At 40.6% G+C, this 72,089-nt stretch overlaps 2 protein-coding genes and 1 pseudogene across 3 annotated transcripts in view; 1 reads left to right on the top strand and 2 right to left on the bottom strand.

Moving 5' to 3' along the window:
- The window catches only part of ARHGEF26 (Rho guanine nucleotide exchange factor 26), a 108,652-nt gene extending 99,580 nt beyond the window's left edge, over positions 1-9,072 (top strand). For both annotated transcript variants that reach the window (XM_032787399.1, XM_032787398.1), the window contains exons 13-15: positions 3,912-3,979; positions 4,490-4,594; positions 5,651-9,072. In XM_032787399.1, coding sequence (XP_032643290.1) covers positions 3,912-3,979; positions 4,490-4,594; positions 5,651-5,793 — 316 coding nt within the window. In that variant the 3' untranslated portion in view covers positions 5,794-9,072. The remainder of the gene's footprint in view (positions 1-3,911; positions 3,980-4,489; positions 4,595-5,650) is intronic.
- An 8,178-nt stretch (positions 9,073-17,250) lies between these two features.
- Positions 17,251-18,114, bottom strand: LOC116828870 (disintegrin and metalloproteinase domain-containing protein 21-like; annotated as a pseudogene).
- Positions 18,115-26,513: 8,399 nt separating this feature from the next.
- DHX36 (DEAH-box helicase 36) lies at positions 26,514-65,668 on the bottom strand. Its single transcript, XM_032787400.2, has 25 exons — positions 65,385-65,668; positions 63,834-63,955; positions 60,749-60,941; positions 57,923-57,961; positions 56,394-56,564; positions 55,138-55,217; positions 53,818-53,892; positions 53,466-53,632; positions 52,691-52,772; positions 51,891-52,031; positions 49,811-49,913; positions 47,332-47,419; positions 44,104-44,159; positions 43,604-43,668; positions 42,201-42,344; positions 41,295-41,412; positions 40,323-40,421; positions 38,661-38,834; positions 38,252-38,338; positions 37,295-37,378; positions 37,079-37,178; positions 36,907-36,997; positions 35,263-35,383; positions 33,687-33,839; positions 26,514-30,215 (listed from the first exon to the last, which is right to left on the bottom strand). Exons 1-25 carry the CDS (start codon positions 65,574-65,576, stop codon positions 30,030-30,032), a joined length of 2,931 nt encoding a protein of 976 aa, XP_032643291.1. The 5' UTR covers positions 65,577-65,668; the 3' UTR covers positions 26,514-30,029.
- Between the last annotated feature and the right edge of the window lie 6,421 nt (positions 65,669-72,089).

Here is a 72,089-nt window from a genome sequence, read left to right as displayed (position 1 = left end):
TTGGTTGGAAAACCGGGATGGCAGGGTTCAGGTGGCCATGGAAAAATTCTACTTTTTGAGGTGGAGGTGGGGGGAAATCAAGCCCCCAAACTTTCATCTGAAACTTGGATCTGAAATGCTGCCACCATGCCACATGGGAGTTGTAGTTCAGGTGCCTCAAACTCCTATTCTGTATGGAATAGTCTCCATCTCCCTTGAGGTACCACCTCCCGCTGAGCCATTGTTGTGCCTCATGGGAGTTCTGTTTCCCCGGTGCATCATGAGAGGTGGAGTTAAGCCACGGAACCTAGCTCATAGAGGAAAATGAGAACATGAGCTACAGAAACTATAATTCCTACAAGGCACCATGGAAGCATTTCCTAACTGAAATTGTTTGGTTTTCAGCTGACATTTTTCACTAAATATTTAGGCAAAAATCCAATATTTCATCAGAAAATTTTCAACCAGCCCTACTAATATCCCATTAACTTGCAGAATTTAATGTACAGTATTAAAATATTCATATAATATCTAATTTTTGATCATGTATATTAAGTTGGAAGTCCATTCCAACTATTCATCACTCTGTAAATTAATACCTCAGATTCTTTCAACATACGTTCTCTCTCTCTCAACTTAAATCTTTATCTCCTCATTCTGGTGTGCCCAGCAACCACCAATAATCAGGAGGTAATAACCCTCAGCTAAATCATGTCACCCTTGAAGCATCCTCTCTCAAAATTGAATAATCCTAATTTTTGTCAATCTAAGTACAACTCTTTATTCCATTTATCCTCTTTGTTGCCTTACACTATTGTGTCCTTAATTCAATCATAGTTTTCTTCAAATAAGGTAACTTAAACAACACTATGCCCAAAAGGCAGTATAACCAATGCTTTATAAGAGAGAGAACACAATATCATTAGACTTTTATTGTATAACCTCCACTCAAGTCAAGCCAGCATCCTGTAGGAGGGTATAATGGAGAGGACTTGTGGGACAAGTGTATTCCAAGGAGGAATTTGCACATGTGGAGGGAAGAGACAAGCCCAGAATATGGCATGATAGATTAGGCAGCTCAAATAAGAAGTTTGGGAGGAGTACAGGCAGCAAGATGGAGCTCTTGAGCACGATAGCCAAAATGGAGGCAGTGACAGAGTTGTACAGAGCTTTGAAGGAGATGGGAGCCCAAATCAGAATTGAGTCTTGGGGCTCTGGTTCATATTTGGGATTTTTAAACCCCACAGTTTGGTTTGCCTAAAGGATTTTTACTCACAATAAAAAGGGGAACCAATTGTAAGGTTTAGGTTCCAAACACCTCAAAGTTCACATCCAGGATTATGTTTCATCGCCATCTCTACTCTGAATTTGACATGGGAGGTTGAGGGGATGCCCGGGAAAGAGTTTCAAAGAGGGAGGGAACATGATCAAAATGGCAGATGATGTTTTTAGCAGCAGCATTTCAAAAAACTGGAGGGGAGTAAGGGGAGATTTCAAGATGACATTCTCTTTTCTGGTGACCTTTTCAAACTGCCCTAATGCTTCTGTTTTTCAGTTCTCTTGATTTCTTATTCCAGTGAAAACAGTTTTTGATATACTGAAATATTGCATTAGTTGATAAACCTCTGAGCATGTTGCCAGTTTCATGCACATATATTGTTCATCTGAAACATGGGATATAAAGGCTTTTAATCTTTTACATGTACAGTAACTGTTTTTTTAAAAGTAATTTTGATTTCAGATTTTAAAAGCACTTTAATCTTTTACTGAAATTTATTGATGCAGACACAGTGGCAAAATGAGGACAGACACAAACATGGAATGAAGTAACTGGCTGCAACTTTTATTTAACTTTAGCACAGGAGAGGAGTGCTACTTGCCATTACCCATACTCTCCTATACCAGACATTTAATTGGTTCCAGTGTGGAAGTTACATGGCTCCTTACCATATAACCCATAACTTGAGATAGGCTCTCCTCAGAATACACCCCGGACTCGGCTCTCTCTGAGTCCTAGCGTCTCCTCCTCCCCAACCCACATGAGGAGAACAGAGAGTGCTGTAGGGTGAGGACCATGGCCTTCAAGGGCCACAAGGTCTCACCCTATCCTGTGAGCCCAAGGCCCATCACCAAAATCACATGTCTTTTACCTCTGGGAACCATTCATTTTATTCTCTTAACCACACTGGTACCTGGCCGCAAGTTGCAACACATTAACAACTCAGCCCTCAAGTACTTCAGTTAAGTCCCATGCATGTTCCTGGCTAGGAGGTGCTGCGAATAAGGCTAAAAAACCTTCCTGGTCCTCTGCCAATTGGCCTGTGGGAGAAAAAATTCCTTACTGACCCCCAAACAGGTGATCAGCTAGACCTGCAGCTTCTGTCAGGCTGGATTCTGACAGGTGGGTAGGGTGGCCTGCTGAAACAGAGCCAAAAGAGGCTCCACACGGCCCCCATGATGGGTTAAATCCTGGGAGCTAGGGAATGCTGGCCCAATGACTGCCAGAGACTCCTTCTGCCCCAGCAGGCCAATGACTGCCAGAGACTCCTGGTGGGAGGAGCTATCTGGTGTTCCTCAGCAAGGGTCTCCCTTGCTAGCTGCTGGGACTCCCCTTTCACTATCGGCCCTATGAAGTTTCCCCCACCCATTGAGGCAGGTGGTGGCATTTCTCCTGCTGCCTAAACCATCTGAGTGTGTGAGAATCCCTTTAACAAGACCAAAGAATTAGTTTAACTGAACCCTCACACTTTGTATTGTACCAAGGCATGATGCATCACCTTCAGATCTTAATTTGTCAAAACTCAAATCCATTTGGATTTAATTATTATGGCTCATCTGTTGACTTGGATATCATTTACATAATCTCTAACCATTTTCCTTCATCTCCTGTCCATTATCTCTCTCTTACCCCCATCCCACCCCCCGTCAATCCCCTCAAAAATTGTACTGCCAACAATTTGTTCCTTTGAGAGAACTTGGTGATACTTAGAATCTAATTATTCCTCTGCCCGTCTCTTCAGAAATATTGAGATATTCTAGCTGAAATCAGTTATTTACCTTATTATCTAGTTATCCAAGGTTAAGTTCAAATGATTCTTGTACCGCACAATTCTGCTTTTGGATGTTTGTAACGCATCCCTGACTTCCCAAGTGAGCACATCAGTGACAGAACTTGGCCCTTTCAGAGCCCAGTTTGATTTTTGTAAGATCTGAATTTGATGCATCATGCCTTAGTACAATACAAAGTGTGAGCATTTCAGTTAAACTAATTCTTTTGTCTTGTTAAAGGGATTCTCTCACACACTCGGTGGCTTTCCTCTTCAAATATACATTCAGCCAATTGTTAGTTACAGAAGATTTTTGTCTGCTTACATTACGTATGAATGGAGTGCCGTGCCCATTAAATCTGCCAGATAATCTGTATATTTTTTGTAGAGAAGGTTGCTAATAAATACACATTTAAAATGTTATTTTTATTTAAGTTTCTGTGGTCTGTGTTAGACTAGTAATTAATATTAAGGGCATTCGTTGCAGATACTAGGACAAAGCTTATTTTAATTATACTTAATTAAAACAATGAAAATGTGCACACGAGACCACACTTTTTAGGCAACCTTCTTAAGACAATTCCCAAACGTATAGAATACTATTCTGTTCCTCCTTCATTGGAATACTGCCTCTGCTAAGCAATCCATTATTGTTGGTCACTTAATATGTTTCACTTTACTTGAATCATGAAGTTTTTACAAGAAAATATATCTTGCTGTGTTTAAGAAAGCTCTTGACTAAAAAAAAAATAAAAATAAACCTAATATGGTTTCTTCCCAGGAGAAAGAGGAAAGATTTAAATCTACGGTCCTGAAAAAGGTGTGATCTCTAGCACTCTAAGGGTCAGGTGTCTTGGAAACTGAATTTGTCTCTGTTGTTTGCAGGAGTGAAAGAGCTCGCTGGATTACTGCACTTGGACAGAACAGTGACAGACAGAATGCAGACAGGACAAGTAAGTGAGAGACAAGAAGACTTTTCAGAGACTTAATGTGAAAACAGAAATATACTGCCTCTCAGTGGATAGCTTGAATAAGTGTAGACTGTAAGAATAAATGTGTTTCCTTCTAAAAAAACAAATTATCCAGATTTCCTTTGTGACATTCTGTGGATGCTGTTTCTCAAGAGCATTTCTGAGGAAGTTTTTTCAGGGTTTTTGTGGTACTAGGAGTTATTTTACTTGCATTGATTAAAACTGGTTTGGCCAGTTGTATCAGCCTATTAGTGACTAAGTTGAGAGTGCAAGCTGATTTTGTGTCTGACCCGAATTCATGTTTGTGTGTAGCTCCCCGTGCGGAAGCCAGCATGTTTAAAGTGGTCCGTTACTGAGATTACTTGGGTGGTTTTGTTTTGGCACATTCTAAAATGGGATGTTAAAATGACTTTTGTGTATGTTGCTAAAGTATAAAGAGATTCAGTTGCTTATACACATCATGTGGTTCAATATATCCTATTTCTTCCTTAGCATTGACACAGGTAGAGATTGTCAGAACTTACACTGCAAAGCAGTCAGATGAACTGTCCCTTCAGGTTGCTGATGTAGTTCTGGTTTATCAAAAAGTGAATGATGGTGAGTAAACAGTTTTGTGGTTAGCTACCACCAAGATAGATTAGTCAAACTGGGAAAGAGAGTCCTAGAGAATGCAAGTTTCCATCTAGTATTGGCTCCACAGTGAAATGAGGTGTCAGCCTAGAAGAAATGCTACAGAAAGCCATAGGATTAGGCCCAGGTTCTTGAAGGACAGCCACTCTTTATGCAGGCATTGTGGCCACATTCAAGTAAATTTCCATCCAACTCAGAGGATTTGCATAGATAATTAATTGCAGGTGCAGCAATGTGGGTATGATTTTTTTTTTTCCAGGAGCCATGTGCCCATAAAGAAGAAACTTAGGTTAAGGCCTCTTTAAAAATCTAGCTCTCAAGAGTCGTCATTGCTTTGTGAGCAATGTACTTGTTGATTTGTCTGAATACTCCACACATTCAAGGTATTTACATCTTGTGCTGTGCTTCAGAACATTGTTACTCTCTAAGGGGTAGTCTTGCAGCATATGATGCAGGGCTTGTCATTTGTTATGTAAATGCCAGTCACATTGGGGCCCAACCTGGGTATTGCTACCACAATACAAATGTTAATTACGGTGCTGAGCATGTTCTGCAAAGATGCTGAGTACGGTCAACTCACAGTAGTTTCATGCTCCAAAACATCTGTTAGTCTATAAGGTGCCACAGGATTCTCTGCTGCTTTTAGGAGTTTCAGTGGGACTTGAGAGTGCTCAGCACCTTGCAGAGGCAACCCTTAGCTCTACCCCAGTTGTTTACTGTCACTTATAAAGGGTAAAAAACAAAGGAAAAACCTCAGGCTGATTTGTTTGTTTATATTCCTGAGATCCAAAGAAGGGCTGTGGTTTTTAAATATACTGTATCTTTACTGCTTTATTTTTATTATTCCTAATCTGCATGCACATTTCCAAATAACATAGTCTGTCCGTACCTTAGATTTTACTCATTGTAAACATAGCCATATTACAGACGCAGTAACTGTGTATGCAGGAGTGTCTCTATAAATACGCCACACACAGTATCTTACACATGTATTTATTGTTGACTCCCCATTCTCCCTTGCAGGTTGGTATGAAGGTGAACGATTGCGGGATGGTGAGAGAGGTTGGTTTCCAATGGAGTGTGCCAAGGAAATCACATGTCAAGCTACAATTGACAAGAACATGGAACGGATGGGACGTTTGCTTGGACTTGAAACAAATGTATAGAGTCTCTGAAATCTGTTTTTTCTTTGCTTCAGGATTTGCACTAAGGGCCATCAGTGGTGGCTTGATTTTGTGCTTGTTATCCCACTATAGCTGTAGCGTGGGAGCTGTGAATCACAGATTTGTAAAATCAGTGATAGGAGGAAGGGCGGGGGGAAGAAAAGTCAGCAGCTCACTCTGTATCCAGACTACTTTAAGTTAAAAGCCCCTAAAAAGTAAATTAACTTCTAAAGTTCCCATGACAAAATGCAGGTGACATCTTTAGATAGTCCCCTCTTCCTTGTTTTACAGTGTAAGAGAGCTAACTGAGTCAAGGTCTGATCTGCACTGAATCCTAACTGGGACTGAGTGGTAGGCTCTGGAGAGCAGCTCCACATATCTTTGACTTCACCTCCCTTTGTCTTTAGCTGCTCCATTCCCTTTACCTTTTTGTGCTGGTTCCTAACCCACACCCGTCCAACACAACACACACACTCTTTCTTGTTTGTTTTTTTCAGTCGTTTAAAAACACCTTAGCTTCCTCTGGCGAGGCCAACCACCAGCCACCCAGAAACATGTTGCCCTGCAAGCAAGCAGCAAGAACAAACTAATATTTGGGGATTTCCCACTCCTCAAGGGAAAGTTTCAGTGCTGTACTGCTACCACAAGATGGTGCAATGTGTGGGGATAAATAGCAGCGCTCTAACCCCTCACGTGGCCTAAAATGGAACCTGTGAGCACGCACTGTATAAGGTGCTCCCTAGGCTCCAGAGAAGACCATATATCAAGTAAAGAGAGATTCCACTAAGTTAAGAGTGCACAGCTCTCTACTTTTGTAATATAAAAGCATCCTTCTGTTGGGTCTTCTCATCTTTCTCCTTGTGCCTCTCTGTCTACATCTGTCTATATGTCTGTTTTAGTGAAGAGTTTTCATAACATTAGATTACCTTTTGTGTTCATCCTTTAAAACCTTAGCTCCCGGGGCTTCCTCCTCCCCAATGATGGCTTCTTATTTTACACATGATTCTTTTTTAAATGCTGTCATTTGAAAAGCAGTGATTAAAGTACCTCTGTCCCAGCTAGCAAAGCTAATGTGTTCTCCAGGGACTGAGAGGGGAAATCCAGAATGATTTTCTGGTGGTCTTATTTGCTGATGATGTTTCATCTATTCAAGCAGCTCAGATTTTGTTTCCTTCCAGTGTTGGTTCAGTGTTCAGAGTGCCGGGAAGGGTTTTCAAATCAAGAAGTATGCAGTGAACTTTTGTAGTGTAGGAAAGTAAGCTTGGTCTCCAAGGCTCCAGCCTCCATCCCCAGAACAGACCAGCCTTACGGTATGTCTACCCTTTTAGCTGGGGATGTAATTCCTAGCTCAGGGAGACTTACTTAGTCTATTCCAATTGAGTTAGAACAGTAAAATCAGAACATAGCCCCGGTAGCATGAGCAACAGGACGGGCTAGCCACCCTGAGTATGTGCTCGTCAGATACCTTAGCTTGTTTCAGCTTGTTCTTTGTAAAAATATTCTCTAAGTATAAGCACCTCTGTGCTCTGCTCTGCTCCTCTGCATCCCTGATAGAAAATCAGATTGCCTGACAGTGTTATAATTCTCTCCAAGCTTATCCAATTCCACATAGTATTTCCCACGCCAGCTGATTCCGACACCTTCTCTTGTGTTGTTTCTCTGGCCTTCCCTGAGCCCTGCTATGCACAAAATAAACTTATCTTCTGTGCTCTGGAGCACACACGTGCACATGCTCATTTGGTGTCTGTGGAGGCTAAACACAAGCTGAGATGTAGAGTTTGGCTCCCACTGTTGTCCATTATGGTAGCATTACAGTATCCTTTTGAGCAGTTGACACTTTTATACATTTACAGACACATTTTTAAAACTCATGCTATAAGTTGTAGCTACAAAAAATACTCAGTTACACAGTTGCATTTGAACACTTGCAGGGGTATCTTAAGATCTGAATTTTACCAGTTTGTGCCTTAACTTCCACTCCCACAGGGTAAGGATTATAATGCTGAATTCTTGGTTTATTTTGAAAATACATGAGGTTGTTGATCTCTGGGAAATATTCTATTAATCATTTCATTTCAATTCCAGTTTTGCCCGTTTCTTTTAACTAGGATCTCAAGATGTGTTGTTGCTTCAGTTCAAGGTTTTGCAGGGAGAGTGGAGTGCTTTTTTAACTTTTTTCCACTTCATTAGCAGAGGTGGTCAAATTAATTTCCTGTTTTTTGTTGAGGAAGGAGCGGGAAAGAGGTATATGAACCAGAACTCCAGGCTACCTTCACCTTCAGTCCTTGTTACATGTTAATTACTACAGATACAGGAAGTGAAAAATTCATAGGAGAGCAGCACTAGTATTGACTTAAACTCTTGGTCATAGAGTTCATACTGGAGAAGATGAGAAGGCCTCGCAATGAGGGAGGATTTGCAGGGAGTATAGAGTAATATGATGTTTTGTCAACTTTGCCTTCCCAGTCCCAATTGTGACCTGACCTATTGTGCGCATGACAACTCCATTGTGCACATGATGGTGGGAGAGGGAATAGTAGAAGCTCACATTTCACAGGAGAAACAACCATTTAATGTTGTCTGACCAAGATGCACTTGGTCACAAAATATTTTTCAAAACATCTTCTCTGTAACTAGGTGTTATGGTTTGCACACTGTATGTATTATAAATATGTTAATCCTTTTAAGACACAGCTGATCACTCAGCAGGGCTGAATAAATGTTAGCACACAAATGAGGTAAAAACTTATAGTAGAAAGGCTTCCTGCTTATAATATTTTCACTCCACTTTTTGGAGGGGCTGCATGTTGTAATATATACTGTAATATGTTGAAGATTTGTAAATGAGTGTAATGTTCTTAAGGTATCCTGTAACAACTACACTTCAAAATCTATTAGAAAAGCAATAGTTTTGTATAAAGTAATTTGAAGATCCCCAACCTTGGAAGTTTGAAATGTGGTTATATACCCTTGTGAATTAATTTATAAGTGGACCAATGAAACAGTAATGAGCATATTGTAATCTTTGTAAATTGAACACAGTGTTATTTAACATAGGTAAAAATACTGCTAATTTTTTAACAAATAATTAAAAAAACCCTATTGTATACAGCCAGATGTGTAACACAGTAACTGAGTGTATAAATCCAGATATTAATTTTATTCAGGTTTTTAAATACATTGTATATATTTTTCATATCTAGTTTTTCCAGATGTTTTTATAAATGTTTCCATTTCTCCTTTTATCAGATACAATTCTGCAGGAATTAGACATCAGTAACTTTATAGGACAACAATCAATAAAATGCTTTTAAAAACTTTACTTAAAAAAAAAAAAAAGCTTTTTGCTTAAATTAGTTCTGATCTTTTTAACCTTTATCTTTCTTGTTTAAAACAAAGCCATAATTTAATTGGACCATATGCACCTCGCTGCCAAGATGGATGAAAGTCTAGGAGCCATAAATAGGGGAGAGCAATAGCTCCATGGCTTACTTCTCCCTCCACCTCAGATCCATGGGATTTGGACTCCCTGAACTTGAGGGAGTGTTATGTCATGGGGATAACTACTCTCTGTAGGATCATGCTTCTACAAACCAAATCATTGTGTCTGCAGGTGATTGCCCTGGATAGCATTGGAAGAGGCTGGGTAATGTTCAGAGATACCTTTGCCTGCTTGGATGTCCCAAGAACCATTGTGTTTCCCTGTGGCTCTTGGGACATCTATAGATTTGATGAGTCTTGCACATACCTGCCTATAGAAGGTTAATTGTGGCAAGGTGACCCTCCTCCATACTTTTTCTAATGCTTTGAAGCTATAAAGCATAACTACACTAATTACTTTTAAATGTCTCATGGGATTTTCTTTTTAATGGTTGTGAGAGTTACAGAAGTGGAAAGTCTCTTGGTATCTAGATGGAAGTCCTGATACTTCTCTCTCCCAGTGCTAATATGCCAGATGCACAAACTATATGATAAATGAAAGGCCTGATCAAAGCATTTCTCTTCCTTACCCACTTTTGTTGGTGTGCAGGCAAGAGCAGAATAAAGCCCTTAAGTAAAGTCTATATCACTTCAATAGAAAAGTTAACTATTTTTGCTGTGTAAGATTTGACAGATAATTTTCTTAAAAGCACTGATTAAAATTTTTCTGAAAATAGATATTTAAGCCAAAATTGTTATGGATAGCCAAGCTAAATACCTTTATGAGGACAGCAAGAAAGCTGAATAATTTCAGTTACCATGAGACAATCCTCACCCACCAATGATAGGAGAATGGGAGAAGTACTGTTTCTTCCGGATGTCTTGATTCCATCTACACCCTGACCAAAGCCTGCTAATGCTTCAGCCTAGTTCTTGATGCCTAAAGAGCATGGCATATGTTTATTTCCCTTCAGTCTCATTGATGGCAGCATGACCCCACTACCTAGAAATATGCCCTTATTGACCTCTTGGTGATCTCATCTGCATCCAAACTGATCACCAGTGACTTCTGCATGATCCTGACTTCCCCCAGGGTAGCTCCCACATGTGACTCCACTACCTGGATAACCTACCTCATTGATCCACTACCTGCAGCCAATCTTTTCTGGACCCCTCCAAGACCCCGACTCCTTCCAAAATTAGCAGTGGTTATCCCCTACTACTCTCCAGGCTTGCTTTCCAGTGTTATTCCCTCTGTGTTGATACTCAAAATCACTGACCCCCTGCATGACTCCACTACCTTCAGACATTTGCTTATTAACCCCTGCAATCTGCTGCCAAAATACTCACCTGTGACCCCACTGCCCTGATATGCAGCCTCATTGACCCCCCCACACACACTTCCTCCATTCACTCCTGTTTTGACACCCTGAGTATCACCTCTTTTTATTCCCTGTCCACTGCCATTAGCATAATATCAATAAAAAATATTTTTGGAAAAAAAATATTCTCTTAATGCAAGCTAATTTGAGAGTTCATTTAGAAACATAACTGTTGCCATAGCAGAAGAAATCAGTGGCCCATTTAGTCCAGTACCAGGTCTCTGAGAGCGGCCAGTAGCAGCTGCGTCATAGGAAGAAACCCCACACTAGACAGTTCAAGTGCTTGCTCCTGTGTATGCCACAGTAGGTGTGCACGCTCACCACGTGCACCGGTGCCGGAAGTTTTTCCCCTAGCAGTACCTATAGGGTGAGTGCCTCTATAGCGCTATAAGGGGAGATGTGCACTCTTCCCACCCTCAGTTCCTTCTTGCGTGAGGGTGCGTTGGAACTGCTCCAGCTTCGCTGCAGCTCATCCCAGAACTCATTCTTTGTTAGTGGTACCCATTAGTTAGTTCAAGTTTCAGTTCAGTTAGCATTTGGGCCAGGGCATGCCCTGGGCCCCAGGATTTAAATCTCGTGACTCTTGCAGGCATTTGATGCCCAGAAGTGACCCACATGCTGACTGTCTCCGCCACTTGGGTGAATCCCATATTAGTGACCGCTGTAAGATCTGCAGGTCCTTTAAACCTAGACCTAAAAAAGAAAGCGACATGAGACTTCGGGCCCTTCTCATGGAGTCGGCACTGGCCCCAACCCCAGTGCGCCGAGCAGATTCAGCACCAGGCACTTCGTCTTTGGTGCGCAGTGATCCCCTGGCACCTTCCGGTGCCCAGCACCACTCTCCATCTAAGAAACAGAGAAAGGCCCCATCAGCGACACTGAGAGAAAGCAGGGGGAGAAGCTAGACCTGCATTGGGCAGCCACAGCTCCCCAGGCTCCAGAGCTCTGACTCACGTCGAGTAGAGCAGCCTGGATGCTGGAGGTTCTGCAGGCGGCTTGAGACATTATGACTCTTCAGGTACCCGGGGCACCACCAGCACCCGGGCCCCGCTCTAGAGGCAAGCTGCTGCTGGGCTCTAGACAGTCGACCCCTACCCAACGCAGATCCTGGTCAGGGGACCACTCTCAGGTCTACTCGCCACTCAGCGTTCAGTCAGGACACCATGTTGTCTAGGGTTCCATCGGATCAGAGTTCTAGGCACCATTCCACGCCAAGCAGAGAGTATTGATGAGACAGGCATAGGCGCCATAGGCACTCTCTTTCTCGTCAGAGCCACCCTAGCCACTCCTCGAGGCACTGCGCCCACAACTCTTGGTGGGGATTGCCGTCTCCACTCCATCACGGATCTCGGTGTCATAGCGTCTCGAGAAGTAGTACTCAAGACGGCATCGTTCCTTGATGTCTGAGTCCTGGTCCCGTGGTAGACATCATTCTCGGCGCCATCGACCCTACGGCTCCTATAGTACCACTAAGTCATCGGTAACCCCAACCACGACCCACACGAGGCCCCCTATGTCTCAGCCCAGGCAACCTGACCAGCTGGTGCCGCAGCAATGGCAAGAGCCCCCATGGCCCCGCGCATGCCCAGCTAGGGACTCGTTCGGTAGCAGGGACTTCGGAGGCTCCCTCCACCTCATTATCCAGGCCTCCATAGGATAGGTCGGCTGGTCATGCATCCTTAGCACTGCACACAGCGTCCGACCAAGGGGTAGATCCTACGGTGCTGACCAATGCACACAGCTCCATACCGGCCTCCTCCCCAGTGCTGGATGACAAGGTTGCAGCCCCTCCCTCTCCCCCGCATCACAGGAGGCCTTCAGTGCTCGCCAACAGCTACTGAAGCGAGTAGCGTTGAGCCTCCATCTCCAAGCTGAGGAGATAGAGGGACCCTCAGACTCGCTCTTCAATGTGCTCTTGCCTTCGGCACCAGGCAGAGTAGCCCTGCCACTACACGAAGGGGTGGCCAACATTTCCAATGCCCTCTGGCAAACACCAGCCTCCCTCGTGCCAATATCAAAGAAGGTGGAGAGCAAATATTTTGTGCCCACAAAAAGGCATGAGTACCTCTATACCCACCTAGCCCCCCAACTCCCTCATGGTGGAGTTTAAATCATAGAGAGAGACAGGGTCAACCAGGACCCACACCCAAAAATAAAGACTCTACAAGTCTGGACTCATTTGGTAGGAAACTTTATTCGTCATCCAGTTTCCAGCTCTGGGTGGCCAACCACCAGGCCCTCCTAAACCATTATGAGTTTAACCTGTGTGAGTCACTGCCTAAATTCAAACCTTTCCTTCCGGAAAGTGAAAGGAAGGAATTCAAGGCACTCATAGAGGAGGCTGTTGCTGCTGCGAAGGCTGCTCTTCAGGCAGCATCAGATGCAGCTGACATGGCTTCCCAGTCCATGGCCTCAGCGGTGTCCATGCGCAGGGCATCGTGGCTACTGCTGTCCAGGCTCTCCACAGAAGTGCAGTCTGTGATGTATCAGAGGGGTGGCCGTGTTAGTCTGGATCTGTAAACGCAGCAAAGAATCCTGTGGCACCTTATAGACTAATAGATGTTTTGGAGCATGAGCTTTTGTGGGTGATGCATCTGACGAAGTCGATATTCAGCCTGCCTACAAGAGGTCCAAGACACAAAGCAGATGACCTCAAAGGCAGTCTCGCTCTGCCCCACGACAGGCAAGTAGCAAGCCAGGAGGCACTTTTGACTGCTTGCAGGAGGGTACCTGGGTGTCCCCCGAGAGGACTCTCCTATCAATAAAGTTTGCCTTCAGCAACTGCTTGCGTGTTTTCTTTACGGAATGGTCCCAAATAACATAAGACCGCTGGGTCCTCAACACCATTTCTCAGGGCTACATGCTGCAATTTGTTTTGCCCCCTACCCCTCCGGACAGCAGGGGAGACCCGTTACATTTGCTCCTGCTAGAGCAGGAAGTGGGTAGGCTCCTCAGCGTGGGAGCTGTGGAGGGAGTTCCAGGGAAAGGGGTTTTACTCCCATTACTTCCTTACCCCAAAGGTGAAAGGGGGGCTCAGGCCTATCCTGGACTTGCGCGACCTTAATCGGTTCATGGCCAAAGGCTGGTTCCGCATGGTCTCTCTGGCATGTATTATACCCGCTCTAGACCCTGGTCATTGGTATGCAGCCCTGGACCTTCAGGATGCATACTTCCATATCCATACATTCAAGGGGCACAGACGCTTCCTTGGTTTCCTGGTGGGACAGGACCACTACCAATTTATGGTCCTCCCATTTGGCCTGTTCACTGCGCCCAGGATGTTCACGAAGTGTATGGCGGTAGTGGCGGTCTACCTCAGGCGCTGGGGAGTCCAAATATTTACCTACCTCAACAACTGGCTGCTCAAGGGCAGCTCGTGGTCCAAGGTAACAGACCATGTGGAGCTGCTCTTAGCTATGTGTGCCAACCGAGGCCTCCTAGTAAACATATAATTCATAGGCGCTTTCCTGGATACCTCCACAGCCACAGCCTCCCTTCCTCTGGGCAGGTTCCAGACCCTGAAGGGGCTCGTTCGGTTACAGAGTTCCCCGTGACCACGTCCAGGGTATGCCTGCAGCTCCTGGGCCACATGGCGGCATGCACATATGTGGTCCACCACGCCAGACTTTGGATGAGGCCCCTCCAACTCTTGCTGGCCTCAGTGTTCTCCCACGCCCAGGGCTGGACAAAGTCCTCACAATACCTGCACTGGTGACCACCTCGCTCCGATGGTGGGCCTGCCAATATGCTCCAGGGCATTCCTTTCTGGGACCCGACCCCATCACTAAACCTCGTGTACAATGTGTCAGACTTGGGCTGGGGGGGCCCACGTAGGGAACTCACAAATCCAGGGGATGTGGTCAACCATGGAGTTGTCCCTTCACATAAATGCAAAGGAGCTCAGAGCAATATGACTAGCCTGTGTGGCATTCAGTGCACAACTGCGTGGCAAGGTGGTCAGGGTACTCATGGACAACACCGCCACAATGTTTTACATCAACAGGCAAGGTGGGGTGAGGTCCTCAGCCGTCTGCCAGGAAGCCCTCAGCCTCTGGGAGTTCTGTATAACCCACGACATCTCCCTGAAGGCTTTCCACCTTGCAGGCGTCGACAAAACACAGACCAATCACTTGAGCAGGGTTTTCTCCTCCCAAGTGGTTGCTCCACTCGGAGGACACTCACCAGCTCTTCCGAGCAGGGGCACTCCCCAAGTAGACCTATTTGCTACCTGACAGAACCAATGTTGCCACCGATTCTGTTCTGGGGGAGGGGAGGGAGAACACAATCTCATATGCCTTCCTCATGTCATGGTCAGGCTAGCTTCTCTACATCTTTCCCTCTCATCGTCAAAGTCCTAGAGAACATAAAAATGGACAAGGTACGTGTCCTCCTGATCACCCCAGCTTGGTCCCAGCAACACTGGTACGGGGCCCTCCTGGGCTTGCTGGTGGCCCCTTCATGGCTGTTGCCGCTCTGCCCAGATCTACTCTCCCAGGACTCACCCCAACTTGCACATCCTCCACTTGACAGTGTGGTTGCTCAATGGTAAGATGCAGAGGAGAGAAGGTGTTCAGAGGGGGTCAGACATGTCTTCCTAGAAAGTAGGAAGCCATCCACTGAGCCTACCTGACAAAGTGGTCTCCAGGTGGGCGGGCAAGCGGGGTACTTCCTCAATGTCTGTGCCACACTTTGTCCCTCTCAGATTTTGGAAGGCATGTCAGATTCTTAAACCTTGAGTGGAGTGCTGTAGCTGTTTTTAGAACTCTCACATTGATACCTTCTTTGTGTTTTGTCAAATCTGCTGTGAAAGTGTTCTTAACATGAACATGTGCTGGATCATCATCCAAGACTGCTATAACCTGAAATATATGGCAGAAAGTGGGTAAAAGAGAACAGGCGACATAAAATTCTCCCCACGAGGAGTTCAGTCTCAAATTTAATTAATGCATTATTTTTTTAATGAGCATCATCAGCATGGAAGCATATCCTCCAGAATGATGGCTGAAGCAGGAAGGGACATACTAATGTCTAGCAAATCTGGCATGTAAATATCTTGCAATGTTCGTTACAAAAAAAAATCTACATTTGTAAGTTACACTTTCATGATAGAGATTGCACTACAGTACTTGTATAAGGTGAATTGAAAAATACTATTTCTTTTGTTTAGCAAAAACAATATAAAGTGAGCACTGTATACTTTGTAGTCTGTGCTGTAATAGAAATCAATATATTTGAAAATATAGAAAAACATCCAAAAATATTTAACAAATTTCAATTGGTATTGTTTAACAGTGCGATTCATTTTTTTTTCAATCACAATTAATTTTTTTTAGTTAATCATGCAAGTTAACTGCAATTAATTGACATCCCTAATGCAGATACAATTTTTTGAGTAATTTGTCATTTAAAATCTGGTTTTAATATGTCTATGCACCAATGTGAGTACAACAAAAAGCTGATTTAAATTATTTATTGAAAATATTGTAATTTAAAATCATTCACAACAACTGGAAGTTACACGTCACCAGCATAGAGGAAGGACATGCTGCTAGTTTTGGTGCACATGTCATAGAGTGGGATCAGGGTGGAAGAAGGCAGGCTTGGTCAGTGATAATTGGCAAGGAGGTATTTTCATAGGGGTGCTCTTCATTATCTGGTTTTCAGCAGCTCTAGTCCCCCTTCTTAAAGGAATCCTGTTTTCTCTTTTAGGCCCCAGTACATTCTACAACTTTCCAAGGAGAATTAATGATTTACTATGGAGTCCATGGCATTACAAAATCCCAGACACCCCCAAATTACATCAGCATCTCCGAGATGAAGGATGACCCAACCTTCACTAAGTGCACAATACAACTAGGAAGCTTGCCGGAAGAGAAACTGCCCATTTTCTGTGTGCAGCTCTGATATGTTTTCACTATAGTTCTATAAAACACTACACTGTGGAATATTACTACAGCATCAACTTATACAGTGACCAAATGGCTGGGCATCTGGGGAAATATCACTCCCAAGATCTCTTTCTGAGGAATGCAAAATGTTTTCCATTACTTTCCTATTTAAAAAAAATTAAAACCTATTTTTTATTTCCATGTTTTTTTAAAAAAGAGACACACTCTCTCCCACCCAAAATGCTACATATTTTGATTATTTAACTATAAATACATTGTTACATTATATTCGGGATCAGGCAAGGCCAAGCCATCGCTACCTCAGCATAGACTCACATATAGATTCTTTCAACAACTGCTTTGGTAACAAACGCTGATCTTTTGACCTGCAAAACATCTGTTGCCCTTCTAGAAAAAATGTTGTGTCTTTTCTTTTTTGAACTAATGCTGCCATTCTTATAGAGGCTCTGTCTAACACCAGCAGAAGCAGCAGCAGTTTGTTTTCTCTGTGTGACATTTAGCCTTCTAAACGCTTTCACTCATCCAATTTTTCTAAGTACTGAAACAATGGCAGGAACAAAACTGATGCCAATTATTATCCAGATAACATTACTCAAACTGCTGCTCCATATACTTACCACAGGCTTAGACACTGGAACAGGTCCACTGTCAATGCTTCCTCCAGATCCATCCATAGCTACAGTGGCAATTTTTAGTATTGGTGCATACTCCCCTACTGTTGCATTTTTTCTTAGTGTCGCAATCAAAATTCAAATGCGACACACTTGCATATGTCCTACCAAGGCAAATTTTCCCATTACTAATGTGCCACCTTTCACTGCCCCAGTAGCAATTACATCAGGCCCAGCATGATGGTCTGTACCCCAACGCCAGATATGACCCATGGGTGTTTGTACACCAGTACTATGTTCCTTCAAAGGAGGTATTTTTTTTTTACATTTTTACACTGAATCCTTCCACATAAGACATCACTGATTTTACATTTTTTTGTAATTTGCTCCAGTTTCACCACTAGCACAATTGCCAAACCGGTCACCTCGAGTGTTCAAGTTACTGAAGCAACTTAGAGGAGCTTTTTGTGCCCCTCCTCCAAAGATATCGGCACATTGTTTATTGTGGTTATGGCACCTTCCCTGGTAACAGTAGCCCAGGTCACTGCATGGAGTTCCATCTTTCTTGTACATACACATCATCTTCTTGGCACCACTTTGAAGTCCTATTGCAATACTCAGGAAGGTCACACTCATCAACAGCTGCTCTGCATAGTTTTCCTTTAGCAAGAATTTGACACTTTTTTACAGCACTTTCCAAAAGCACAAACCATACCTTGTTTCAATTTGCATGTGGCCTGACAACACGTCTTTTTTGCATTCCAGTTCTGAGCCACAGTCACATTCCTCTTCCCCTTCCATCACCTTGTTACCACAGTGCTTTCTCCTAAATATTTTGCTGGGCGCTGGGATGTTACATAGGCAGAATCCAGCACCATCATGGAGGAGATTAAAATATACTTCACGACTGCAGTCAGTGAACTGATCGGTAGTTATGTGCACAGCAGCCATGATGCAGCCAACACTTCTGTTACAATGCCATTTATCATAGTGATGATACATGCCGAGATTATGACCATGTGCAACAGTGACTGAAAAAAAAGGCACAGAAGCAAAATGCCTCGTGACAATGGATGCTGCATCTGTCACAAGGCAGATGCCTCCTACATATGCCCTCCCAGCATGCCCTCTGTATATTTTAGCCATAAATAGCTATCCAGCATCATGCTGCAGGCAATGATAGAGCATATCATTCCTCCAACGGTTAAATTCAGTAAGAGCATTGCCTATACTATTGGGTAATGTGATGAGGTTGTTTTCTGTCCAGCTCTCTAGTCTAATCAGGATTACATGAGCCCCCAGAGCATGATAAAAGGAGTCCACCATATTGATCACACAGAGGACCTTGTTGGTTCGGATGTTTTCATTCCTTCTATAAAGGACAAACGGCTCTTTCTCCACCACCACACAGAACTCAATATACGTGGCATGTGTCCATCTGTGAGGTCTGGCTGCCACAGCGGGCCCCACGTCCTGGAGCTCCTCATTGGTTACCCCACATGAGGCAGGCGTGCCTGCCACTTCCCCCAGATGATTGAGGAGGTGCTGGCAGGTGGCGGAGGCCTTGATGGGCTCGATCCCATAGCTCATCCCCTCGATGCGCAGCAGTCCCCGCAGCCCTCCAGAGCAGGTGCTCAGCACCACCAGTGCCTCTGGGGCACCCTCCATGTAGCCCTCATAGAAGCAGTGGCTTGGGATGAAGGGCTGGCTCCTCACCAGCTCACCCCACTCGCAGGTGAACACAGGGAAGTGGCCGGCCAGGAACAGGCCCTTCTGCTGCAGGTGAGGCAACAAGACCCCTCAGACCCACCTGCAGCTGGTAGGACAGCAGCCCCTCGGCCGGGAGGCCCGCAGGAGGTGCCAGGCACCGTCATCTGGTAGCGGGAAATCCACCCCTGCCACCCCCCTGTCCCCCACCGGCCGCGCTAGGCAGCAGGGAGCCGAGCAGCAGCAGCACGGAAAAGCCCGCCCACAGCGGCACCGCTGCCGCCATGGCCCGGCCCCACACGGGCAAAGAGGCGGGAAAGACGCGAGGGCTGCTCGGGCGACTGCTGCTTGCGCGGGTGGCGGCAGCTAGGTCCCAACACCGGGGCGGAGGGCACCGCCCCACCCCATCCAGCCGTGGGCTGTCGGGGCAGCTCACGGCAGCCAACCCGCACCCCGCTCAGGACAGAGCGGCCCCGCTGTTGCTGCGGGAGCGGCAGTAACGTTCGCCGAGCGCCCATTTGTTAATCCCGCCCGCCCCAGTGCCTTGCCCCGTCGCTGGGCTGGATGCAGGGTGCGCACGTAACGAGAGTGGCCCAGCCCCAAGCCTGGAGCTAGAGCCCGTTGCCCCCCCCCTCCGCTCCCCGCGCGGGAGCTGAGGCCAGCTGGGTTTTAGCGCGCTGCCTTAGTGATAGTAACATGGTCGGGGGCGGGTGAAAACGCTAAAGCAGCTCGTCCCGCGCCCTCTGGAGTTGCCTTACGGGCACTTGATTTGTTTTTGTTTTCCCCAACTGACCCGCTTCCAGCCTGCCTTGTGCGCCGGTCGCTCAGCGGATTGAGCCCTTAAACCCCAGCTACTGGAGATGGAAGATCCTGAACTGCAGCCTATTGTGCTGACAGTCCCGCCTTCACTTCTACACCATCAGTGTGAGGCTGTCACGGGCAGCATACACCTCGTTTCCTAGCATTAAAGCTCTTTCACTGTTACAGCATCTAGGAGCCTTTTGTGCTGTACAAAGCCAGAGGGTTTATGCTACAGGTCATAGCCAATGCTACGGGGTGGTAGTATTGTAATGTAGAATACACACTAGAGATGAGCATGGCTCTGCCAATCACACCACCCAAGACATTTGCACAATCACGAGAGTTTTGTTTGCACACACATTGGCTGATAGCCCTTTGCAAAACACTTAAAAACCTGAGACTGTAAACTCTATGAGGGTGACTAGCAAATGCAGCGTACAGGGGACAAGGGTTCAAAACAGGATCAGGAATGACAACATAAAGATTCTATAAATAAAAAGTGTTTTAAGGAAGGATTTGAAGGAGGACTGTTGGCAGATGGGAAATGAAAGTCTGTTCCAAGACCGTAGGGCATCGTCAAGGAAAGCACATTGCTGAAAATGGAAGCAAGTAAATAAAAACAAAAACCCTTACAATGTGACAGGTTCAGTCACAGAGACCACCCCACCACCTCCACCCCGCAGGCCTGTCACCTGATGTGCTGAGACTACATCTGAGCCCAGTTTCCCTGGCAGCTTGGGACTACAGAATCCTGCCTTGTTGAGCCAGGCATGCTGCAAACACAGCCCCAGGTCTGAACCATATTCCCAAAAGCTGGAGACGTAACTGAAAATGGCTTAGACATCCAGCTCGTAATGAGATCCAAACCCTAAATGAATCCATTTTACTCTGTATTAAGCTTATACAAAGGTGAACTCATAATTTTTCCGCCCACTATTTCACTGAGAGAGAGATATGCACAGTTGTTTGCTCCATCAGCTATTACTCACTCAGGGTTAATTATTAACCAAAGGTAATTTCATGAAGTTTAACAAGTAGGATTTAGGTGGTTCCAAGTAATAACAGACCAAAGTAAGTTACCAAGCAAAACATGCACATCTACCACTAATACATTGTAAGCAGAGTCAGGATGAGCTCTACCCTGACATCTGGTGGTGAATTGTGGCGCGTGTGGAAAAGAACTTCACGACTGATCTTGTTTGCATAGGCACACCCACCTTGCATAGCATGCACCCACAGCAGCCCAAAATAGTCACTTTGGCAGCTGTGGGAGCCCCAGTCTCTCTGTTATTGGGGCAGGAGGAATAAAGTGTTGTTACCCTGATAATGTGAATCAAGGACAGTGACAACGTTCATGACAGAGAGTCTCACCATCAATTAAGGAGCACGTGCTAGACAAGAGACATGGGTTCCAAAACCCAGTGAGTTGAGAAGGGAGTGTGGTGATTTGGGCCTTTTTTGTGAGCCCAAAACACCAATAGTATCTTTTTTTCTTTTTGCTGTTGAATGTGAGAGCTACTTTTGATCTTCTTAGGAATCTAGTTATAGGTTACTGAGCTGAATTCATTTTGGGTGAATGGTGCACCAGCACTAGGGCTTCTCTACTATAAGCTGAAATCACTGAAGAGCTAAAGTTAGTGAGTGCTGTGTTAACTACTGGGGGAGCCTGAAGCTATATTGCTAAGCAGCTAGTGGAGTGGGATAGCTGGAACAGCTGGTCGAGCAGAGCCCTTTGCAGGGATGGCTGGAGGAGTGGAGCAGTTCATGGTGAAGGTGGAAGCAGAACTCCATGGAGAGGTAGGAGTCTGCCTCAGATCACATAAGGTGCCCCTTAGCACCCTACACACACACTTTCCACTCAGGTGGGAGTAAAACTCTGCAGGTAAACTTTTGACATCTAGGGCTGCACTGACCCAGGACAGAGACTTTTGGGTTGGGGGACTTTGGGTTGCTGGACTCAAGAACCAAAGGGAAAGGACGTGGCCCAGTTTGCTGGGGTGGGTCTTCATTCATGGTTTGGTCTATGAACTCTAGCTGTGGTGTTTTCCCAGTTTAATGCTGATATCATCTCATGTTATTAAACAGTTTCTGCTATACCTAGACTCTGTGCTTGCAAGAGGGGAAGTATTGCCTCTTTGGGATAGCTCAGTGGTTGGAGCATTGGCCTGCTAAATCCAGGGTTGTGAGTTTAATCCTTGCGGGGGCTATTTGGGGATTGGTCCTGCTTTGAGCAGGGGGGTTAGACTAGATGATCTCCTGAGGTCCCTTCCAACCCTCATCTTCTATGATTCAAGGTGGTCAGGGGTGTAAGATTTTCCCAGGTCACCAGATGGGGACTCGAGCTGGTTTTGCATTATGTTGTTGGAAGAGGACCCCCTCTGTACTGAACGCAGCCCTTGCTGCTATCAACTCAGCCTGGCAGAAGAGTTACAGCATAAAAAAACTGTTTACAGCTAAAATATTACCCTCAGATGTTCCATTAAGCTTCTTTCACAGACTAGACTCCTTCCTAATCTGGGCCCAATCCTTTCCCTGTTACGGTTCCTGTTAGCTCCAGCTCAGGTGGTAGCTAGGGAATTTCTCATGACTAGAACTTCCTTTGTTCTGTTCCACTCGCTTATATAGTTTTGGCACAAGACAGGAATCTTTTGTCTCTCTGGGTCTCTACCCCTCCTTCTAAATGGATAAGCACCAGATGATATAAGAATGATACCTTTATACAAATAGGATGATCACACTCAGTAGATTGTAAGCTTTGTAATGATATCTTACAAGAGACGATTTGCATGAAGCATATTCCAGTTACATTATATTTACACTCAGCATATTTTCATAAAATCATATGGAGTGCTACATCACACAAAGAAGTAGCAAGAATAAAATGGAGTGAGATGACACATAGGAAGAATTGTAGGTTGAGCACAATGGTAAAGAACCTTGAAAGGCATTGCATGAAGGAAAAGTCTGCATCATCTTCCTTCATCACTAGTGTCTGCTATCTTCCGAAGCATGAAATTACTCAGAGGTATTTTTTAAAAAATACCATCAAAATTTTTTAAACTGATTCAGGACAAGTCTAGTCGTTTGTAACAATTATAATGCCTCACTCTTGTACAGTAGTTTTCGCTTAGGTTATTTTCCATGTTCTTACCTTGTACTCATAATGAGCAGCCTACTGAATCTATCAAACAAAAACAGACTATAAACAGCTTAGCTACAGAGATATTCTGAAAATGGTTTCAAATGCTTTAAAGTGAAACTACTCTGATAAGTGATGGTGAAAAGTGCACCTTTTTACTCAGTAGATCTGTAGTGTGGCCTTTAGATTTTAAGGTGTGATGTTACCATGTGTGAGCTAATACATAGTATTGAATATGTTTTAAGTTAATGAAACTCAACAAGGTAGCAATTCCATCCAACAGCATGTCAAAATAATGAAGTCTGGCTCCGCAGGAATGACAAGCCTTAGTGAAAGTCATCAGGAAGCCTAGATTAAGAATTTCATTAGTAAAGGTAAAAATCTATGGAAGTAGGTTTCTGGAATATTAGAACAATGGCTATCGCAACAAAAGACGGGCAGCTGAAGAAAGAAAAAAGGCACATGTAATCTTAAAATCCTATGAACAAATGAATGTCAATGGCCAAGACCTGAGAAAAAGCAATTCAGAAATTAAAATAAAGCCATAATATATTTGGGGAGGCAAGATAAGTACCACTCAAAGTGTCTAGTACTAGATGACTTCCAAACTAGAGAAATCACTTATAGACTCCGAGCCAACTGCTCCAAGGTAGGTTTCAAACACTATTGTAGAATTGTGATGTTCCTACATGTTACACACCAATGATGAGATCAACAGTGAGATCCATTCTGCATTTGCCTATGAATTCTGACAATATTCTCAGTCATGACATCTGCTTAGTATTGGGAAACTTCAGTGCCAAGGTTGGGGATAACAGAGAAAAAGGAATGGACAAGACTAGCCTTAGTTCCCAAAATAAGAGAAGTTAAAGATTGGTGTCAAGGCTGATTCCCCATTCTGGCATTTTGAGTGCAGAAGGTGGGGCCCCAAAGATTCTAAAAAATTTATACTGGCCACTCCAGGCTAGTATTATACTCCCAAGGTTACAGCTTTCCTCTGACCTTGGATGGGTAGATGTTGCCACCACCCAAGTGCAAAAAAAACCCTTTTTGGGCTCAGGAAGGCACACTTGGGAATTCCTTCCTATGGGGTACCCTCAAGTCCTTACCAGCCCCCTCCCCCTCCCCGGGAAGAGCAAAGAAAAACAAAGGAAATCAGCTGTTGCCATCAGCTAATTCAACATGTGCACAAACCTTTTAGGACACACAGAAAAGGTTAATTTTATTAAAAACAAAAAAAAATACATCTGGAATTTAGGCTATTCCTAGATTTAAAGAGAGCAAATATAATAAATTAAGCATCAAGAATGATTTTCTTGAGGTTAATGGTTACAAGCAAAACAAAAGCATTTAGGGGTTAGAACAGAGGAGTCCACAAGCCTTACAGAAATAAGAGATAAACCTAATCGCATCTTCCTAGACTTTTCCTGATCTACTTACATATTTGGGGTTTCAAATGAGTAGTTTCTAGGTATGATCAGATGATTTTTCATATCTGGCCCGAGTTCTTACAGCATAGTTTCAGCCCGGTCCCTGCTCTATAGGAGAACCACCCAAAAAGACAAAAGGGGAGTCTTGTTCTAATTAAGAAGTTCTAGCCCTTCCATTGGCTCTTTTAGTCAAGTGCCCACTCCCTTCCTTTTACCTATGGACTTTTTAGCCCTTTATAGGTAAAGCAAGTAGAGAACAGCCACTAATTGGGATTTTATAGCTAACTGGCTGGCTGGGTGTCCATAAAAGGGAGCTATCCCCCTTTCATTTATCACAACTGGTATAACTGTGCCTGCCATCAAGCCTCATAATTAGTGGAACACTATTTTCACATAAAAATACCTATTAAGTAACTTGGAATTCCCCAGATGAAGTCACTAGGAATCAGGCTAACCATGGTACTGGAAGGAAATTTAGATCAACTCTCCAGAAGCTCAGAGCATATATCTGAAGGCACCACAATTTGCACGTGGAAAGACTGAAGATCAAATTTGAGAAAAAACAAACCAACCCAAAAAGCACCCAGAAAATTGTCAGCAAATGACAGACAGACTAGACATTAGAGCAGCAATTTCAAACTGAATCGAAGAACAGATTTCAAGTGCTACAAAATTTAAAGATCTACACTATGGGGCTAAGTTGACCTAAGTTACACAACTCCAGCTACATGACTAACATGGCTGGAGTCGACAAACCTCAGGTCGACTTACTGTGGTGTCTACACCATGCTGGGTCAACAGGAGAAACTCTCCCATCAACTTATCTTATGCTTCTCATTCCAGTGGAGTACCAGAGTTGACGGGAGAATGATTGGTCGTCAGTTTAGAGGGTCTTTACTAGACCCTCTAAATCGACCCCCAGTGGATCGATCGCCACATGTCACTCCCCTGGTAAGTGGAGACAAGCCCTTAGATATACCACAAGAAGTCAACATTGATATGTCATGGTCCTTTCTGTTTGACACTATCGTAGATGCCACCACAACTGTAGTAAGCCTTGGTCTACCTTGAGGCGGGTGTGTGGGAAGAGAAATCAATCTAAGTTACACAGCTTCAGCTAGGTGAACAACATAGCTGAAGTCGATGTACTTAGATTGACTTACTGTGGTGTCTTCACTGCGGTGAGTCGACTGCTGTCGCTTCCCCATCAACTCGACGGAAGAGAGCTCAGGGGTCGATGTATCATGTCTAGACTAGATGCGATAAAAATCGATCCCTGCTGAATCTATCGCTGCCCGCTGATCTGGCAGGTAGTGTAGACATACCCTTAGTTTCCAGAAAAGCTAACCTGTAGTCTGAATAAGTGAGGACAGGAGAAAACAAACACTAAAGGAAATATCAACTCCTCAAAAAAATCAGCAGCAAAAGCTGTATAAAAACAAAGGGCAAAGATGTGTGAGAAGAGACAAAAGGAAGATTGTGGCTAATATTGCCAAAGAAGTTGAAGCAGTTGCTGAATGAGGTGGCAGAAGAACAGTTTATCAGCCAATAAGTTTCTATCTGGGAAGTTTATACCAGCTGGAGGACCTGGTTAGGGATAAACAAGGAAAGACCTGAACAGAAAAAGAACAAAGAATGATGGGCAGTGCACTTTTCAGAGGTGCTGAACAGAACACTGTAAGAAACTGACTGACAAAGAATGTTAACACCTAGAACCAGACACTGTAACATCTCATATCACAAGCAAATGGAAGATGCAATAAAAGTTAAAACCTGGGACAACAGCTACGGGTGTAGACAAAGTCACCAAGGAAGTGAAAGCTTGTGATGAGACCACTGATAAAAAGTCACTGAACTTTTCACAGTATACAACTGGAAAAAGCTTCCAGAACAATTGAAAAATAGCTTTATAGTCAAAATACCAAAGAAAGGTGACCTAAGTGACTGCAATAAGTGGTTCGGTATTATATTCCTTTTTAGTGATTGGCAAAGTCTTCTGCATCATCTTAAATAGGATAAAGAAAGCACTTGGGGGATAGCTGAGGCAAAAGCTAGATTTTGACCTGGAAGGTCATGGGCTGACCAGATTTTCCATTTTACGAATAATCATTGAAGAGCACATCGAGTGGCAAAACCCATTCATCATACAGTTTAAGAAAACATTTTACAGCCTCCATTGTGATTCACTTTGAAACATCTTGAAGTGTTATGGTATGCCAATAAAGACTCATCATTAAGGCTTTTTTAAAAAATCCAGATGCAGCTTGCAGTTAAAGCAAACAGACTTAAGCAAATAGTTTAACATACAAGGATGCATTGTTCTGTTTGGTATTACCGTTGACTTTATTATGAGAAATAGACTAGACAGATACAACATAGGCATCACATAACTTAACAGTAGACTAAGAGATTTTGATTTTGCTGACAACATAGCTCTAAGTCACAGGTCAACCAACATACAAGCAAATAGCAAAAAATACTCCAGTATTGCAAAATATGAAATTATGAAAAAGAAAATTAAGAATTTCAGTAACTGTCAAGTCAAACAGTACGTTAGAAGGCAAAGGAAAGCAATTTGTACACCTTGGCAGTCACATGCAAGTCCGTGGGGATATCCGGAAGAGAAGAATGCCACAACTTGGCAAGATGGCAGCTGAATTCACAAGATTAAACAAGATTTGGTCATCAAAAATCTACAATTTAAAGACAAAACTACAAATCAACTCAAATTTTATTTCTACTTTAACATATGGATGTGAAAACTGGAAATACACCAAAGGCATGGACAGTTGTCGAATTCCTTGAGAAGATAGTAGATATGAAAAGGAATGAATTTATAAAAAATGCTAAGATTCACCAGAAAGTTCAACAACTGATCTCCAAAGTTATCTAGAAAAGACAGAAATATCTAGCATGGTGTTAAGAATATAACCACAGGGTCTGCCATGGCAGGCGTGCCATTGGTGGAACATGTGAATGGGTCCAGTTGAAAGAATCCCTCCACTGAACAGTGCTTCAAGGGAAACCATATGAGATTTAACAACATAGAGGACATGCAAAGCGTAACATTGGTTGAAATTTTGGACAAAAAAACCTGTCCAAAAATGCTGATTAGTCAAAACAGAAATTTTGTGGATAAGCGTCAGTTTTGGAAGAACTTGCATCAGGGAAAATTCTAAAGTCTAGCATCGAAATTCTGGTGAAAACCAGAGAGAGGCTGCAGACTAGTCCATAGCTGACTAGTTAGGGTACTCATGTGGGATGTGAAACACCCAGCTTCAAGTCCCTCCTCCACATATGGCAGAACAGGGATTTGAAAGTATGTCTCACACATCCTAGGTGAGTGCCCTAGTTACTGAGGTCTCTTGTGGTTTTCACAAAATAATAAAAAAAAAAAAAAAAAAAAATTACAGAAGTTCTCATTTTTGTTCCAAGAGAAAGAAAAAGTTTCCAACAAACCTTGAATTTTTTTGTGAAACAGAATCTTTTGTTTGTTTTCTGGCTAGCCCTAGCAAAACGCAACCCAGAGTAGGCAGGAATGGCTGAGATTTGTTCATGCCCGAGATTTGTTCATGCCCCCAAATAATGTGGGAGTTAGATTCAGAAATTCATCAAGCAACTTAAGATTTTAAAATATGTTTGTGGTATATATTACTGTGTACCGTCTCAGTGACTGATTCAGTGTACAAATACATTAAAATGTACATCTGACCAAGTAAGATGAAATGGCAATTTTGATGTAAATCAAATGCATGGGAAAACAGTAAGTCAGAGATAAGAATAGTGCTACACGCAAACCTTCAAAGTAGGGTTTTCTTCATCTTATATTCTTAGCTATACTAGTGGAACAGCCTAGAAATACTTGCAGAACGCTACATTCAGCAAGTGACATTGGATGCAACTTGAGTAGAATACAGAGAAAGTAGTAAATGGGGGAAAAAATAAGTTTTGTGCATTTGTTCATAAACACTGAATTTCCACATTGTACAATTCATGTGGCTGGAGACTGATGCTCTCTCTCTCTCTATTTATAGTCGAGGAATACAATCAGAAGAATACCATCCTGTTCTTTAAAACTTGCAATGAATGCATTAGCTCTCAAACAAGTTTCCAGCTGGCCAGGAGCAAAAGAATTTTTTTCTAAACATAAAGACCACTGACCTGGAAACCAAATGCCACTGTGCATGTGGGATGAAACAGAACCAGTGGCCAGAAGAATCCACCATGTATTCCCCAAAGCAGAGCAGCTCTTGATACTCTTAAAAGTAGGATTTAGCGGATATCTGGGCTGGGAACATATATATTTGTTTTATCTGGATCTGTAACTTATTTTCCTAGTGCTGCATTTTTCTAATGGATCAGTAAGTAGAGAACTTCAAACTCCCACATCTCTCCTTGAAATTTTAATCACCAGCACAAGCCTGCAGGGAGAGGCACTTGAGGTTGAGCACCAGTGTTATGAGAGGAGGGAAGCTGACAGGGCATTCTCTACAGTTCCCTCCTTCCACTGGTCTGTAGGCCCAGTTTATCAACCTTCAGGGAGTATTCCAAGCAGCAGAGGGGTGATTTGTGAGATTGAGTAGTGAGAGCAGACACTCTCGTTTCCCCTCCCCTCACCCCTTTTTTAAAGTCTTCCTTGTGTATCTATTGTGGCGAGCTAATTGTTGTAATGCATATTTTTTAATGGATGTCAGGGCACCTGGAGTTTAATATGAGCACTTTTTGTATATAGTGTAAGTGGAAAGCGTAAGGCTTCCAATAAATTAGATTTCTTTCATGATGGCAACAATACAAAAAGCTAGACATGTTTATCTGTCATGTTAGAGTTAATGCAAATCCTTACATTCCACTAGGTAAGGATATGTTGTCTAGGATTTGCATTTTTAAAAAATGAACTGAGACTAAAGACTGACACACTCTTTTAGGTCAATTTTCTTCAAGGTAAGGCTTAGAATTCCCTAACCCAACATGTGAGGATGCGCTAAATCCTAAAGAAGGCAAATGTGTCATCACTTGAGGGAGGATTCACAAAAGGAATTTCAAATAGCATATTGCATTCAAACATGAAACAACTGGTAATATAACAAGTGTAGCTTTAGCAAAAAACATTTACTCCATTTTCTAAAGGAAAATTTAGAATGTAACTAATCCTGCACAGCTTATTCCTGCCATGATTTTTATCTATGATAAGGCACTGCTGAAATTTCAGCCAATACTGATCATTGGGTACAAAAGGAAAAGCAAGAGTGATGGAATAACTAGGATCAAGGAGGGAGAAAAAAGAGTTTTGAAGATTATTTTGATTCTTACCACTGTACACTTTAACAGCTGCTTTGCCTAGAAATTGAACGTAGTTTACATTTAAACATGAAAATAGTTACTTTCAGTTGAAAGTTTTGAAAAAAAGATGCTGCTTGGTTTGAACCCCTTTTGACAACTACTAGACCTGATTACTGTTCCCCGAAAAACCTTAATGTGACTTTTTCCATGGACAGCAGGACATCGGATGAATTAGATAGTACAATATAACACAACATTTTGAATTTTACACACCTTTTCTTTGAAAGAGTTACAGTTATAAAGAAGCCAAGTATAGACAGGACAAAATAAACCACATACACTAATGGACACCAACAGCATTGCACTGTCATATTTAAAAAGCTGCATTAAACATTGGATGCCATGCACCTACAGCCATTATAAACTACTGAAATTAACTGCTCTTCAATATGAGTGGAATTACTGAGTTGCCCTAAAAAGTCTTTCATTAGCTAGACAAAAAGCTGTAAAATAAAAAGGAAACTAGTGAAAGTGTCATCTTCTCAAACACCAACACAGTGTCAACTGTAACGTTCATTCTGAAATCGAGAGGCATAGTTTCTGGGACTTTCATTCTCCTGTGTTGTGATTAGGTCTATAATGGCTGTCAGCACTGCAGTGTCCCTGGATTTAGTGTCATTCCAATCCACAGGGTGTGGGTTTTCAATTTTTTCTTGTAGAAGGTCATCCAGTTCTCCTCTTAAATCCTGTAATAAGAAAGTTTGTTGGAATAAAAATAGATACAAGCTAGAAAATTATAATTTAACACTACTATGTGAGTTATTAAAAATCATGTGGACCCTCAGGTATACAAGTATCTTTCATCCTGCTATAAATAGTCATCATACCCCTCATGGCAGCCATAATATCCAACTAATTTCATTACTGTCACTTAAGAGATAAAAGCTGCTTTTAAAGTAAGCAAAGAAACATGGTGGGTGAGGTAATATCTTTTATCGGATCAACGTCTGTAGGTGAAAGAGAGACAAGCTTTTGAGATTACACAGAGCTCTTGTTCAGGTTCTTCTTCAGGAAGAACTGACTTAAAGAAGAGCTCTGTGTAAGCTCAAAAGCTTGTCTCTCATCAACAGAAGCAGGTCCAATAGAAAATATTACTTTACCCACCTTCTCGCTGTCTAATATCCTGGGACCTACATGATTACAACAAAACTGCATAGAACAATTGTAAGTAATTAGCAGGTTGTTCTTAATAATGGACTACCAGGTGATATTTCTGAGCTACATCCTCTTTAGAGAAGTATAAATACATGTGCATCTCTGAATATCTTGTTCTACTGGCAAGTAAAAGGCCAGTATTTCCATTAATTCCCACTATTTTCAAGGTTAAGAATTCAATCAACTTAATAAATTGTGATTTTTCTTTTTCTAGTTACAAGTAATCTGCAACATTAGGACTGAAATACTGAGTAAAAAATTCACCTCCACTCACTTTACTTTGTGCATTTGTCAGGATTTTGTATCTAATTTCAGCATTCCCCTCTTTAGACAACTCCACCCTATTTGCATGAGTTCCCCCACACTGACCATGGGTGAGACATTTAAAAAAAACCCACAGGAAAAAAGGGTGATTGGAGAAACTAAAGTGACAGGAAAACTCAAGGGTAGACATGACAAAATAATTCTAAAAGGTTCTAAATTCTAGATCTTTAACCATTAGGGTTAGAGATTAATACCTTTTACCATCGGAAACCAGATTAATAGATTTTAAGGCCAGATGTGATCATTTTGATCATATAGTTTGACCTGCATAACACAGACCATAGGACTTCCCTGAGATAATTCCTGTTTGAATTAGAACTTTTTTTTTTTAGAAAGATATCCAATCTTGATTTTAAAAAGTTTCCAGTGACCCATCACAACCCTTGTTAAATTGTTAAAATGGTTAGTTACTCTCACTGTTAAAAAACTGCACCTGAATTGTAGGCTGATTTGTCTACCCTTCACCTTTTGGCCACTGGATCATGTTATATCATTGCCCCCATGTTGGGGGTGTGGGCTCTGGGGTGGGGCTGGGGATGAGGAGTTTGGGGTGCAGGAGTGTACTCTGGGCTGGGACTAAGAGGTTTGGATGGGGTCAGGGCTGGGGTGCAGGTTCCAGCTGGGGGTGCAGGCTCTGGGGAGGGGCTGAGAGATTTGGTGCAGGAGGGTGCTCCGTGTTGGAATCGAAGGGTTTGGAGCGCCGGAGGAGGAGGAGGATCAGAGTTGCAGCAGGGGCTTGGGACAGGGGAGAGGTTCAGGGGTGCAGGCTCTGAATGGTGCTTACCCAGCTCCTAGGCATGGAGAGGCCCGTGACCCTTGGAGCAAGGCCATGCCGCAGCTTCCAGAAGCCACGTGGTGCGGCCCCCGACCTGGTGCCCCAACTGGAGCGCCGGAGTGGGGCCAAGCTGTGTGGTGCGGTCCCTGACCTGGTGCCCGAGCGGGAGCTCGCAGGCTGGCTTAAAACCGCTTCCAGGCCAGAGTTTGCCCACCCCTGTGCTAGATTGAAGAGTGCTCTTATAAATTTCTGCTCTCCATGTAGGTATTTATAGACTGACTGTGTCACCATTTAACCTTTTCTTTCATAAGCTAAAATAGATTGAGCTCCTTAAGTCTCACAATAAGGCTTTTTAAAATCCTTTAAGCATTCTTGTGGCTCTTCTCTTAACCCTCTCCAATTTCTCAGTACTGTAGGGTCCACAAGTCAAGAAGTGGACACAGTATTCCACTAGCAGTTGCATCAGCGTAAAATATAGAGGGCAATATAATCTTTTTACTCTTACTTGAGATCTCTGTTTATATATCCAAGGATCTCATTAGCCCTTCAGGCCACAGTTGGATCTCACATTCAGCTCATTATCCAACATGACTCCCAAGTCTTTTTCAGAGTCACTGATTCCCAGGATAGAGTCCCCCATCTTGTAAGTATGGCCTACCATTCTTTGTTCCTAGGTGTATGACATTACTTGAGCTCAGCTTATCAATGACCTGTTGTCTTCATTAGTTACTACTCCCCCAATCTTTGTGTCATCTACAAGCTCTATTGGTAGTGATTTTATGTCCCTACCTTCCTCCCGATCACTGATAAAATTAAATAGTGTAGAGCTGAGAACTGATTCCTGTCAGATCCCACCAGAAACATAGCTGTTCTATGTAGAAACTAGGGCCACGTCTATACGACGCGCCATTTCGGCGCGTTAAAATCGAAAGCTCGGGGTTCGATATATCGCGTCTTGTCTAGACGGGGATACATCGAACCCAGAGCGCGCTTACATTGATTCCGGAACTCCACCAAAACAAACGGAGTTCCGGATTCGACATGGCGAGCCGCGCACATCGATCCCGCGCGGTGAAGACGGGTGAGTAACTCGATTTTAGATATTCGATTTCAGCTACGCTATTCTCGTAGCTGAAATTGCGTATCTAAAATCGATTTTCACGCGTCGTGTAGATGGGGCCTAGGATTCTCAGCTTTTCATTCATTTATTAGCCCTGCAGGTCAGTTATGACATTTAAAATCATGAGGAACACTAGGTAGGTGAGAATATCTTTTGTTGGACCAACTTCTGTTGGTGGAAGAGGTCATTGTCTCTCATATCCTGGGACCAACACAGCTACTACAACTACTACAACAAGATTTTGAGAGGCAGAGAGAGACAAGGTGGGTAAGGGAATATGTTTCTGTTGGTGGACAGGACAGTCACTATCAAGAACCAGTAGAACAAGACAGTTATGAATCCTATTACCAGGTTTCAAATGGGAAGAGACAAAGTACTGACCTAAATTTAAGCGGAGTTGGGAAGAAAAATGGTAATCAGAAGAATCTGATTTTTAAAATCAAATATACATGTGCATACCTAAGAGAATTTAACCAATTTTTGGATACACATTTTCTAAGACTACCTAGTTTTTATCCAATAGTAGTTCTTTATGGTTCTAAGAACCTCCTGTGTAAATAGGCATTTAAAGAATTAACACAAAGCCTAGTTTTTTTAAAAACACACAGTCAAATTAAAAAGGACTAGTTAGATGAAAGCTTCAAAACCTGATAAACTCCATACCCTAATTTGTAAATAGTTATTCTGCGATCCGTTATTTGAAGGGCCCTTCTGTCTAAGCAAGTTGTTATTTTTGATATTACTATGAAAAGCTGCATAAAACAAAGGCAAGTGGACTATCACCTTAACTAGATTTCCTATCCTTGCTGGAGACTCAAAGACAATCCAGTCATCCACTGCAATCGTATCCTGATCTTTATCCTTCTGGATGGAAATATCTCCTCCGAAGAACAAAAGACAGTATGGAGAGACCTCTGTACAATCATACAGGTAAATCTGTAGCAAGTCAAAAAGTATTCAGTAACACTAAAAAGTATATTAATACATCCAAAATGACATTACTAGGTTGCTTAATACAAATAAAAAACATTACCTAAAATGGATTTGTTTAAAGTTATTTCTGAATCAATCAATTTAATTTCAATCCTGTAGTGAATCAATAGTTCAAACACTTATTATATGATCATATTTTTTGATTAACGTGAAGTGTTCATGAATGCTGACAATTTCCCTTAGCACAAAGATTTGTTGAAGTCAAACAAATTACTTCTCCTCCTAGTCAAGGTAGTTGCATGGGAGTCCCAGTTAGAGCAAAAAATCCCTTTCCTTTCCAGATGCACTTAATGGTATCAAGTGAAGGAACAATCTTGTTAGAAGCAGCTGTTTTACCATTGGACTTATCCAAAAAATATCAGTACACAATGCACACTACACTATAGATGCAGCGTGCTGAACCCCCGTCTCTACCCAGGGAACTGACAATCTGCAGGCATGTAAGTTCAGAAGAGTACAAAAAAAGAAATGGGCATATTACAGGCAGAATTCTACATGGCAAAGGTAGACCCTTTGAAATTTCCCCTCAATCCTCAAGAAGCAAACAAACAGAGGGAGACTGACAAACATTAAGTTTAAGACTGTTCCAGAAGAATGGGATGACATCAGAGGCACAAATTTTAAAGTGGGGAAAGAGAGCCAAGGGGGCTGTCAAAAACAGAAATATGGGCAAAGTAAAGGGAAAATGAAGGAGTGCAGAAGGAGATGTGGGAAAAGGAGTAGCAGGGGTTGGAAAGTTAGAATTTGGAGAGAAGCTAAAGAGCAGGAGGTGATTTGTCACACCAGCAGGAAAAGGCATCTCAGGAGCTGAGTTTTGGAGGGACTGAGAGGAGACAGATTGGCACAGAGGAAAGTACTAAGAGCAGAGATGGTCAGCAGTATGAGGCTTGCAGCAGTCAAGCCAACCACCACCTATGGATTCACATTAGCTACCAAGCTTCCTGAAGATTCAGAGGGTTTACCTTGTACAAGTACATGACAGGTAGTAATTGCAGCTAATAAGGCTTTCTGGAGTGCAGGTTAAAATATTTAAGATACTTAGCATTTCAATATGAAAAGATTTAAGAGTTGGCATCACACCAAATGGTAACCCACTTCTGCTTGAAAACATAAGATACTATTTTTTTTAAGACAATGTTTTCGTAGTCAAGATACCAAGTAGTTGCAATTAATGAGCTAGTTATATACATTTATAAAATGCAATATTGGCTTGATTTTAACAAAAATCACCTGTCTACTTTATTATGTCAAAATTAACTTGTACCAAATGCAAAATGCTGCTTTTTGTTTTAAAAGTTTACTTATTTTAGTTTCAAAAATATATTAAAACATACAGATTCAGAAAATAGTAAAAGTGTTCACTTACACTGCTAGTTCTCATCTTCAAATGATACACAAGCCAGTTATAATGGAATTCTGTCTCTTCCACGTTAACAGATTTAGGATGAATGTTAACTGTTCCATCTGTCTTGGTGCAAACTTTCACCCTTTATTAAAAAGAGATTTTTGATGAGTTAGAGGTAAATAGATATTTCACAGATTCTGAAAAGGTACATCAGTATTTTATCAAAAAATTGATAGTCTTTTCATCAAATTCTGCACTACATTGTTCTAAACTTCTAAAAATAAGTGACATTCAAAAACAGTTTTTACTTTTTCCCATAAAGCTGTACCTGGTTAAGAATGCATATTAGAGGTTAAGCTGTCCCTTGTTAGTGAAGTTAGAATATGGCACCCAGTTCTTTCAAACAGGGAAACATTCATGACATTTTCATCCTCTCTCAAAAAGGGAGCACTTATGAGTTTACTTAGAAAAGTGGGTGTACAATGCAAATTGCCAAAAATTTCTTGGAAAACATGCAAGTCACCTGCATATGTGAGCTCTCTCTATAATAGGTACTTGGGATTCAGAAAAAATGTAGGAATATAAAACAAAATATTATTTACAGCAATAATTAGCCCAGTAAACAAGAAAAAGGATACTTCACAGACAATCTATAGGAAATCTAATCCCCTTTCTGAAATCTAACTGAGCCCCCAAGGGAACAAGAGGAGGACAAACCAACTGTAATATGTACATTGCATATATTTTCTTCTTTCTGGAACTCATTATTGTAGAGTTCCAGAATTGAGTACACTTACTTCAGGGCAGCAATTCTCCAAATGTGGTTCATAAAGCCTTGCTTGCTACTGGCCCACAGAAGGGAGTGTTTTACAAAGTGGGCACTGGGGTGTTGGAAAGAGAGGCAGTCAATAGGAGAACCTCTTGTAAAGTGGTCTGTAGAACAAAACAACTGTTTTATGCAGCAGTAGAATCCTGCAACTGGGCCAGTGCTGCTTATTGACACTCACCCAGCTTAACCTGGTGGCAGAAATAGTGTTGCACCATCCTAGTGAATTGAATGAGGAAACTACAGAAAACGATCTTAGGACTGGTGTACCTTTAGTTTTGACTTTGAAAAATGGTAAGGTGGGTGACTCAGTTACTAAAGCTGATCTCCAGCACCTGATCAAGCAGACTAGGTTCAGTTCAGGTTGAGTGTCAACAAGAACTGAGTCTTCAAAGTGGAATGTTGGTCAAAGGTGCACTACCCATGCTATTAATATGACGAAAATGTAAATAGTAGGAAGTGGTACGCAAGTGGACTAGTGCTGCTGGGGTCTCTTTCTTTCCAACCACTAAAGAGGAAGGGAGAGGATGTAATGTCTCAAGTGTAATTGCAGAGAAAAAACTGATAGTGTGATTCTTTTGACAGTCATGCTGTTTCCATATTTGTGACATTACTTGTTTACGTAACATTGTCAGGTCATCATTTTAATGATGCATTTGCAGGTCTCCAACTGTAAATATTGCTGATTTAATTAACTCCGTAGCTCACATAAAATTAATCCACATCTATGATTAGTTACACAGAAGATTGCATTTAAGTACTTCAAAGATACTGGTTAACACCTAAAAACTAACTATGCAGCAAAGAATTTGAATACAAACATGAGATTAAAGCCTTACATTTTTCTCTTTTTGCTAAAGCTTTTACGGATCTTTGCAACTTTTGGATATAAACCAGCACAGATGACTGCTTTAAGTAACTTCTCATTATCTGTAGAAGACAACAAAGTAAATAATTCATTCTACAAACCATGAATTAGTCTATCAAATATCCTCTTTTCCCACTGTTTACCTGAGTTGGTATTAGATTTGGGATCTCGGGGGTTTTTGCTACTCACAAACCCAGCCGCAAGGAGATGTTCAGCAAACTGTCCTTTCATGTTAAGCAGCATCTATGGTACAATATCAGGGTACAACATAACTCTTCTTGGAGAATGATGTTCTGTCAAACAATTTTTTCCCCCACAAGTAAACATTTTCTGCCACACCACACTACTAAGACGATTACCTGAAGTGTATTTGAAGAGAGAAAATACTCCCAGCAATAGTCCTTTTCACTTCTGAAACCACGTCGCCGGACCTCTTCCCAGCCCTGAAAATAGAAACTACTTTCAACTACAGTTCAAAGCAGCACATATTTACTAATATCTATATGTAAAAAAGAGAAAAGGGCAAAAAAGTATAGCTATACTTTTCCCTAAGGGATCAGAAGTGCACCCTTTAATGTTTGATTTTCATGTAATGCAAATAATCTGCCAGGTGAAGGTAATAGATAGTATATAGAAAAAGTAAAATGACATTTTGATTCATTTTTTGTGTTATCAGTCTAGTTGCACATTGTATATTTATTCGTTAAAAATTAGGACTGAGCTCTAACCTTTGCAGTTAGAACTCCACTCACTGCGAACAACAGTTCTTGATGATAATAGCAGTAGCCTGGAGCTAATAGTGCAGCAGGACTTTTAGGCCAAGTATTTCCTTAGTTCTCATTGAGACATGGGAAAAACTAAAGAAAGAATCTCCCCAAGGCTGGTGCAGTCAGTCCTGGCCCCTCCAAGAGAAAAATTATGGACTTCACTGATTTTTAAGGGAGGATGAGTGGAAGTGACTAAAACTAAAAAGAAAAGGTTTGATATCTATATATTCAATACAAAGCATTTTATATTTAACAGATATTTAGACATCTGCAACATATCTATGAAGTTACCCTTTCTCCCCACCTCTCCCTAATGCTACCAACAGGGAATTAGGTTATTAGAACTACTACTATCTCAGAAACAAGGTTCTTAAAGACAAGCAGGGCAAACACTTTTGCGTGAAGAGCCCCATATACAAATGCTTTGCGAGTGCGTGGGGATGAGATTTGATTTTGAATCTAGTATTTTGTTTCAAGAGTTCTTCAGCTAAACTGAAAGCACAACTTCAAAGGCTAAGTCAACTGAACATTTAATTAAAACAGACTTACCGCAAAAGCATTCACAATAGTTAGATGGTCACTTTTAGTATTCTTTGATAATTCTTTTCTTCTTGCATCTGCTACTTTCTCTTTGCCCTTTAAAGAAAAAAGAAATTAGAGCATACCACACATCCAGGACTCTGGCATGCTATTATTCTCCCAATTTTTTTTTTTTTTTTTTTTTTTTTTAAAGGGAGGACAATCGTAGCAGTACTCTATGCAGCAAATTAAGAGACCTCCAATAGCCAACAGCAGCACTATTGTGACAGATTGGTGGGCCATGCTTATGGAAAACTTAAATTTAGATTGAAGTTTTTACGCTGAAGTATTTATGCTGCCTCTTACTAATATCCTACCAAGTTTTAAAATGTAAAGAATTTGTTCACTTTATTTGCAATTCTCTTTTTAGATACTTTACCAGTGGAATCACAAAGGGGTCCTTGAAGCTGAGGCTGGCTGCAATTGTGAGTACTGGATCTAAGCAACAGAATAAAGCTCCAAAAAGGATCATTTTTCCAATATGTGGCTCAACTGGCAATCGTGCCAAGTGGACACCTAATGGAGTCAGTTCTTCTTGTCTATCCAAAGCATTCTGTTAGAAAAATAAACACACACTTTTTGAATTTGGGGACAGAAGAAGAATTTTTTGAAAACAGGCAATGTGCCTAGTGGGGGGGGGGGTGGGGCAATTTGCCCCTGCCTGGGGCTGGCCCGGGTCGTGTTCCCTTGGCCCATGAGAGGCTGTGAGAGGAGCAGGAGGCATGTGCGGGGGGGGGGGGGGGGGGGACGGGATATGACAGCTGAAAAAGCAATCAAACTTGAATTTTATTCAGTTTAAATTTATGTATTACTCACTCAATACCAAACATGGAGCACTAGAATGTCTTTAAGAAGGCTACTTTAACAACAATCAGCCTTTTATTTAGGCTTTAAAAAAATTATTGGTGTTAGTAAAAGCTTATTGGACAAAGTACTTCTTGAATATGTTGAAGGAACTACCCTAGATGGAAAAGAGTCAATAGATTTGAAGACACTTTACAGAGCTCTTTTCTCAGTGCACTCTTTTTTTTTTTTTTTTTTTACACTCCATGTTACCATTCCCACATCTTTTGCCCTTTCTGTTCACCCCCACTTTTTGCTTCTAACATTCTCTTCCCACGCCCCTACCAACTATGCTGCCGAGTTTTTCCTTCTACTTAAACTTGTTCAGAATCCCTCCAACCTGTGAGAGTAAGAGTTGTGGATCCTTCCCAGTGCTGCTGCCCTGCAACCAAATAGGCTGCTTCAATTGATATACAGGTAGCAAAAAGTATCAACTGAAAAATTACCAGCACAAGTGTGTCACTAAACCCCATCACATGAAAAGCAAAGCTACACTTGACAACTGATAGAAAAAAGTCACTTTCAAGTGTCAATCTTACTTTGTTTATTGGCCTCAGTCCCCACTTATGCCTGTTATCCCATTACCATTCAAGTGGCTGTTCACAATTAGATTCTTCTGCCCAATTACTTCTATTTTCCATGGAAAAATCTCAAACACTTCATTGATCTGGCTAGTCTGGGAAGTCTTAGCTAGACAGAGTCATAAGCAGATGGCACAGTTTTCAAGCAGCAGAGATAAGGGAATTAAAGCTCAGCTGGGAAGCCTCAAGAAATGGGTGCATAAATGTGAATAATTTAGAAAGTAAAGATCCTGAAGAGTGACTTTAATCTGGCCCAGAAAACATTTTCAATATTTAAAATAAAATTAAAATTATTTCCCCTTTGTTCCTCAGTTACACAGCACCTTGGAAGGCAGGACACTGGTTAGTACCAGTCACTGCATACCTCTTAAGGCATAAGAGAAAATATAGTGCCTCCAGTGCAGTAAAGTACAGTTTGGATGCACAGAGAGCCACTAGAAGCTGAGTGGCTCCAATAACCAAAATGCATATAATCAGCAATGTTTAAATTATCTTATAATAAGGTAACTCAGCAACATTACTCAATACTGATCTTAGAGTGACTTCTGTAGTTCGATAAGTCAACACACTGAACCTGAACTTAATATACTCTAGCATATGTTTAAGTATTAGTTTACCAGTTCCATTAGATGATTTATGGACAACATCACAGCTTCACGAGATGGTGGATCCATTAGCCTACTCAGAAAATAAGCAATTCCACCAAGCCTTAGAATCTGAAATAAAAGAGACGCAAGTTCTGACATATGATTCTGGAGTTATGTGTTACCATTAATTCAGTATACATTTGCAGACCTCTGAGAAACTACTGCCTAATTTGCATAATTACTAATACATCAGAACTTTTAAAGTTTGAATTTCACTAGGTTAGTACTCAGATTTATCAAGTGTTCCTTTATTTTCCTACAATCAGTTAAATTCTGATAAAAATGAAAAGGTATTATTGTAGTCACAAGTTTTGTTTAGGGATCCACTCCTCATGTGAGGTACATGTCCAGCACTTGTGTTAACAATTGTTACAAGTCACGAACTTCATCGTTTTTGCTTAAAATTATCTCCATGACTTCACATTTGAGGATGTGTGAGTGATAGCAAATAGTTCAGTCAATTTCCCTGAGAATTGCCATGTCAAAACTACTACAGAAACAACAAACAATAAAAGTAATGACACAAAACGGCAAGCCAGTGAACTTAGTCAGTTTTAATTGTTTTTAGTAAGTTACGTGACACCCATCTTTAAAGTGCCATATCTTATGACCTGTAGGTGAACATGAAGAAAAAAAAAATTCTCTGGCTTGTGGGCATATGAGTTCAGGGAAACAGCATAATTCAGATTTACTTTAATAGAGTTTGTCTTTTATTTAATATTAAACCAGGTATTTAGGAGACTTTAGTACAAATATACTTAAAAGTGTGTTCTGTCAAATAGTCTGTTGAAACAGTGGTAATCTGTTACATCAAGTTATGCTTAGGAACAACCTTAGGCTCAGAGTAAGTTTTTGAGCATAGTATGTAATGCCAAACCCTTCACTCTTATCAACATGGAAAGTTTATAATATATTAAAAACTAACCCATATCAGATAATTACCTTGATTTGTAAACAAAGTTCTTCCAAAGGTGTCCTTAGGATTTCCGGTAATTGATAATCATCCAGTAGGCTGGCACGGAGACCATTATATAGATGATAACAGTGACCTGGCTGGACTCTAATATTCAAAATGCGTAAGAAATATTTGTCATCTTTCAACAATACTTACAACTACATTGACAGCTTCTCCCAAACACTCAAAAATAGTATATTCCCCGAAAATCAAATATTTCCAAAATTCATAGTATATCCCCAAAAACTTCAAGACATTAAAATAAAGGTATACAAGTTAAAAGGTGTGTTCAAAAAAAGCAATTTCAGAGTTTTGAAATACAATGAAAAGCCAGTAAGGCAGAAAGATACAGGAGGAATGTTTCAGACAGTAGGAGCACTAGAGAACTACAAAGCAACAGCAGCAACATTTAATGAAGGAGCAGTGAAAAGGCTGGAGGAGCGGGAGCAGAGACATGGTCTATGAGCTAGACAACAAGTGCTCCATGTGTTTGACAAGGAAAGCAGTTTTTAAGTTTACAGACAAATTTTTGCTTCAATATTCTTCCAAGGTGTAAAGATGAAGAGGTAACGTAAGACTACTAACACTATGGAGTTTAAAAAATTCAGCACTACTACTAGAAATATTCAAAAGCCAATCAAATTAAATAAGAACTCATTCCCAGAACTATGCAAAAGTCATTCCATCAGTAACAGAATGAGAGTGTCATACTGGCTTATGCTTTATAATGGAAAGTGAAAAACAGAATAGAAAGCACTTGAAAGTGTCTTAAGATACAGTACTGTAATTTATTAGACATTAAAAGTTCTCAACTTCCAATGTGAACAAATTTGTTTCCCTTTTTAAGTTTATTGCCACAGAAATTTTCTAATATCAATAGTCATTTTTCTTACCTTCCTGCTCGACCTTTCCTTTGTTTGGCATTAGCTTTACTAACCCACTCTGCTGCCATTGTGCTAATGTTGTTCTGCGTATCAAAGTGAGTTTCTTTTATTTTTCCTCCATCTATAACGTATACCACATCATCGATGGTAATGCTGTCAAAAATAAGTGTTTTTTTTAATCTTTACAGTATGCACAGAAAAGTTAGTCTACAGAGTGCAGAATACACTTTACTTGCAATATTAGATGATGCATTATATTTACAAACTTCATTGGTGTAATTTTAAAGTGCTCTGCAAATACAACAAATGAAACCTACTTGCTGCACGTCAAAAAAGAGAGAGGGACAACGCTGCACACAATTTAAAAACATTCATTTCACATTTCTCTGACGCACACAAGCAAGTATAATATTGTGATAATACTTGGTATCACTCACTAGTAGATGTCATATTACCATAGAATCATTCTAAAAGGGGAAGATAAGTGGAAGATGTGTGTTTTTTTAAAAACACATTTCATATACCAAAAACAGTAAGTTTAATTCTCCAAAACCATGCCATATGCTAAAAGAATTTCTAAAGCTTTGTCGATTTCAGTTCATGGCACTTACATGAGCCCCTGTAGATGATCTCCATGCTTCAGCAGGACTCATAGTTGGAACTATCTGGCATAGTTTACATTACATGTTATAAGAAAGCATGGAAGATTTACAGAAGGGAGCTCGACTTTTAGTAACTATAGAAGGCAATGGACAGAACTTTAGAAAATGTAAGCATGGTAAAAAAGGAGCCAATGTACATTAGCTTAATTTATATGAAAAGTCTGACCAATACTTAAAAAGCATCTAGGTGATGGCATTATGGAAGCTCATGTTTATTGTCTTAACTTCTATATTTTCTCAGTTTACAAGTGAAAAAGTGGTTTAACTCTCAGCTCTGCAAACTCAACATGGGTTCTTACAGTCAATTGTATATTTTCTTAATCATGAACTATCAATGTTCTGCAGTGGAATGTAGTCGACAGTCATGTTGATAAGCAATGCAAAAAAGACCCTAACCAGGCTCTGCAGTGGTAACAGGATTTAAACATAGGGGTAAAAAGCTTGTCAGGAATAGTAAGTAGCTCAGATTAATACAACAGATCTGTTCACTGAGTCATGTTATGACCATTCCACAGACCAATCAGCTTCCAATAAAAAGGTCTGAAGATTTCATCAATCTAGTTTAGTATACTTATAAAGAAAAATTCCTGATTCACTGCACCACCTATTTATGAATAGCCAAATGCATTTCACTAGAAATATTTAACAGTTTTCACTTTTGCTTTAATGTTATGATTTTGCATTTATTTTGCAAGAATTGTGTTATTTGACAAATGTGGCTACCTACATAGAAACAAAAATATGTTTTACCTAGTCTCTGCAATGTTGGTAGCAATTACAATTTTCCGTACTCCAGGAGGGGTCTTTTTAAAAACCTGAAAAGATACATAATTAACAGAAGAAAACAGACTATTTATCAAAACCAAACAAAGCACAAAATCATTTTGAGTGTTTTACAGGTCTGAACAGTTACACTTGCCCTCATATCTGTTTTGTATGCGCTAAATAATGCCATAATCAACACCGTGTTCGAAGGTACCTGCAGCAGTGCTATCTAGATAGATAAGCACTATAAAAATACAAATGGACTATTTACTACAAGCCGAAGAGAAATTTAACATTCGCTTAGCTTTATTTCAAATTATGCATAGGTTATAGTTGAAAAAAAACAAAACAAAACCAATTTTATCTGCAAAATCTGTGTTTAGAAGATTTCACTTAGAATAAGAGACATTTATTATAATTTACTGATGTTTACTATAGTTTAACGCACAATAAAAGTTAAGAATATTGTAAGTAATGAAACATACCTGTGTCTGGTTAACAGTAGGCATCAGTGAATGCAGAGGTATAATAATGAACCTATCTGAAAGTTAAAACAGTAAACAATGGTATGTTATGGAAAATTCAATGCTGTACAGCAATAAATCAATCATCCGGACACAAAGGCATATGTAAATCTACTGTTTCTCATTCCTAGTCACCTTTCTTTCAAACTGGCATCAATGTACTTTCCAGTACTTTGGAAACACATCATCATTATACCCAACACTTCTTTTGACCACACTACATCAAGCTAAACAGCATTAGTCTAAATTTTCACTGGAGAAAGGAAAAGAAAAAAACTTACTAAATACAGAATTATGTCTCTGTCTGAACAGGTCATATCTGTGTTAGGTTGTTCAGGATATGAGCATCCACAAATAAAGTAAAAAAAACCCACACACGCCTGCGCCGAACAGTAGCATGTTAAAATAATGTTTAGCTAAAATAATGCTGAGGTTTTTGACAAGCATAGCTACATGGCAATCACGCAGTGTCTCCTGATAAAGAATTCATTTCTCTATGAACAGTTTTCCATTTTGGATCTAGTACAACAGTGGTTTGAGCACTGGCCTGTGAGTTCAATCCTTGAGGGAACATTTAGGGATCTGGGGCAAAAAATAAAATATAATCTATCTGGGAATTGGTCCTGCTTTGAGCAGAGGGTTGGACTAGATGACCTCCTGAGGTCCCTGCCAACCCTGATATTCTATGAAGTCAGATTCATGTATCATCAATTCAAGAAACATGTTGATTCAAATGACCACTCAGTTATTGTGAATGGACTCTAAGATTCTGAAAACAGGAGGGGTAAGCCTGTTCTATATGCACTACATTAAGGGCAGCAGCCTTAAAAATTCTGCTCAAGTGTTAACCTTGAACAAAGGATCAAGGGCAATAAGTGTGTTCTCACCCAATATGGTGAAATTTAAACAGAAAAACATACAGAGCATTCTTTTGAGATACAGATGTAACACTTTCATTTTAAGATCTTTTTCTTAGTGCTGCAGGCTTTTGCAACTGTGACAAAACCTGTGTGTTAGACCTTTGTGTTAGACCATTTGATTTGGGGATTAAAAAAGTCATACGAAATACTGCAGTTTAATTTAACTGATATGTTATGGAAAAATTACCAGTTTCCATGGAGTTTTTAGAAGTTAGCACGCATTTCTAATGAGCTGAATTATGTGATCAGTTGCATCTTCAATCCATATTCTATCACATAATTTGTTCAGGTTCCACATTAACATATAAGCAATACTACCGCGAACATAAGTGGCTTCTGCTGGCAATGCAGTACTGGCTGGTTAATGACAGATGAAATGCTTAGTAGAAAGCTGACTGATTGTCAGCATTGACTATACGAGCCTATGGACTTCTGGTTAGTCAACAGCAAAGTCATCAGCAAAAAAAAGAGAAAGGCAGGAGTCAGCCATAGGAAAATATTTTAAACTATTGTCTTTGGTTTAATTCTAAAAATTACAGTATCTGTTTATTGTGGCCCTCTAAGCATATCTGTGCTGTAACATCTGTATCTTTAGGGTAATTTTAAGATTTTGAATAAAAAGGGAACTGGTAAGATCTGTGGAACAGAACTTGCTGTATTATATTTGGGAATGGTTAGCACAACTTGGGAGATTCTAAATATGCAAAAACCAAAAAATCATTTAGCATCAATTCTGCAGATACCTGATGGAAAGCATTTGCAATATACCAAGAGTGGTGTTTAAGAGATCATCTATCTTTACTGTTTTATCTGTACCTAGTATCAAATGTGGCAACAATTTGTTGCTGTGGAAATTACCATCTTTGGTATTATCACTTAAGGTAGGAATAAGCAGCAGGAACAGATATACTCCATGTTTGTGTTTTTATACAATGGTAGTTTGTACGCTTATACTCTCGTAATAACTTACAAGTCCAGAAGTTAATTCTTTATATATAGGCATGGCTAAATTCAATTTAATTTTTTTTTTTAAATTTCAATGGATAATATCAATGTTTTAAAGTGTATTTTCAATATCTAGAAATTTGAAGTTTTCACAGATGCAGGAATTATTCGGGGGAAAACAACAGGGGTTCAGACAATAATTTAGTGAGAGTAGACAACGAAATTCAAAAAAGTTAAAGCTTTATAACTATTAAAAATCAAATTGTCAACATCACATCAAATTATACAAATTAAATATCCTTAAATCAAAACTCTAATAAGTCCTCAAGCAGCATTTTTCTTACTTTGCCTATCAGTAAATTTCATTTGTCATCGATGAAAATATTTTTTGGTTGGTTTGTGGCTGTACTGTGAAATCGATGTTTATAGATAAAGCATAGCTAAAATCTAATCCTTCTAAGCCTATTAATATACCAGTCCCCTTCAATACTTAGGCTATGTCTACACTGCAATTAAAAAACCATGGCTGGCCCATGCTGACTGGCTTGTGTCTGCTGACTCGGGCTAAGAGCTGTTTAATCGCAGTATAGACGTTCCAGCTTGGGCTGGAGTCCGCGCTCTGGAACACTCATCTCACAGGGTCCTAGAGCTTGGAGTCTGTGAGACGGGAAGGTCCCAGAGCCCAGGCTCCAGTCTGAACATCTATACTGCAATTAAATAGCCCCTTAGCCCAAGTCAGCTGACACAAGCCAGCCACAGGTTTTTAATTGCAGTATAAACATACTGTTAGTTCCCTTCAACAATTCATCTTGTATCATAGGCAAAAGAACGATTTGAAGAAGCAACACTTCCCCAAACCATCGGTATCTAAAGTACGGGGCAAAGAGTTCAGTGGCAGGAAGGAATAAAGGCATCACTGGGGACAGGAATATAACAAAGCTTCCTAGAAGAAACAAGTTGTAAAGGAGTTGTCAACAGCAAAAGGGAAGGAAGAAAGGAAAGTTCATATTTGGATATAGATGGACCATCCAGGAGAGTTGTATATGAGAATGGACAGAAGGAGGAAGATGTGGGTTTTAGAGTCATCAACATGGAGATGGAAACTCAAAACATGGGAATAAATGTCACCAGGAAGATCTTTGGATGAACGACGATACATAACTGAAAAGATATCGCATATATAATGATGAGCACGGAGAGGAGGGAGCTAGGAAAATAACAGAGGGATGCCAACCACGGTGGGGGAAGCTGATGAACCAGAGAAGTTGCTAAGGAAATGGTCACTAAGAAAGAACAAAATGCTATTATTATAATTAGTTTTTACCTGACTTAAACATGACTTGTGACATCAAGAGGTCATGTAAAGTGCTAATATTGTCCCAGCCTGGGAGAAACACCAGTATTGCACCATCCTATATACGAATGGAAAAAAAGATTAAATTACACACTAAATACTCAACATTTGTATATTTGTGTAAATATCTTGGACAGATGACATTGAACTTGAGACACTACTGAATCAAATAGTACACAAAATTTTATGAGCTTGCTTTTAAACAGGAGTGACTGTATAAATTTCATCTGGATTTTAAAAAGATTCCAATGAAAATTTGTTTTAAGACAAACGAACATCCTTCTGAACTGTTTGCAATCCGAAATATTGTAGCTCTGGACTAGTTTGAGAAACTGACAGTGCAACTAAATAAGAGAACAATAAACAGGGCTATTTTAAATTTTCCAAACAAAAGAATGCAAAGCAAACAGCACAAACAGCAAAAGTTCTCTCTCTCAGGTTTTAATTATCTAATGAGTTATTTGTAATATATGAAATCTGATATTTATTAAAAAAATTCTGATACCTTATTTTAAAGGGATTGTCAGGTAACAGTCAACAATGTTTTGTTTGTCCAAAGAAGGCAGAATTATTCCATGGTTCACTTATTTCTTCCTATAATTAACTCATATGGCAGTGCTTGATATTTGTTACACTGTCTGAAGTGTAGAACCTTTTTGACAATGTATAAGTAATTGAAGTATCTTTTTCTCAGAATTTCATTAGGAATTTTAATCACTAACGTATGCCTGCATATTCCATGACATACTTTCTCAAATAAAAACCAGTAGAATGAAACTTGAATTCTAAATAAGATTAATTTAAAAAGAAAACAATTACCACCACATTCGATCAGACTAAATGGCAATCTAGTTTGGTATCCTGCCTCTAGCAGCAGCAAAAGCATGATGCTGCAGAGGTAAGCAATAGTAAGAATTTAAGTCCATTAATTTTTAAGCAAACAAAACATAACTGATTTGTTAGATGTGAAATTAGGCACATGCAGAGATGTAATGGGCTAATGTAAATCCAGGGTTAAGTAAAAAAAATACAAAATGCTGTATTAAAATATTAATACTAAGTTTATAGTTTACAAGTTAACAATCTTAAAACAAGCCAGGACAAGAGCCTCCTAGTTGTGTATGTAGTAAACATCTGAACTAATATGATACCATTAAGTTATAATAATTCACAGGTTTCACTGCATCAACACTTTTTAATATATCTGTTTACCCAGCTGAAATAATTTAAAGTCTATTTGCCCAGTACATGATACTGTAAAGAAGTAAATTACAACTCAAAATAGTACAGTTAATTTTTCTACCCATTTGTCAACAAAGAGCAAGAAGGTGAAAGGCTGGTGATTTTCTTTTATGTTCATGAAGTTTCCAGGCAGTGTTTTTAAAGTGCTTTTTGCATAATTAAATTCTTCACTACATTCTTTGATTACTACATTACTGATGTTGATTTTGACAGACTAAATAACAACAATGAATTTAAAGATACCAACTGGCAACAAATTCGTTTAAATTTTATGCTGCCTTCCATCAAAAGACTGAAAAACTTCACAAATCAGTCTTAGTATCCAATTAAACTATTACTCCCACTTAACAGATGAGAAAAATCAAGTTGTGTCAGAACTAGTAGGAGAGCTTCAGACATCTAACTGTGCTTTATTCACTAAACAACGCCCCCTGTCTAGGTAATAAGGGCTACGTAATATGGCTCAGTAGTTATCACTAAGAGAAGCATAAATTTTTAGGGTAAGATTTTCAAAGGTGCTATGAAGATTTAAATGCAAACGCTTGTCAATGGCCCCTATTCAAAGGCACTTAGCCACATGCTTACTTTAAACACACGCTTAAATCTTATTGACTTCAACAAGGCATGTGCTTAAGTGCATTCCTGAATCAGGGTCTTAAATGAAAATTATGCACCTAAAGCCTACAGGTGGTTTTGAAAATCTCAGCCTCAATGTAGTGATGTAACCCAAAATAATTTCCAATATGTTTTGACATTTTTAGTGACTACTGACCACAGTGCGGAATTTCCTGAAGTATGGTGTCATGTTCTAACATTGTATCCTTTTCCCATGGCTATTAAAATAGATCACACCTAACATTTCTATTGTAACACTACTATAAGCAGAGAAGAATCTTAACTTAAATATTTTATTTGAGTGAGTGATTTTGTAAAGAATATAAATCCAATGGGAACATGAACAAGCCCATATAAGGCTTGTTCTTTAGATATGTAGCTCCTAGTGGGTGGAAGAACAGTGTGCTATGCTATATGACCTGAGAACATTTATAGGATTGATTGATAGTGGCAGATTTTTGGTTTCAGCATAATAATTCAAATCTATAATTACAAACAAGCTTTGTGAAAACTGTTATCATGAGTCAAGTGATTTAGCTAGAAAGAAAATTAACTTATTTAACTAAGTTATGCAAATCATATAGAAACTCACCTCCTCCTCTAGGACAATATGTCTGATAAGTGCAGCTATAAGGTCAAGATCAATCTTGTCATCATCCATCATTTCTAACGCATCTATAGTACCTGCTGAATACCTATAGATAATGTGTGTACATAATGACAAGTCTAAGAAAAAAAAACACCCATCCACTCATTTCAAGTGTTTCTACTACAAGGCTATTGCAATTTGACAGCAAAGAAAATGCAATATTCTTGTACGATATAGTTCTCTTTTGTTTACACGCTAGACTTGCATAGATCTCTACCACATTTTCCCTACATTTAGAGTCTGGAATAATGTGAGAGCTTTAAGACAATGATACATTGCTCTAAATTTGAGACAGTTAAGTCACACTATGACATACATCAAATTAGTGCAAAGTAAGGACTACGTAACATTTAGCCCAAGTACTTAACACATACAAAATGTTTTGAGTTCCATAGGCAAGGTGAAGTGTCAAGTTTCTGAATATAACAACATGTCCAAATTACGCTAAATTAATTATTTAGTCTAACAAAAAGTTGCTGCAGCCGAATATTTCATGCTTCACCATTCAAACTAATTAACTGCCTCAGGGACTTAACTCTGCAAGCCAGCAGTTATCCAATCAGTGAAGACCTTGGAATGCATTATAAATGTGTCATCATTAAAAATCACCAAAGTTCCAGCAAAGAGGGGAAGGAAGAGAAGCCCGAGAGGAGAAAGTGATGAACTTTGAAAAAGACAGGGATGAGAAGTGAAGTAATGTGTCTCTGTGGTGGGCAACAGTATCCTTGTACGATATAGACAACTTTTTTTTTTAATAATTTATCCAGTGCTTGAATTCTGTGAAGCTCTGAAGAGTGGGGCAAAAAAGGTGTTTACTGAGTTCCTGAAAGGGAAATCATCCTTCCTTATCCCCGTCATAACCCTTATTGAAGGCAAACACGTGAGATATGAAGGGGTTAAGATAACTTTTGCTCCCCAATCACCCTATTTCCCTTCCCCCTCCTGCAAAAAACTACTCCTCAAAAGCCTGTGGGTAAGAAGGCTTAACTGCCTGGGATATTAATGCTGCTACAATTTGTTTCTCACCATAGCTGACCAATGCATTTTTCTCAAACAAAATCTCCCACAGAGGGACATGTTTTCAAAAAGAGGTCCACTTGCAAAACTTGTAAATGGAATTTAGGCTTCCAAGTGGTAATTTGTCGGTAGAATCTTTGTAGTTGTGTGTTCAAGTGTAGGCAAACAATTGAGCCACATATCTATAATTCAGTTTTGGAGTATGGCCTCAGAATGGACTAAATGGTTAGTGAGGTAGGGAAGAGAGAAAGATGTAATTCATGCAGTCCTGGGAGAAGGGCTGGCTGAGTTGTTCATTCATAAAAAAGGGACTTCTAGGATGGATTATCTCATGTCTCTTGAAATAACCACTGTAATGTTCACGAGAGCAAAGCAGTGTAAGCAACCAAAGGGAAAGGACTGAAAAACCAAAGAATGTCAGTTAAAATGGTAAGTATAACAAAGGTTTGGATTAAAAATAACATAAGCCAATCTATTTGTTTAAAGGGTTATAACAGAATAGTCTGAAGAAAAGGATGTCAAAAATATTTTTTAAGAAGTTGCGGAATGTTTACTCTTCTGTTTTGTTGATTATGAGGCCAGACTACTAGCAGTATCTACTACAAAGGGAAAGATAGCACAAGTAGGGAAGCCACCAGGGAATGAGTTAGGAATCAGAGTATAAGCAGCCTGACAGTTTGATGAATAGAAAGAATTGTGGACTATACATGTGCATGCCAATAGTAAACGGTTGATTGTGACTTCTTCCCCTATGTCAGGCTTGGCGTCTACAACTTTTAGTTTAACCGAGCATGTGTGATACTGTGCTACTATGTTGATTCATGTATGACACACTTAGCATTGAACTGCACTACTCACAATGTTATAGCCATCTCTATGTAACTGGTAATTAATTGTGTTATAAAAACTAATTAATTGCATAGTGTAATCTTATATTTCTCAGCTGTAGAAGTACATAGATAATTGGTAATACCCAACAGCACAGAAGTGAACAAATAAGACCTACCTTCCTCGCAGCTGCCTTAGATAATCTGGCCATCGCTCTCTATAGATTTCTTCTTTCTCCTCCTTTTCTGGTCTGCTTATCTGTCCTTGCATAAAGCCCTTCTTCCGTCGTGGTCTGTAATCTGTATCTTCTGGAGTATATCTAAAAGTACATAATTATTACGGTCATTTAATATTTTATTTTAATTTAAAAAAAAAACTTTTTAAAGGCTAACAAATACATTGGTGATTCAACCCACTGACAATAACGTGCAAGATTTTAGTTGTAGCTTGTAATATTATGCTTTAAAGAAAAAAAACTGAAGAAGCCTTATCTACAAAAAGTGGGCGCCATTTCTACAAATCATAAAAATAAGCAGAACAAGAATTTAGCCCAATCCAGCTACCTGAAGATGCAAAGATAATCAAGCATTTTAATGTGAATAACTGACCTAGTTCGGGAGGGGAGAAAAAAAAAAAACAAAGGACTTCAGGTTGAGACTTTTTTTTAAATTTTATTTTGACTACTGATAGCATCTTGCTAAAAATATGATGTCATTTATGAAAACACAGAAAAAGCTACTGAATTTTCCCATGGTCAACAATGCTTTTTTTAAACAAGATGTCTGCCATCAGTTCAGAAATGTCAGTTATCATTTGAAACAAAACTGAAATAAATATTGGTATGTTCATGGTGAGATGTGATTTGCTACTGTGGAAAATCCAGACTGCCATGCTGAGCAAAGTGAACATCATTCTATGTATGTGCCTAGTAGCATCCAATACAGTTATGTGGATCTTTACTTTCAGAAATAGACTGACCTTAACTTTTCAATTACATCTTCCAAAAGATATTCCACAACAGGGAAAGTGAATCCAGGTATATGGATCATGGGACAATCGTCTATTGAGGAAGAGTGAAACTTATTAATGCTTAGAAAACAAAATATACTTAATACTGTAACACTAGTCTATATCAAAAATAGAAAAAAAAAATGTCAAACAGTTCCTTTCGACCTAACTGCATACCTATTAAGTGTACATGAAAATCAAACTTAATGTTTGTGAAAAGTATCAAGTTAACACCCACAAAAAGTCACTAAACAGACCACCACAGGCAACAGCAATGCATGTTTCATTATATTCCAGCCAATGTAACTGAAACCCAAGGCAGATGAACCACTTGTAGACTGGCTGGCATACCGTAAGAAGATTTGCACTGCCAATCCACTCACTCATGGCCTCTAAGGGTGCTAAATGAGAGTTTTAAAAATTAAAGACAATGCCATCCTCTGTTTGGCAACTTATAGTGTGTATTAACCTCTATTCTTCTGAAAGACATTTCATGGAGGAAAACAAAAGCAGCAACATATAACCATGATGGGATAAATCAAGGAACATTGCACTGCACCCTACTTTGAGACCTCTTAACAGGTGACAGCTACGGCTAACACTGAAATAATCATTTTTAAGTCAAACTCACATTTTTTTTTTAAAAAACTGCATTATTAAACAGTACAAGTCCAAAATATATATATAGCAAATATTAAGTACGTTACATATCTAATCAATATTACGATACAAGCATCTCACCCACCAAAATATTCTGAAAATTTCTCAGCATTCAAAGTAGCACTCATCAGTATTACTTTCAGATCTGGTCGAACATTTAGAAGATCTTTAATAATAGTCATTAAGACATCTGATTGAAGATTTCTTTCATGGATTTCATCAAGAACAACATGACTAACACTGGACAATTGCCTAAAATAAAAGAATGCAAAGTTGATAACATTTATATTTAGCAGAAGCAAGGCATTAAAACAGAAACAAAAAAAAAAGAGACAAGTGCTAAAGGATGGAAACAAAACACAGAACCATTAAAAAGCTAGCTCACTAAAACTCTGATATTTATATGTAAAAAGAAACTAGTGAATACAACTACTTACTTGTCTGATTGGAGCCACTGTAGGACGATTCCTGTTGTACAGTACAGAATGGAACCTTGTTTCCTTGGTAACCGACTGAAAAGAGATGCATTAAGAATTCTTGAATTCTCTTTTCTAATATTTTACAAAGTACTTTAAAAGCTCCAAAGCAGAATGCACTTTAAAGTGTCTATAATGACAAGCTACATCACTCAACTCATTCTTTAGGCCTGCTCATTTAGAACTAAATTAGTGCAAGAGGGGATTAAGTCAGGGGTAGGCCATTCGTATAAATCTTTTGCCTATGATGAGGAATGGATCATTTGCAATCTGACAGTACCAGGCTTTACAGCCATTATTTGTCACCGTTTCAGGATTAGCTTTTCTCTACTCATCCCAAATTGTTGTTAGACTAAAAACAAGGCAAAATATTGTTCTCTGTTAAACAGCATTTATACTTGAGAATATAATTTAGCTCCATGAATAATTTTACATCCTGAATAAAAACACTTGTGCACAAAAACAACACTGGAATATCAGATTACAACTAGGGCCATATTCTCTATTTTTAGCTTCTTAGATCAGTTTTTCATTTAAGGATTATTCCAGATACATCAGTACCTACACTAAAGCCCTAAGCCTGCAAACACTGATGCAACATGCTTAACCTTACATGATGTGATGTGAAGTTAAGCACATGCATAAGTGTTCACAGGATCAGGGCCTAAAGCTGTTGACATTTTTAACTTTTAACACTCCTTTCTATATGTCTGTTGTAATAAGGCTGTTTCCAGATTTGAAACTGCACAAGCTGTGATTTGCAATTTGACCATTCAAATGGTTTCCAGTGCAAGCGGGATTAGTACACAAGACATTTTTAAATCTTTGAACCATAGTTGTTTTGTTCCTTCTCTGTTTCAACCAGCATCTCTTATCTCAACTTTTAACAGTTTAAGATGTGCGTATTGATAACCTGTTTACCCTGTGCTATTGTAATTCTTCCACCATATGGAGTTCATTTGGTTTATCCCCTTTAAATTAACAGAATTTACAGATGTAAAATTGCTCCCCCAGCAAAGTAGACTATACTACAAAAATTGGCTTCTCACCAATTTAAGAAATATTAAAGTTCAACCATTGTAGTCAAGCTTTCAAGTACGTACTTATTTTTCCTCCCAACCATTTATGGGAAAATTACTCAGGAATCCCCTCTGTGTGAAAGCAGTTAAGTATGTTCCCTCTATGTTTAAAATAGTATTTCAAATTTTCCTGTTTGTCAGTTTACATTCAAGTCAGCGTACAAACACCAAAAAAAAAACAAACAACCAAACTATAAATTACCTCTGGAGACGAATCTGGTATCCTGTACTCTTGCCATTACCACACACTTCTGCCCTTTCAGCTGCAACTCTCTCTGCCACCTTAAAAATCAAACCAAATAGCATCATGTTGAAAAAAATAAATAAATAAAATAAAATAATAAAAAAGCAGCTTATCTGAATTTATAGTTCCTACTGAAGAATACCTATCTACCATGAAGAAGTTACATTTCAGTTTATAAGAACGCTAAAACTACCTTTAATACCCTCCTCTGATGGATACAGCACTCTTTTCCCACAATCCAGGAACTGGTGTAGAACCCAAAATATATTTCAAAAGACAGTGGAGCTGTTTTATATATGATGGAACTAAAAGTATTTCCCCCTTATAACTTAACAGTATGACATGCAACTCTTCCTGGGTAGTGGAACTCCTTACAACTCTGCATCTCATATTTCTACTTAATGGAAACTATGCATTTTGTACATTCTAACGGTCAAACTTCATGAGATCAACCAAGCTGAGAAATGCTCACCTCTAATTTTCTTTATCAGTAGTTTTAGACTGAATTATTTAGCAATAGTTAAGTAACATTAAAGTTCAACCATTGTTCTGTGACTATTATTATTATTCTGTGACCATCGCACAGTATTGAGAAATGAGGCTGAAAGTGTAAAAGACTAGTTTTTGAAGCTATGCCACTTCGTCCAGTAAAGAGATGGGAAAACACTTTCTGGGCAGCTCAAAAAGAGCAAGACATAAGGTATCCAAAAAACCAGAGTCCAAGTACAGACCCTTTCATGTTTTCCTTTACCCTTACCTAATATGTATAAAGTAAGAGTGCTGAGCAGGAAACTCAACTAATAAGACCCACAAAGGTCTATAGGTAAGCTCTGGGTGAACTTCCACTACCCTTGCAGATTGCACAGACCTGCCAAAGAGTTCAGCTTCAATGCTGTTTACTTCAGAAGAGCAACACTGAACTCCAATCCTGCAGACACATACTTGCTAGCCCATAGGCGTCAATACAATACTCAAAATACATTAATTATGGATGCAAGTGTTCACAGAATTGGGAATTAAAGATGATAAACTCTTTGGGGGAATGACACATCCTATATGCTTGTACAGTGTCTAACAAAATGAGGCCTGGTTCTGATTAGGAACTTTGGGCAGTAGTGCAATACAAGTAGTAAATAATTTGTCCCACAATTTCTCTGTTGCAAAAGGAAATTAACATTCAACGAAACAATTCAGTTTTTCAGCACTGCACTTACTGAGATAGCACTGATCCTCCTGGGTTGGGTACATACAATTCTGCAAGCAGATCCTCTCCCTCTCTCTATATAGTCATCCAGAATGAACTGAGTAACTTGTGTAGTCTTTCCACAACCAGTCTCACCACTGATCACAGTCACCTGATTATTATTTATCACAGTTACCAGTTCCTATTTTAAAAGGAAAAGAAAAATGTAATGTTATGTTGACAAATAGTCTTTTTAAAACTGTAGGACACCTTCTAGAATTCCCTATTCTTTTGAATTCAATTTAAAAGAACAAGCCACAGTACTTTAAAGGGACACACTTAGATACTCATTTTATTAACATTTTAGGGCCAGAGAGTCAAAGTGTGCCATGCACTTTAAATATATGACTAAGGCCATGCACAGAATTACTTGTGTGGACAGAATGAATACTATCATTTATGAAAATAGGGTTGCATAATTAACAATCCTGCACAAACACTTACGGTTTGAAACCCCTTTGAAAATATAACCAGTCCTAGATAACTGAAAATGAAAGCTTAACTTCTCACTTTTCCTGTTTGTTTGGCTTTTGCATTTCATTCAGCTCAGTCACTGAAGAGAGACTAGTCTGTTTCTCATTTGTATTCAGCAGCACTTTCCATCTCATATTTTAGCACAATGTTTCAGTGTTTGTGCTGCAATCACAGCAAGCGAATGTTTAAAACCCCACAAAAAAGTTACCGCAATCTGAAGATCAATGGAACTATTAGTTTTAGATTTTTTTTCCTTTTACAGAGACAATTACAAACCTACAAACCAAAGCTTATGGAGTACCATCACCCTGGCGTGCAATATACAAGTTATTTAAACTAAGATGAAAATAATCCCCTTTGGCTAAAATGGTCGTTAATTCACTGATTGTGCATAGGGAGCATAAGACAGCATGCAGCCACAAGAGTGTGATTTAGAGACTAAAATGGAATAAAGACAAATTTAATCAATGTTCAATCATAAGTCATACAAACATATCATGACCAGCAATAAAGACAGCCACATCTGGCAATTTAAGATATAATACAGTAAATAAAATGTTTTATTAAAATTACAAGTAACCAGGGCAATTAGTCACCTTAGTTTCAAATACCATGCAACATTTTAAAAGTTAAATCTGCAAAGTGAAGGATGAAAAAGCTATATAGTATTTTAAATATTCTTGCTGATCATGTCTGGTTTCCATGGAGACAGCTGTCTACCTGTAAAACTGTATGGTTCAACTTAAGTAGAGTGAGCTTCCCTACATTGCATGTCTGTATGCCTGAAGTCTTTTCTAGAAAGAAATTAGCTGTAATTATGAAGCCTCCCACGTTCTGACATCTTTAGAAGGTGGTAAGATTCTTTATAACATTTCCTTTAAAGATATTTCAAAACAGAGGCCTTCTGTTATAAATGTGGGTCCAAAAATCATATTTTTAGTCAGAGTTACAAACCCTGATTTTCCTATGTTTATAACAAAATAGCAGAGGTGCACTGGATTTCAAAGTAAAAATAAATATATTTACCCTTCTTATCCCATATGAAGGAAGTTTCTCTCGGAATCTCTGGGGAAAAAAACAAAGTTATATTCATTTTTAAAATACACTTATGCTTTGGAGGTAAAAAATACAATCAGTTTTGTCTATGATCAACAAAAACAACCTGAAAAAAGATAACTTACTAGTATAACAAATTGTACATGCTTAGCCCTAGGTCCTGCAAACACTTATGTGCATGCTTAACTTTGTATGTAGCCCCATTGAAGCCAGCGAGACTATTCACATACACGCATATGTAAGTAAGCATTTGCAGGATTGGGGCCTTAGAGCAGGGGTCTCAAACTCAAATGACCATGAGGGCCACATGAGGACTAGTGCCTTGGCCCAAGGGCTGCATCACTGACACTCCCTCCACATTGCCCCGGCCCCACTCCATCCCTTCCATCAGGCCCCGCTCCTGTCCCATCGCTTCTCCATCTCCTTCCCTGAGTATGCAGCTCCCCACTCCTCAGAAGGTGCTAAGCGCCACCAACAGCTGTTTGGCAGCGGGAAGCGCCTGGAGGTAGGCAGAAAGAAGATGAATACTAATATGGTAGTATAGTATTAAAATATAGTATGCTACTAAAAGTCAATTTATTAACTTCTTTAACTGTAATGTGAAAAATCAGTGCTAATTTTGAGAGTCATTTCATTTTTGGCCACTTAGCTGGCAGCGTTTTGCATCAACCAGAGAATCAATATTAGGTTTGATATCCTGAGACGAAACCAGTCTCAGTGTTGCTTTCAAATGTTCACCAGTGAGCCTTGACCTTAACACAGATTTGTTAATCTTTATGGAAGAGAAAAACTCTTCACCTACATATGTACTTCCAAACATTGCCATTATCCTTGCAGAAGCAGAGGATAACATGGGAAATCTTTCTTGTGAAAGAAACCTGTAGAATTCTGGAAGTCCAACATGTGTATACTTTTGCTTCAAAATGGTGTCATAAAATTTCACTGGCCTTTGTAAGACATTCTTTTACAAATAAGCCTTCTTTAAAAGGTTGCGATGATTTACATATCATTTAGCTTATTACAAAACTTGCTCTTACTGAATGTTTGTTAGACTTGTTAATCACCAAAAATAAACTTCTTTGCTTGGCAAATGCTGATGTAAGTTACTGAACTTTTCCCCTCTCGGATTTTTCCGGTGAATGCATATTTTTCACGGTGCATCGTGTCGTAGTGTCAACGCACGTTATGCTCCTTGGGAACAGTAATCATTTGCTGACAAATAAGACACTGAATTTTATCTTTTACCTCTGTGAAAAAAATATAAATTCTCCCATGTGTCTTGGAAAACTCTTTTCTTCCATAAGTGTTCTTTTTTCCAATGAAGTCATTTCCAAGCAGTTTTAATAAAATCTATACACTCAATAATGCACCTCACTCAAAGGACAAAAACACACAGTTAAATTTACTTCTGTTAAAGTGTCCCCCACCCTTCCACCCCCAACATACACACTGAGCTGCACCACCACTCCATCCCTGCTCCGCCTCTTCCAGGGGTGGCAGATTTGTAGAAATTTTGGTGGTGCCCAGAATCTGTCCCCCGCAAACTCTGCCCCCAGCTGCCTAAGGTTCTGGAAAGGAGTTTGGATGGAGGAGGGGGTCTGGGGTGCAGGCTCTGGGATGGAGTTTGGGTGCTGAGTGCAGGCTCCAGGCTGGGGGTGCAGAAAGAGGTGAGGAGTGCAGGCTCGGGGACAGAGTTTGGGGATAGGAGGGGGTGCAGGGGTGAGGGCTGTGGGGCTGAGGATGAGGGGGTTTGGGGCACTGGAAAGGCTCAGGACTAGGGCAGAAGGGCAGCCTGCCCTGGCCCTAGTTAAGGGGGGCATTAGGACCCTGCGGCAGCAGGTGATGCCGGAAGCTGGAGCGGAGTCAGCATGAGCTGCAGGGTCCGGGGGAGGTGCGGGGGCAGCAAGTGGGGGCCGGGAGACACTTGGGGGTTGCGCATGAGGGCAGCAGGCGGGGCTAAGGGAGAGACCCAGCCCAAAACATTGGGGAGCAGTGTGCGGGGAGCTTAGCGGCCACAGAAAATAATCTGGGGGGGAGGGGGAGTTGGACGGCAACAAGAAGTAACTGTGTGTGGTGGGGGCAGGGCACAGGGAGTTTGGTGGGCCGCAGGGAAGAGCTTCGCAGGCCGCGTGTTTGAGACTCCTGTCTTAGAGTCAGATTATGATCTTCTGGATTTGGCCAGAGAAGAATAGTTGAAATCAGCTGATATGAGTCCATTCTCTTACATAAGTCCTTGAAAGCAGATCAGCACCACCTTATGATAAACTGTGACAAAAGCAACTAATATGTCCATATCAACATTGCCTTGTTTCACGACCACTAGAGCAACCAGCATGATTTCTAGACCATAAACTGGTCTAAAGGCAGATTACTGGTTTTATAGATGAATTATCTAATTCATTCACTTAAAAATAATATCATACGCTGTCCACTACCTTGCATTTAAATTTTAGCATTTTAGGATTAAATTCACATGAAAATTATTATACAAAATACATGTTTATGTTCAGAAGTATTCACAGGATTTAATATTTTCCAAATGTTTTACTATTGTTAATTGCTATGTACAAGCGTTTATTGAAATAGTGCACAGCTGATAAATTGCATAAAGTAACATCATGACACTCTCAAAAAAAGTATTTTCACATAAGTTAACTCTAAACAGATTTTTATAACGACACTTTTCCATTAACAAGGGTATAAAAAGTAACTAATTTTTGCTTATAAAAATAAAAAACTATTATAAATAAAAACATTAGCACCAGTTGTGTCTTCTAGTTAACCATTATCTAGTACCTGCATTTCAATGTATCTAGGATCAAATTTCTTCCTTCTTAACTCTTCTCTAAATTTCTCATTCAAATCAATATCCAGCTCATTTTCTTGAAAGAGATATTCTGAATCTCGATCTAGGAATGTTTTCTCCAAAATTGGTCTCTGCTTTACAGAAGTCTTCACCAAGGTTGGTTTCTCTACAGCTACCTCTTGACTATATCAGAAACAAAGATTTGGTTATAATGCAATTTCCACATTAAAATCTTTCTAAGAGGAGATAATCCAATATATACTTGGCTACTGAAACAAGTGCAAAACAGGGCTCCCTTTGATAGATTCCTAGTCTCTCTCTCTCTGAAAAAAAACAAACAAGGCTACAAACTTAGTTGGCCTTTGTGCGGGAAGGCAATGTGTCTTAACAGTCTTGCACTTTTCACCAAAAATATACTTGAATATATCAACTCAGACATAGTTTGAAAAAGTCCATTCAGCAGAGGTAAGTACAAAAGTTCCCCTGGTGAGCATGGAGACGTTATCAATTTCTGCAAAATTTAAGATATGTGTAAATTAAATTTGTCCTAGAATATAATTTGGCAGAATTGTTTTTTACGTGTATCAATGGAAATACAGTATTACTATAATTAAAATTATATATTTTTTCCAAACAGTTTAACAAACTATTCCTCTGCAGTGTTTGAAACCCAATCACTGCCATACAAGCCATCCACAAGTGAAACTAACTAAACAAAGTTTTTTTGAGTTTCATTATTCAATCTGAGAGAAATGCAAAAAGGTATAACAGTATAGTGACAAGTAAATAGGATTTTTTAAAGCTCTCAATTTTAATAATCTTTGGTATTAAAAAGATTGCCAATTTGAGATATAGTCAATTTTTTTGAAGTTAGTTAAAATTCATTTCAGGAACTACGCTTGCCAGCACTCTGATAATTTTTATGGCTCTACAAATTATTTTTTCCAGCTTTTAAAAATATTTATCCCCATTGCTATGTGAAAGATTCATAAAACCTGTGAAAAACTAGACATAAATTGCTGTCAAATACATGAAATTTATCACAGTAGCAAGTAAAATATTCAGATAGAAGTGTTACTGCTAAGCAGATGGTGTTTATTTTGTTACAATAAAAGTATAAGACTTTTTGTTTACAACATAGGATTATTACATGGTGTTCCTTTAAGCCTGTGTCTAAAAATAGGTTTCTCCTACTTATGTAGCAGAGAATAGTGACTGTGAACCAATGTAATTGTGTCTGAGTCTGCAGACAGAACTACTGTCTTAGCCATTCTCATTGTCCCATCTCATAATTGGGAATGATTGGGAGATTAGGACAATAACTTTTTCCTTTGTGGCAGAGTGAAATTAACAAGATTCTGGTGGTTAGTTTCATTACTTACTGAGACTCCTGTGGGTAGAAACGAAATTGTCAAGAAGTGCGCCTATTTCACTTCAGCTTGGAAAACATTAACTGAGGCTGAACCTATTCACAAGGAGAACCCCTCCCCCCCCCAAAATGGAGGCCAGGGAAGAATAGAGTAGGATAGTACTCTGCATCCCAAATGCAAGAGGCAGAGTTTCAGCATCACAGCCATTCCCCCAACAGTCTTTGGGGTGGGAAAGACAGCACTCTTCCCTTCCAACAGCAAGGGGAGCTTCAACATTTATCAGATACATGCTAGCCAGAGTCTGATACTCAAGATTAATTTTGATATTTTCAGAGTATGCCAGGCCAAAGGTAGTTAGATACTTAACTAATTGATTTCAAAAGGAGTTTTGGCATAAAAACATGCTTAAAAATCTGGCTTCAGGGACTTAATTATGCACTCTTAAAAGATCCAAGCTGCAGTGTAGAGATATTCAGGAATTCTTACATCTAAACTGAGCAGGAATAAATACCACAGTGGCAAAGAAGAGTCTTCTCTACACTATAGCTTCTACAGTTGTTGCTACTGATGGTGAATTACAGCTATAAAGTTTGCTAGCATAAGACCAGAGAAAAACTGTATCAAAAAATGGAGTTCACAAGCATCCTTGGAAGTCGAGAATCCTGCCCTCTCCCTCCCAGCAGCCGGGAATGAAAAGAGGTAAATCTGTGGAACTCACTGGGTGAAGATACCCCCCCTTCTTCCACCTCCTACCCCTAATATTTCCTATTAGTATGGCTCTGATTTTTTTTTTTTTTTTAAACCAACATTTCCCCACATTTTACAAAAGCTATTATTCAGTTTTTACTGATTTTCACTTGAATTTGCAAGTACATGAAAATACTGGTTACATTAAGAAAATCCAATCCATTATACTAGGTAGAGGGATTTATATTATAGTAAATTAGTCCACGTGTAAATGTGAGGCTAAGTAAGACAGTGTGGTGGAAGATATACACAGCAACATGGGCATGCCTGTGTGTACATTCATTAAATAATCCACAACATTATATTGCTTTTACTTTCAATATTCTTATCTTTTCCATTATTTGTTGCTTCTTCCTGTCATCCTGTCCCTCCCAATACTAACCCTGATATTTATCCAGAAAACTTGAAGTTAATTTTTTGCACCAATTTTCAACCATTTAATTTTTGTAATAAACATTTATAAGTGCCCAGGTAAACAAAATAAAATAAAAAATGAAGGTTCTTGCCTATTGGCTTATGGTTAGTACGTTTAGTCTTCTATTGTGGGTAAAAATTTCAAACCCAGAACTCAAGCATAACCTAGAAAATTGTTTGAAAACAATGCTCATAGTAATTATTTCCTGTATGAATTACTATATTAAAAAAGTCAGTATTTATAACATGTTATTTATTTATTCTAACCAGGGCTGCCGGGGGCGGGGGTGCGGCAAGTGGGGCAATTTGCCCCAGGCCCTGGGCCCCCCACAAGAATATAGTGTCCTATAGTATTGAAGCTTTTTTTTTTAATGGAAGGGGCCCCCAAAATTGCTTTGCCCCAGGTTCCCTGAATCCTCTGGGCGGCCCTGATTCTAACCCACATGATAATGTCACCACTTTTAACTTTTGCAGTTTCTACTGAAATCTTTTGCCACCATTTTCTAAGAGAGAAACAGATAGCATAAGTGATTGATTTTTTTACCCTTCTTCCTCACCGGACCACCATGACACAGATTCTTGTTCTTTTTCATTTCTAGTCTGGACAGTATTCAGCAACTGTACTATCTGTTCTTCCCTGTGTTCATCCATACGCACAACGGCTCTCTAATTTGAGGAAAGAAAAACAGTTTTTCCACCAGTGTTAAGGGGATATAGTCATGTTCGACATTTAGTTGCATACTTGGTTTAACTACAAAAATGTTTTTCATTTTCCTGCAATTGTAACAGTAGTACAATTTATGGGACTACTAAATTAAACTTGTTTATGCACAATGTAGAGGTGAGTGGATCTTTCCAACATGCCATACAAGACATTTTAGCAACCACACAGATTTTGACTTATCTATAGACTTACAGTCAAAGTCATGCACAAATTATTATTTGTAAGGAAGACTTAAGCGGTGGTATTCTTTGCATTACAGATATAAGGAGAACCCCAGTTTAAGAAACTGAGATATCACATAATCGTCTCTAGAATGCTAATCTTTTTAGTCACCTTGACATTCCCAAACCCTCTACTTACAGTAAAGCCTGTTAAAAGTCACCAAGGAGACTTCTTCTGACCATTTTAGCAAGTTAAGAAAAGCTTTGATGTATTTAGGTCTTTTCAATCTTTAGCTACTAATTACAAAACCAGAATAATAAATTTTTCATTGCTTTTTAAAAAGAGTTTCTCTCTCTTCTTCTACATTCCCTGCTTCCTATTTTTTCTGTACCTGTGGAGGTATACAGATACTACAAAGACATGTTATTAGAAATAGCTGTGCTGTTGCATACAATACTTCCCATAGCAGAAAAAAACAACCCCTGAGAATCCTCAGTTTTCCCACTACAGCTCTTTATGTTGCTGCTAGAGAAGCAAAAAGTGCAAGAGCAACCTTTTCTGCAGAGAAGTTTTAAAAACAGGGATGAGTAAAGCACACAAACATGAATAGTGTTCTTCCATGCTACCTGCTTTTAACCATTTAGCTTTTCAGATACAGGGTTACTTCTTTTACGGTTTTCTGGAGTTTGCATAACTACCTGGGAGACAACAGCTGAAAAAGGGGTAAGACACAGCCTGAAACCAGTTTCAATACTCAGCAAACTCAATACAGCATATCATCTTTAAATTGGTTATGTTCTCTACAGATTATTGTAATAGGGCCGGTCGGGTGGTTTTTGGGGGGAAGGGAGGGGGGAGCAAAACCTTAAAAACTAACATGTCTACTCTGTGTGCCCAAACATACTGGGGGGAGATCACATATAAGTTGGGGGTGTGTACGTACATGGAGAGAGCGACACACCACACAAAAGCAGCTGACAATGGGCCCAGGGTCCAGCGCAGCAGAACCCGCGCTGCACCCGCTCACTGCCAGGGCAACGTCCCAGCGCCAGCGGCCCGTCAAGCGGGGAAGGACCAGGGGCAGAGGGAGAAGAGCCGGAGCCGGAGAGTAGCGGCGGCTAAGCCCTGGGCCCAGGGGGAGGAAAGGAGCGAGCAGGACTTGGGGGCGGGGCCGGACGAGAGGCGCCAGACGCGCGCCGCGGCCGTTACCTGCTGCCTGTCGGGCTCTTTGCTTTTCTGGCTCTGCTTCCGCGCGTACCACAGCCCGATGTCGCGGCCCTTGAGGTGACTGGGATGCCGCCCCCGGCCCCCTCGGCCTTCGTGTGCCCCCGCGGAGGAGGAGGAAGGCCGGGGGCCCCCTCCTCCGCCGCGGCTCCAGCCCCTGCGGTGCTCGAAGCTCATCTTCCTCCGCTCGCGTCGCCGCACGGCGGGTGTTCAGGCAGCGGAGCCCCCGCCCGGAGCCGGCAGCAGTGCCTAGCGGAACCGGAAGTCGACCGGCTCTTTCCCCTTCCTCATTTCCGTTCCGCCTCCTAGGGCGCCGGCGCTGCGCTATGACGGAGGCCGGGAGGGCGGTGCGCCCTGCTCGTTCAAGCTTGGCGGGGGTCGCTGTGACGGATGCGTTCGCGAGTTCTGGGGCGACCGGGTCCTCAGCTGTGGCAGTGGTGCGAGTAGCAGCCTTGTACCCCGGCTGCGCGCATGGCGGGGCTTTACTAGATCACACTGCCCCCCCTTCCCTCCGGGCTGTCTCTCTGTGAGCTCGGAGGCCCCTTTCCTAGGCGGCGTTGGTCTCTGTACAGCGCTAGGAAAGCTGCAGGACGCAACTCTGACTCAGAACTTTTCTCCGTTTGAGGAAAAAAAACGTAGAATCCATGTGTACTCACTCTGTTAACTCTGAAACCTACAGACAACATCAGTGTCCAACCTTGCCCGCCAGAAATGTGGGAACTGTGTAAAATGAAGGGGCTGCTACACTCATTTTACTAGTCATGTCACACTTAAATAAAAGCTCCATGTAAAAACATATCTGTAGATGTAACCCACACACCTCCTGGGTGTGGTGTTCTGTCCCCTCTAATGTCACCAAGACCACTGAGAGATTAATGAGTCTGTTACAACCCTAGCTAACAGGTATGTGGCTTTTGACTCATGCATTAAGCTTCACAGGTCCCAGGGTTGACCCCACCCACCACCAACCAAGATCTGTTGATGTTACATAGACACTGAAAAAATTTCACTACAGTCCTGCAGCACCCAGGCACCTTGCTACAGAGTACAAACCATGTGCTGCACTACCAAGTAAGTGCCTTGAGTTAAGGAGCCACCTCAGTAGTTCTCAAACTTTTGTACTGGTGACCACCCTTTTCACATAGCATACATCTGAGTGTGACCCCGTCCCCCAATAAATTAAAAACACTTAAATATATTTAACACCATTATAAATGCTGGAGACAAAGCAGGGTTGGGGTGGAGGCTGACACAATCCCCCAGGTAATAACCTCACAACACCTTGAGGGGTCCCAACCCCTAGTTTGAGACCCCTGCACTAACTCCAGGAGCACAGCAGACAGGTGGGGACTATGTACTGGAAGCTAGATCAAGTATTGCCTCTGTTCTTGGGCATTGTCCGCTAAGTCAAAGTTATCACATTACACAATTGTGATGTATATGTTGCATCATCATTTGCATCATCCCCAGATAGGTTTCAGGGTTGTTTTAATGTCCTGAAAACGTAGAACAGCCCTAATAGATTTAGTACAGTGGCTTGAGAGATTTATCTGGGCAGAAAACAATATACCTCTATTCTAGTTCATTGAGTTATCATAATTGATCCTCTATTGCACTGGGAGCCACCATACACTATTTAGCAATTGTTCGTAGGGAGAATAAGCATCCTAATCCCTAAAGCAGAAGGAAATTGAGAGAATGCTTTAATTAGGCAAGGAGAAAATTGTCAGGGAAAACAGCAAAAGCAGATATTCTGGCTGGTTAGCCTCACTGTTAAATGATCTAGGCTGATGGAAGCAGAATGGTTATCTGAGGGATTTATTCAGACAGTTATTTAAACAACTTAGCCAACTTGGCTGAAATCCAGGCTTACAGCTCTGAATGATGTATTTGCCTTTTACTTTTCATATGAATTTCTGGCAGTCTGCGTTTTAGAAATGTTCTGTTCTAACAGCTGAAGTCAATTTAAAGATTTCCAAACATTTAAAAACACCCACCCATTCCTGACAAGTGGTTTCTGTTCATTGTAGGTGACACACTTCCTTCTAAGAGCATACACAACCAGTGTCCCAGAATAGTCCTAAAGGGTGCCGTGCTGTCAGAGGTGCCAACTTTCATGAAAGACAATCCATGTTCCATGGTCAGAAAAGATTCAGTATTATTTTTCACAAGAGTATGAGTATTAACCCCAGTGTCATCTCTAAATAGAATGTAACTACTCACATTGGTATCAACTTAAAAATGTGCCCTGTAGTTTCAACTGAAGATTTTATTTATGCTTCCCTTCTTGAGGCTGTAGCTATTATGACTAGGGAGAAGTAGCAGTATCCAATGTGATTCTCTGATTTATTGTTAAATTATAAGTCTTATAAAAACACCCACAGCTCCGGATGAGTGTTTCCATTATTGGGATTTTTATATTCTATCTACATTTAAACTAGTACTAGTTCTGGATGTTCTGCGTTGATTGCTGCCTTATGTAGTAAATTTTGTCCAAGCTCTTTGAAGGGTTAAATTCATCCTTTTAGGTTATTAGTCTTTCACTGTTAACTAATGCTCCTTTCGTTGCCTTGAGTAACATTGTGATGCTATAAATGGCTCTTGACTCTCATTTCTCTGCAGCAGGGGTCTCAAATTCAATTTACCTTAGGGCCAGTGCCAGTCCTCAAATCCTCCCAGCCGGCCAATAATGTCACTCATGCTGCCCAGAAACTGCCCCCCAAACTCTGCCCCCCCAAACTCTGCCCCCTACCTGCCTAAGGCTCTGGGAAGGAGTTTGGTTGGGGAAGGAGGTCTGGGGTAGGAGATGGGGGTGCAGGCTCTGGAAGGGAGTTTGAGTGCAGAAGGGGTGAGAGGTTGGGCTCTGGGAGGAAGTTTGGGTTGGGGAGAGGGTCTGGGGTGCAGGCTCTGGGATGGAGTTTGGGTGCGGGTTGCAGGCTCTGGGCTGGGGCACAGGAGGAGGGGGGAGGGTTGCAGGCTCTGGGAGGGAGGAGCGGGAGGGGTGCAGGCTCTGGGTGGGAGTTTGGGGGTGAGAGGGAGTATGTGGGGAGGGGGTGCAGGTTCAGAGAGGGGAGTGTGGTGTTTACCTGGGGTTCCAAGGCAGGATGGGCTAGGGGGCCTCTGCGAGCTGCTGCCCCCAGGCAGCACCCCTGCAGCTTCCTATTGGCCACAGGGGCGCTCGGGCGGAGGCATAGTCCCACCCCACCCTGGGGCCACAGGGAAGGGCCACTAGCCACATAGAGCGAGTGTGCATGAAGCTGCTCAGCTCTGCTGTGCTGCCGGTGGTGTGTGGGGCCCCAGGCCATTTTAAATCACCCATGGGATGTGGCGGGTGGAGCGCCTGGGGGCAGCAGGTGGGGCTGAGGGAGAGACCCGGCCCCAAAATTGCTGGAACCTCATGGGCCCCACATTGGGGAGGTTCTTGGGCTGCAGATGGCCCGTGGGCTGGGACTTTGAGACCCCTGCTCTACAGCATTCTTTGCCTTATCAGCTTTGTTGTCAATCTACCACTCTTCACAGCATATGCTTTGAAGTCTGATTCTCCAAAATACCAACTATCCAGTGCACTAGTTCTCAAATTTGTTTCATGTTAAAAACCACCTGTTAAAACAGATCTGGTCTTGTGGACTAATTTCCCTCCCAAGTCCCAATGCTACGGTTTACCCCGACCTAATCTCACAATTCCAGCACTTGGTTACATAAAATAATAGTAAAACAGTACTCTCAGACAATATGAAAATAAACACAGATACACAATGGGAGCAGCTGCTTGACTACATGATTAACCCACCCACAGCCCTTTGTTTGAGACAGATGAATGCATAATTGAATCCATCTCTCTCACTCTCTTTTACTGGTTCATGCTTAACATTGTGATGGAAGCAACTCTGGACACAGTCTATAAGTGCTGCTCAACTCATGCTTTAAGAACTATTGGAGCGCTGGGTTTGAGATCTCTATATCCAGAGTTCTTACAGTCATATATCCCTTCATTAATAAAAAGGGAGTCTTTACAAGGGCAGCGGGAGTGCTCACAGTCATCACTGTAGACCATGCAGGCTTTCCCTAGTCACTGCATGCAATTGTTTTCTGTGGAGGCCTAGGCATGTGGGCAATAGTAGCAAGAGCTTTTCCTGCCCCACTACAGAACTGGAGGCAGCCAGGTCCCTCGGATTTTAACATAGATTTGTAGGGGTAGGGATGGACGGTGTCTTTGCTAACCCTGCCTCTGAAGACTGTATTTGGGGAGGGACCAATCAGTCACCCTAAAAGACATCATACAGAATGGGATGTACAACTTCAAACCTATACTTCTCACCTCTCAAAATCCACCATAAGTTAAGAAGTGGGGTACAGGGTGAAGTCTACACATTAGGACAGTGTCAAGCAGGATTTTTTCTTTGTTTTTGTACAGCAACAGGGGGCATGTAAGGACTGAAAACCTGGGAGCATGCATAGTAGCTGAAAATATTCATTCATATTTGGACATTTGATATTCATCCTTTTTAAGCCATCCAGTAGTCATAGGTTGGGGGTCAGGTTAGACCATCAGATGTTTTTAGAACAGGAGTACTTGTGGCACCTTAGAGACTAACACATTTATTTGAGCATAAGCTTTCATGGGCTAAAGCCCACTTCATCAGATGCATAGAATGGAACATATAGTAAGAAGATAGATAGATAGGTAGATAAATATACAGAGAACATGAAAAAGTGGAAGTAGCCATACCAACTGTAAGAGGCTAATTAATTAAGATGAGCTATAATCAGCAAGAGAAAAAAAATCAGTACAAATTTTTTTTTCTTCTCCTGCTGATTATAGCTCATCTTAATTAATTAGCCTCTTACAGTTGGTATGGCTACTTCAACTTTTTCATCTTCTCTGTGTGTGTGTGTATATATTTATATAGTAAGAAGATATATATAGATAGATATATATCTATATATCTATCTATATATATCTTCTTACTATATGTTCCATTCTATGCAACTGATGAAGTGGGCTTTAGCCCACAAAAGCTTATGCTCAAATAAATTTGTCAGTCTCTAAGGTGCCACAAGCACTCCTGTTCTTTTTGCGGATACAGATGCGGATACGGCTTCTACTCTGAAAGATGCTTTTAGATGACCAAGTAGCATCTGTGGCCAGGACAGATTTTCTTTCATCTGTACTTAGCCAGAAGATTGCAGGCTCCCACACCCCTCTTTTCTTTTTTCTTCTTCTGCCAGATGCTGCTCTTGCTACCATCATCCATATTTCTGTCACTTCAAGATTAGATTACCACTATGAAGTCCCCATGGAGCTGCATTTAGGGTGACCAGATGTCCCGATTTTATAAGGACAGTTCCGATTTTTGGGTCTTTTTCTTCTATAGGCTCCTATTACCCCCTACCCCATGTCTCGATTTTTCACACTTGCTGTCTGGTCACCCTAGCTACATCATAAGACTATTCAGAAGCTCATTTGATAAGTGGAGTGTCCTACTGGGAGTTCTTGATGCCATAAATATGTGTCATGAGTTCTTTGGTTTCCAAGTAGAAATTAAAGTGCTATTATTTGTATTACCATAGCACCTAGGAGACCTAGAAATGGACCAGGACCCCATTGTGCTAGGCACTGTACAAAATACAGAGCCCAAAATGGCCTGGGACATGTCTATACGAGAAATCACTTTCCGTTTCTCATGCTACCCTGTGGGAACTGACTTCAAGCAATAGGTTCAAACTGGATCCCTTAGCATATAAGGGAAGCATCTGCGGGCAGATGCTTTGGAATTCACTCCCTGTCTTGCTCTGAAAAAGATATGTTGACAGTCAGGGCACGTGTGTCTCTAGGAGTCACTCAATATAAACTGGCGGAGGGCACACCATACTGTTACTCGTATCTGGTCTGACACACATTTCCCCAACACACTACTGTCATAATGTGTATCTTAAAGATGTCATACAAGGAATCGTATGCAAACTGGTAACACGCTGGTCCGAAACTTAGGGTTCAGTGCTCTCTGAAAGTTGGATCATCTTGGCCTGGGAGGCAAGAATAGCTGGAAACTGCATATAGGTGAGAAAACTGCTAAGATAAAAATAAAAACTTGCTGAAATTAAGTTTTAGTCACTAGAAAGCATATTTTGTTTTACTTGTAACTACATCTGTTTCTTTTATTCTTCCTTTTTATCACTTAAACCTCTCTTCTTTGTTAATAAACTTATTCTTGTTTCTTTACAAAACCATCATAGGACTGTGTATTACAGTGAAATGTGAGTCTTCAGCTAACCTAACAGGCTGGACACTACAGGCAGACATCTCTGGGGAACTCAGGAATTGGGATTCAATGATTGCCTTGCCAGAAAACTCTTCAGGACTCTGCCAGTCCAAACCTTGCCTTGCAGGTAACAGATGAGCTAGTGTGTCAGGGAGCTGACACAGCTCAGCAGCAGCAAAGCTCTCATTTGGTGAGACTGGGGTGGGGTGGGTGGGTAACATAGTGGCTCACAGTTCTGAGTACCCCAAGCAGGATGTTACAGCGTGTTGCAAGATTCCTTTGTTTTCTGAGACTTGAGAGAGGCTCATGGGTATAGAGAACAGGGTAGGAGCTGAGATGGAATGGTTGTTTTAGTACAGCTGGATTTTGTTAAGAGCCAAAGCTGAGTGAGTTGTATTACTATGATTTTTTTTTTAAATGTCATTTT

The sequence above is a fragment of the Chelonoidis abingdonii genome, chromosome 8 (assembly GCF_003597395.2).
Source record: "Chelonoidis abingdonii isolate Lonesome George chromosome 8, CheloAbing_2.0, whole genome shotgun sequence".
Taxonomy (NCBI): domain Eukaryota; kingdom Metazoa; phylum Chordata; order Testudines; family Testudinidae; genus Chelonoidis; species Chelonoidis abingdonii.
The sequence above is the reverse complement of the archived record's forward strand: the minus strand, read 5'-3'. Positions and strand labels throughout refer to the sequence as shown.

Excerpts from the sequence above, each read along its gene's own strand:
- DHX36 (XM_032787400.2), bottom strand. The coding sequence starts at position 65,576 with ATGAGCTTCGAGCACCGCAGGGGCTGGAGCCGCGGCGGAGGAGGGGGC. Across the intron at positions 40,422-41,294 it reads AACTTTGTTTACAAATCAAG|ATTCTAAGGCTTGGTGGAAT; the intron begins GTAATTATCTGA and ends CTTTTATTTCAG. Across the intron at positions 38,339-38,660 it reads ACCCCTTTGTGATTCCACTG|GGCAAAGAGAAAGTAGCAGA; the intron begins GTAAAGTATCTA and ends TTTTCTTTAAAG.